This window comes from Ammospiza caudacuta, chromosome 2, assembly GCF_027887145.1.
Source record: "Ammospiza caudacuta isolate bAmmCau1 chromosome 2, bAmmCau1.pri, whole genome shotgun sequence".
Classification (NCBI taxonomy): domain Eukaryota; kingdom Metazoa; phylum Chordata; class Aves; order Passeriformes; family Passerellidae; genus Ammospiza; species Ammospiza caudacuta.
The window spans coordinates 10,753,483-10,825,571 of record NC_080594.1 but is presented as its reverse complement, the minus strand read 5'-3'; the positions used below and the strand labels follow the sequence as shown (position 1 = coordinate 10,825,571).

The window sequence follows — 72,089 nt, the reverse complement described above, 5'->3', positions numbered from 1 at the left end:
TTTGCATTCCAAGAAGTAGTGACATGAATAAAAAAAGAACATTACTGCTGAACACATGCTTACTGCTTTAATTGCCAGGATATAGAAGGGTGGAAAATGCCCATCCAGCATGACTGCAGCTGTATGACCATGGTTTAATCTTAAAAAGTGATGAACTAACTTATAGTTAAAGTGCTCTGTGTATGTTGGGCTTATACAAGACTACTGGTACAACTATTTGGGCAAAACCCCCTGCTCTCAGCAAAATAGTTGGACTGTTCTAGTAAATATGTACAAATTCACTTATGTATTGAACTCTGTCCATTTACAGATTGTGGGCTTATTCAACATGTGGTTTTTGGCTAAGCACTGATTCCAAAATTGATATCTCTGAGACTAATTAAGATCATTAGCATACTATTGAACATTTTCAAAACAATGTAATTGAGACAAAAATTTGATTTCTGTACCCCCTGCTGTCTTATCTGTGGTTTTGCTTTCCATTTGGAAGTGAAGCCAAGGTCACAGAATATTTCAATAACCTACAGTGCATGGGCTGCTAAATGTCATTGCCTTGAATACAATTACAACTTAAAAAAAAAAAGTGCATTGTCCATTTGCTCTAAATGCATCTTTGATGGATGCTTCTGTATCTTTGTGATAGATTTTCTCCCCTCCCCTCCTCTATAACTCAATTGGATGAAGTCTTACATAGCTGTAATAATCAATGGTGATATAAAATCAATTAGAAATTTGTTTGGCATTATGAAACTGAGATTTTGGGTCAGATCTAGGTAGGAAGTAGCCAAAGTGCTTAACCTTCTACGCTACAAGGGGTTCAGAGGCTAATTTTCACTCAAAAGCATCATTATACTTTATTTTTGACACAACTCAGATCGAATCTTAAAGATAAGCAATTGGAAAAAGGTGAATGACTTCTTAGTTCATCCTGATAACTCAATATTTTATTTTGTATTCATATCTGATACCACAATGATGGATTTCCTCTTATTTGTCACATCTCTTTTCTGTGTCAGAAATCCTTCAAATGGGGCAATACCTTTGGGCAAATAGAATGTAAATCTGACGTCGAAGTTGAGGCTGACTGGGGGAAAGAAAGGTGTTAATGGATGTGCTTCTAGAAAGAAAATGGGAATCACAGTAGTGATTTGCTTATATTTCATTAGTTTTAATTAGGGATGTTACATTTACAGTCTCTTCTCCATCCTCCTCTCATTTGGTTGACACATTCATACCTCATACATACTAAAATTGTTCAATAAAATCCCAATTCTGCTGAAATCACTTCCAAAATACTAACTAATTTCAATGGTGCTAATACTCATAGATACAGAGAAGAAAGTTGGTTTCTGTAATTGATCTTCCTATCTCAATTACAGGAGGTGATTTCCTGCTATTTTTTTGCTGCTTTTCAGTAATATTAATATCTTCAAAATCCCAAACACACATAAGAAAAAAACAAAACCAAAAAGAAACTAAACCAGCACAAATAATTACAATACCCAAACCAAGAAAAACCCCACAGGCTGTCCACAAAGATACACTTTACAACAGGTCTAGGATAACTCTTATATTAATGTTCTTGCATTGGGTCATAGGATGACTGAGTGGTGTGGGTTGGAAGGGAAGATAAAGATCACCTTGTTTCAACCTCCTGACAAGGGTGAGGACACTTTCCACCAGACCACACTTCCCAGAGCTCTATCCAAGCTGGCCCTGAACACTTCCAGGGATGGAGCACCCACAAATTTTCTGGGCAACCTGTGCCAATGCCTCACTGCCCTCACAGTAAATAATATAGACTATATGTGTTTAAAAAGACTGCATAGCACACAATTATAACATAAAGGTGAGCATTTCCTCTTAGCTCTGAACAGTGAGCTGTTGAGCTGTTGATACCTATCCCATCTAAACCCTCTTCCTTCAAGAAGACCTGAGCAATAAATGCCACTGCTCCCAAGTGGCAGAGCCATAATGATAGTAATTGCCTAGATTTTATTTCTCTTTCTCTCTATGTGTATTTCCAGTTCTATTTTGCTTCAAAACAAATGGATGTGAACCTCAAAAAAAAAAAAAAAAAAAAAAAAAAAAAGAATGAAAGCTATCTACTTATTGCTGTTTTGGTGATATGATTAGAAATGTAGATTTTCTGTATAGTCAACAGAAAGATTTTCCCAGGCATCAGTGGAAGGCATGAATACCCACTTGCCTGTTTACATTTAATTAGATACTTTGTACTCCCTTATTGAAACACCTGGAGAAGAAAATTCATTGTTCCCTATAGTAACTAATATTTTTGAGCCTGAATTACTCCTTGGAATACACTGTAAATTTGGTGTTGCTTGGAGCATATTTTTGGGAGGGAAGATGATAGTTTGTAATTATGAAAAAATATCTGCAGTAGTTCAGTATCTTTCTCCCTCAGGCTTTTCCTTTTCTTCATATTCAAATCTGTTGCATCTGCTTATATCATCCCAAAACCAGTTCCAAGCCAAGATTTTGAGGCTTTTCCTTGGCTCCCCCACCAATCTGTTTAACTGTTTATTAAGTGTCCATCACAGCAGTCTCTTTCTTACCCTGTGCACGTATTAGGAATCATTAGCTTTGTCACTAGAGGATAAGCATCCACATGGAAAAGCTTGTAATGCACACAAGGTATAGTCTATTGACATTACATCATATGCCTTGTTATATTACCAAAACAATTAAGTTATCTGAGTATCAACACTGCATGTACACATCACATCATTTCTAAATCAAAGCACTTAGCAGCAAAGAAATGAATAATTAAGAACACTTAAAACTTATGCTGCCCACACAGCAGTACAGTAAGTACATTATTCTTCTCAAGACTTCTACCTTAATAGACCATAAGCTCTTCAATGAAGGCAGATTTTTGCTGTTGCTGTCCCATACTTTGTCTGTGTCTGGCATAAGAGGACTTTGTCTGCTCTACAACAAAATGGAGGAGGCCAAAGATATCTTGTCTTAAGAATGTGTTCATGCATCTTGTAATTTTAATTACATTCTGAGCTGATCATTATTCAGTCCTTGATAATTTCTGATCATAACTGTTTGGCCTTTGTTTAATTTTGATTTTTCACTTGCCCCCTTCTCGGCTGTTTTGATGGCCTGGAAAGGCTCGGGATGGCCTTGGAACACCCCGCGCTCCAAAGGACGAGAAGAGTCTTCAGGTTTTTTCTCGGTCTTCAGTGTTTATTAGTTTTTATCTACAAGATTTTCTCTCAGCCCGACAGAGGTCCGCACAGCACGCCAGCCATGAGCACACTGCAAGCCCTCGGGGTGGTCACTTATCTTTATACCCAAAACTACGTATAAGATATTTACCTATTTTCCCCAATGCCTTTCACCCTTATTGACAAGTGCACCTTTAGTAAGAACCAATCCCAAAGTGCCACCACCACCACAGAAGATGGAGGCCAAGAAGAAGGACAGGACACGCCCCAATTCCTCCATCTTACTTCTCTGGACCCCCCTGTACCAAAATTCTAAAACCTGTGTTTCACACTATAACTAACCTACCCCTTCACCATTTATCCCAGTGAAATCCTCCCATCCTCACACAGGTGTTGTCTCCTGTGCAGGATCAAAGTCCAGCCACCAGACACTTCTGGCAACATTCCAGGACCTCCGAGCCCCCAAAGGTTATCTCGGTGTCTCTGCATATCAGGTCTGATGTGCTGAGATACCACATTCACTGTCTGAAAAAATTTTTGTCTGGTGGACACTGCGCTGAGACCATGGATGCCAAGAACTTGTGCCATGTCAGACACACTGCCAGGTGTCAATCATGAGGATGGTTTTGATTTCCCTGTAAAATGAGCACACCAGACTGGACACTACCCTGAATGAACTTCCTGACTGGGAATAAGTGTCTAGCCCAGGGCAGCAAAGCAAGTGTTCTCTGCCACAGCAGGATGTCTTGCATTGCTTTATTCAGTTGGTCCCAGTCAGTTCATGACTCCTGCCACCAGCATTTCAGCTCTCTTCTTCCATGCTCCATCTCTCAGGCCATCTGTACAGCAAGGTGACTGCTGGGTGTGAAGCCATAGCAGCCTGAGTTTTGGCACAACCATATCCATAGTCATGGATCAGTACTGGATATGCTCCAAGACACTTCCACTGAAGAGGCCTGTGTCTCTGCTGCACAATCTGTGAGGAGCCTAATTGGCACACCTGCTTTCAGGCTCTTGTTGGGGAAACTTCTACCAGGCAATTTTAAGTGTGTTGCTACTCTAAATCCCTTCTTCTAAACTTATGTTACTGTCTACATCTCAGATTCTGAGATTTCAAAGCCTGCCTTTCTTTCAGTTTTGCTCCATTTTGCAAAATGTTGTAAATGCCTGGAACTGGGTTTTGTCGTGTGTGTGTATGTACATACATATATATAGGTAAAATTTTTTCTTAGCTAACAAAAGGAAGCTCAGCAGAAAAAGAAGACATTTTAGAATGTACAGTAAACACCTTGGGAAGGCTGAATAATTTAAAATAAAATACATATATACCAAAGAATTATTTAATTACTTTAATTACTTCCATCTGCCCAGCCTTCCATACTCTCTTCCACTTTCACAGCTGTAGCTTGTATTCTCATGCCATACAGGTATTTAGAAAAGGCATGCACATGAGTAGATAATATAAATGTTGATGAACTGAAGCATCATGCATCTTGTTTCTAAGATAACCTTACCTACTCCTTGTCTTTCTTGATCATTGATGAACTTTCCACAAGTCTGTCTTCATTTTTTTTCAATCGCTAAACTATATCCAACAAACAGCAAGTGGTGAGTACTTTTTTTCCACTTTGTGTGATTTACTAGTAATGAAAATTTCCTTTCTCAATGTAAATTTCTTTTTTGTTTTTTTTTTTTTTTTTGTTTGTTTGTTTTTCAAAAATAACTTAGCAGTGCTTTTACAACGATATTGAACACAGCTTGTTTGTTGTCCTGGAATGTTTACTTAATATTTCGTGGACTGGAGATAATAAGCATTTAATTTCTGGAAATTTTTGTTTGCTGAGGTTTACAAAAGGCAAATACTCCCCTTTCTGCTTGAGAGTGCCTAAAATGTGAATTCTTACCTGACTTGCTTGATGGCCATCTCTGTGTAGATAAAACATCTGGTTCTGTTCTCATGCTCCTTATTGCTTGTTTGTCACAAAACTGCTTTATTTTGGGGTATTACATTCACAATACCAATTTTCTGGAGAACCTCAAGTCATATTTCTGTACTGGAGGAAGTTTTATAAACAAGTATTGATAACCAAGTTGTAGTGTTATTGGTTTGCTACACTTGAAGCTGCCCAGAGAAGCTGTGGATGCTCCATCCCTGTGAATGTCCAAGGCCAGGTTGGATTGAGATCTGAGCAACCTGGTCTAGTGGAAGGTGTCCCTGCCCATGGCACATGGGTTGGAATGAGACGATGTTTACGTTCCCTTTCAACCCAAAATGAAAGGGAACTGGGGTTCTCTTGATTCCATGATTCAACACAAGAAGCAAGGAGGAGGGAAAGAAATGATCTGGAGAGGAAAGCCATCCCACAGGTTAAGTACGTGCAGATCTGGATTCATACAGGGATCTGGCTCTGTGCATGAAACATCAGTCATTTCTTAACCTCACTGTCCCAATGTCCTCAGCTGCAGAATAAGGTTAATAATATTTACCAGCCAGTGGTAGTGGATCACTAGTCTGTCAGAATGCCTGCAATAAAATATAATTTCTGTGTATTGGGGGGGATATCAGTGATGCTTCAGGCTCTCATGACGTGATCCCTATTTTCAGAGAGTGCTGGCAGGAACCTCTTGGCATATTCCCAGGAGGGATAGCATGCCATCTTCAAAGGGTGATAGAAATTTACGGTTGGAGCAGCTTGCCGGGTTTTCCATCAGCGATTCGGCGGGCGGGGTTCCTCCCCATATACGGCTGCGGGTGCCCGGGGCCGGTGCCGCTGTCCGCGGTGCTGGAGCTCCGGAGCGCCGCAACTTTCGCGCCCCGCCCGGCCGTGCGCCCACTCGGGCACGTTTCCCTCATTAAACTAACTCCTCCCTTCGCCTGCGGAGCCCGTAGGAACGGGGGCCTTCCTCTCGCTCTCCATCCGCTCCCCTTCTTTTTTTTTCACCCCCTTTAGCAGAGCAAGGGAGCCTGCTCCGCCTGGGCTGTGCTCGCTGCGGACCCCGCACCCCGCACTGGGCTCCAGTTCCAGCGGGATCTGCCCCCGCCCTCCCCGGCAAACTTCGGGCATCTCCCGGGACCGCCTTTCCAGGTAAGAGGGGAGAGAGCAGGAGATGAGAGGTTAAAAAAGGGGATGGGGGGCGGAATCCTGGGGTTTATCCCCAGCACAGCCCGAGCTGGGCCGGGGCTCACCCTGGGGCCGGGGGTGGGCGCGGCGGAGCATCCTCCCCTTTGGGAGCATCCTCCCCTTTGGAGCATCCCCCGGGAGCGCCGGCCCCGGCCCCGCACCGCCCCCCGGGAGCCCTCTGCTCCCTCGGCTGGTGCCTCCCGCCGTCCAGGTAACTTCCCCAAGTTTGGCCGGGGCTGGAGGTGGGAAAGCGGGAGAGGTTGGTGGGCTGTGGGGGCGCGGAGCCCAAGGGCAGCGGGGAAAACCCCTCGTGCTTCCAGCTGGCCTTGTCCTGGGCATCCCTCGGAATCCTAACGGCAAAGCTAAGGGAGGAGTCAGTAACGTGCTGGCATGAAGAATGAGCAAAACTCCGATGTTCTTTCATCCTCTTTTACCTACAATTTAATGCATCAAAATGCCGGCTATTTCAAATTATGGATCACAATATAGCAAGCAGTTTAGCTTATAAAAGGTGTTAGAGTGCAGTATGTAAATTGGAAATTGCACACTTCCTTCATTAATTTGGAACTAGCATAATATATTGAATTTGGCTGAAGTTAATAATAAGAAAAAAGTTAGGCAAGAAAGATAGTTGTAATTAGCTTTGGGAGAAGTAATACAAATGCAAATGAGTGTGGTGACACCTCAGTACAGAAATGTTGCACCAAAGGAAACCCAGCCTGATGAATTTAAGCTCTGTGCAACCAACTCAGAAGGAAGCTTTTTTTTTTTTTCTTTCTCTTAAGTTTGGATAAGGGGAACTATGTCCACCACATACTTATGTGTATAGGTAAAACATTTATGGTCAAACAAGAAGGAATAGTAATACTCAAGATGGGTCCAAACATAGGCCTATAGGATTGCAAAAATAGGCTCTAAATTTTTTCTTAAAAATCTTGGGTCAGGATTTTATAGCTGGGTACCAGCTGTAAATCTGGGCAAGTAATTTTTCTTCTAGCTTAAGGTACAACCTCCAATTTAAAGCTATTGATACTGGGTTACTTATTTCAGATTTAACCTACATAAAATATACTTAATGAATTAAAATACTTGTGGAAAACCAACCATATTTTATTCCTAATGTCACAGAAATTAATGATGAAAATTAGTTTTGGAGTTACATGTTATTTGTTACATTTCAGGTATTTCACACCTGGTACACATTTCACTATTTCTCTGGCATTTTTTCATACAGCTGGATATAGCAAGAACATAGGTGGTTCTTTCTGTTCATTTCACTTCTGTAAGCCAGAGGCACAGAGGCAAAATTGAGAAAAGCATTAATTCCCTTGCCTCATGTCTCCTGCTGGGTGGTGAGAAATAGGTGCTCTCTACTGCAGCTCAAATTTGGTGCAAGTAGGAGGTGTTTACCTGCATCTTCCCATTCAAGGCTCCATCAGCAGTGTCAGTCAGAGAAATGGTTGAATGATTAATTGAATGAGAGTGATTAATATGGGCACAGGCTGTTGCTGTAACTCACAGTTACAGTGGGCATTCACTTGACAATCTTGGTAACATTAATAACCTTTGTACCATTGTGGAAAACTCAGATTGTAAAATTTCAGATTTACTAGATATAAAATTTCTTTTCAGTTAATATGTAGAAATTGGGTGTAAATGTCTTTCCTCTCTTAAATGACCTTAGCCTGTGTGCAGAGGACTGCCATGTGATCTGTATGTTGCTCAAGCTACTGGAGTTCTTACAGTGCAGTTATGGTGTACTGTTTCTCTGAGTAGTTATGAATTTCTGTTGCACATTTTACTCTGGCTTCAGAATGAATTAAAAAAATATCTCTTCTGATATCAAATAGCGTTCTCAAAATCAACAGAAAACAATATAAGTATATATGCTTATACTGAAAGTCCCTTTATTCCAAAATTCCTAAATTAGGTAGGTTGTAAACATGAGAATAAACAGGAAAAAGAATCCCACCAATCCTATTTCTTAAAGAAACAATAAGGAAAAGAAATACCATTATGGATGAAAGCCACTTCTTGATATGTTTTTACTGAAATTTAGCAGGATTGATGTTTCCAATGCAAATTTTTGTGCAGGTTCAAGTACTAGGTGGGTGTTATTACCTTCCTTTCTCCCTCCTTGACTTCTTGTTTGTGCTAAAATTAAGTTTCCCAACAGTGAGACGTCACCAGGCTTTTTCACAAGTAGCAATTGAAATCTCTTAACACGCCTACAAAGCTGAAAGCCAAGTCATCTATTTAAAGAGTGTTTTGAAGTGGTGCTTTTCTTTGTTGGTTATCTGGGCAGTGGAGAGACAGTTTATCTGACACCAATTCCCTTGGAATATTTGGGTTTTTCTGCGGAATAACTGATCTTAATGAATGTGGGGAATTGGCAACAGATTAAATCTTGATCCATGGTTCAGCTCAATGAAAAAAACTCTGGAGTGCCTTCAGCTCCAGGGCTTTGTCTTTAATCATTGAATGTAGAGAACCTGTTACAAGGTCAGCTAGAAGTTATAAGCAACAACAAATGGCCACCTATGAAGTCTCTACTGATGAGACATTTTGTGAGAAGGACAAAGCAGTCTGCATCTTTTGGAAGGAATAAAATCCCTGGAGCCCAAATACCTGTACCTGAGTATCACAATGTCTGGTCTCTGATCTCCTAGTGCATGTTTAGCTTGCTCTGAGGGAGAGAAAAGTCTTGGCAGAAAACAAAACAGAACCAGCCTTTATGAAAGACAGAAACAAGCTCTGTGCCTGCAATTGGAACTGAGGCAGGAGTCACAGAAAAGCATAAAATGTCATCAGGGGTTAAACTTAAGTGGAAAAATAATGGCAGTCTTTGTCCAAAAAATCCCCTCAGTCAAGGTGTCAAAATGAGATATTGCTTTTATTACACTGCACTGATGCTCAGGCATTGATTTTTCTTTTATCTGCTGGTCTGCTTCTCAATCAGCAGAATTTCTTCATCAGCTCCACCTTGCACCTCACAACTTCATGGGGTTTGCCTGGGAGTCCTGACTGGGCTTCTGGAAGGTAGCATGTCCTTGGCTGTGGGAAAAACAATGTTAAATACTATGTTGATTTTCACAGTATAATGTTTTCTTCTTTTCTAACCTGTTTTCAACCATGATTTGTCAAGTAGGTTTACTTTTCTTCTTTAAGGCAGCTTTCAAAGCCCAGGGCCTCCAACAATGTTAGTTTTTCTTTTAAACAGAAGACAAAACTCCCAAAGCAATAAATCCAAGCTAATGGCTGCAGAAGCATTTCCTTCCCTCTTCACCCTGTAAACAAGAAGTTCCTGTCACAGAAGTACACTTAGCTAGAGCCTAGAATCAGAGATATAAAATATTGAATGAACAATGGATTTAAGGCGACACATTCTCAGGAAGCTTCTTCAGAATAAGGACCTCTTCAGGTCACAGAGGGCAAGTGTCTGCCCTTAAAAGTAGAAGTTTCTAGCTCCTATAGAGCAAGTCTTTAAAATCAAAAGATGCAACATTGTTATGCATAGGAAAGTTATCCAAATGAATTTCTTGAGGATTTTAAAATTTATTAGCAACTGTGCTTTTTATCTTATAGAAGCCCAAACAGCTAAACTCTGGAGAGATCCTTTAAAAGAGATGTAACCATAATTCCAATAAATATTAGAAACTGCTAGACTACTCTCAAAAAAATTTTTTGGTAAATTATGCACTCTCTGAACATATGAATTTATGATTGCTTGTATGGGTGGAACACTGACTGTTTTATTCCCCTGGGATTTATGCCTACTTGGATTTTGCATACTCAACATAACAAGAAAAAAAGCCCTAACCAACTGTTTGCATCTCTGTTGGTACTCCCATTCAAAAAAATTAGGTGATTTTTTTACTTTTCCCATTCTTCACAGTTATTCTGTGCCCTGACTTGTTTTTTTTCAAGTCCATCAAAATTAGCTTAGGTCAGGCAGGGGGAGATTTACAAGAATAACTGTGCCAGTGTTCCTTGTTAGTGGTAATAATGTAAAAATATGTAGTACATAGACAACACTGTAATATGAAAACTTATTAAATAATGATCAGGTTTCTTAGCTATACTAGGTGATGAAATACATTCACTGGAATGTATTCAATAGATCACCCTCCAGCTAATTTAGTTTTTCTAAACAATCCTGTACAATATTAGAAGCATCTGTAACAGTACAAAAGAAAAAAAAGAAAAAAGACAAAAGGCAGCAGGGACCAAAGGAAATAATTTGGAAATTCTGTGCATATGAAATAGCACAACTGGGACTTACTCATTTGTAGGTGGTTAGGAGAGGTGTCAGGCTTTGAATCTACTCAGACTTTACCACCCTGCTTGTATGCACCTGAGCAGATGCCCAGGTCAGCCTGGCATCTCCCACTCCTGAGTTGCTCTCCATGAAGACCTGCAAGACTGCTGGCTGCTGTAAATTCTGAATTATTGAGTTCTGCTTCCATGTTGGGGGAGCTGGAACGTCGTGGTGCTTCTTCGCTCCCTTGAGAACACAGGACTGCACAGGTCCTGAGGAAATTCCAGCAAGTTCAGCATTCCTGTTTGTGTATGAGACATCCAGGTCTTCCAGAGTGGTTTCCAGTCATTAAATATACATTTGACGCTCATACAGTCCTTATACTCTCTCTTCTGATGGGGGCAGGGATTTTTTTTTCTCCTTGTGTTTTCTTGTCGAGTCAGAGAAAAAGGCCCACCTTGAAAATTCCCCTGCTAAATTCTAGCACTGAAAAAACAAAATTTGGGTTAGAGCTTGTTTGCTGAGCCATAGAAACTTCCTTACTCTTCTAAGCAGCAGGCTGAAATGCGTCAGCACAAGCACACTTGCACTGAAAAGTCTTCATGATGCTTTGGTCAGACTTATGGAACTTGCAAGCCTTGCTTCCAGCCTTACCAGACCAAAACGCACTGATGGAAGGTCTCTATTCTAATTTTCCCTCCCCATCCACCAAAAACAAAAGTGAAGAGGTGCTTTAGGCAAAATGTTTAAAATCCCAGAAGGAAAAAAACAAAAAGTTACATCAACCTCTGTGGACTTCTGATGTGTGTTAGAGACAAATCAGACCACAGCAGCATGTCCAGGAGATGAAAGGTGGGCAAGTGGTACACAAATTCTTTTATTTATTTTTTTTTACAGAAATGTAGTTATCTAGTGTAGTGCCCCTCTTTCTCTTTTAAAGTGTAACAGAAGAAAATACGTCTTAAATATATAATACATCTCACCATTTTGTCATGTAAGTGTAGAGTGGGGAAAAGAGATCAGAATAATGAATGGTTCAGAGAAGTGCAGATGTTTAAGCATGTTCTAATCTTTCAATATTATGCTCCACATGTGTTTGAGATCAAAATAGTTATCATCTGAATTTAATTTAGTACACCTTTCTCTTTGTGATGGGCTGCTATTTCAGAGAGTACAATGCTACTATTAATCATCATAAAGACAATGCATGAAAACACTCCAAAATATGTGTCAGGTACTTCAAGGTGATGGATGCACAATAGATAGCCCCATTATTATCACTCAGTAACATGAAAACTTTTGGTCCTCACATTTTCTCAGTTTAAAACATCATTAACTTGTTCATGGGATCCAATACTTTGTGAAAAATGTATTACTCTCCTTCTCACTTTTTCCTCATTCTTCATCTGTATTGACAGAGCCAGTTACCCGAAATTTCTTAATGCATTGGAAGTTTGCTTCTCAGTGTATGAGATAGCAAAGAAAACCAAAACAAATGGTTTTATGGAAAAAAAGTCAATTCTATTGATTTTGGTATGTTAATGCAAAAGCAGAAGGTATGAGTGATTGTAATTAGGGGACTTATGTTGATTAGTCACAGTTTTATTTACTTATTTGTTCTCTTTTGTGAATCAGAAACACTTAAAGGCTAAAATATCCATGTCAACTGAATGTAGCTGATATTCTTCTTCTTTTAGGATTGTTAGAAAAGTTATATAAACAAGTGAGATTGACCAGTGCAGCCCACAGATATTCCTCAGTCAGAGTATGGACATGATCTAATCTAACCATTTGGGAGTAAATTGGTTGCCTTTTCCACAACTATCTTCTGCTCTCTGTGGTGATAAAGCCAATTCCTGTATCAGAGGCTATAATCTGAACAACTGGATGAAAAATCTTAAAAGCTAAAGTCATGCAATATTTAAACTTTCTATTGCAAAGAAATAGATTTTTTGCAAAGGAATAGATTTTAGAAATTGGTTGGGTTTTTTTTGGTTTTTTTGGTTTTTTTTACATTTTGGGAAATAAAACCTTTTTAAATCTTAATGAAATTGCCTTGGAGGTTCATAGTGTTTCAGAAAAGTGAAATTGCTAAGTGTCTATACAAAAAAGAATTTGTAAAGGCCCAGCTTAAAACATATTTGCCTTCATTCAGGAACCATTAATTCAGAGTTACAGTATGTCTTTAGGTAATTTTTATTTCTCGTAACAGTACATATGTTACTTTCTTTATAACATTAATCTGATGTTTAAAAAGTTCAATCTTAAAAATATTTCAACCCTTACATTTTTCACTTATATTTTAATCAGAGAGCGTGGAAGAATCAATAGTTACTTAAACTTTGAAAGGTTCTGAAAGCAAACCTGATTATAAGTTAGTGACTTTATGATTTAGTATGTTACTGAATAATCAATAACTGCTATCAGATGTTCTGAATCACTGTTACTAAATATGTTTTGGGAAGTTTGTAATTACACCACAGAAGTTTCAGGCAGGTGTGCTGAAGTGAAGAAGACATCATCAATGACACAGAGAGTGGACTGAGTGAACCCTCAGCAGGTTTTGCAGATAGCACCAATCTGAGGGGTGTGGGTGACACACCTGAAGGATGGGATGCCATCCAGAGGGACCTGGACAAGCTCAAGAGGTGGCCCATGGGAATCTCATGAGGTTTAACAGACCAAGTCCAAGCTGCTGCACCTGGGTCAGGGCAGCCCCAGCACCAATCCAGGCTGGGGATGAGCAGACCCAGAGCAGCCCTGGGAGAAGGCCCTGGGGGTGCTGTGGGTGAGAGGCTGGCCCTGGCCTGGCCATTGGGAGCCCAGAGCCCCCCGTGTGCTGGGCTCACCCAGAGCCCGTGGGCAGCAGGGCAGGGAGGGGATTCTGCCCCTCTGCCCCTGTGCTGAGAGCCCACCTGCAGGGCTGCATCCAGCTCTGGGCTCCCAGCACAGCAAGGACAGGGACCTGCTGCAGCCAGCCCAGAGGAAAGGCTGAGAGCACTGGGATTGTTCAGCCTGGAACAGAGGAGGCTTCCGGGAGACCTCATTGGGGCCTTCCCGTACGTGAGGGGAGCCCACAGGAAGGATGGAGAGAGACTATTTGCAAGGGTCTGGAGCGACAGGACTAGGGAGAACGGTGTTAAAATGACAGAGAGTCGTTTTAGGTCAGATATTAGGAAGAAGTTCTTTGCTGTGAGGGTGGTGAGGCACTGGCACAGGAAAAGCTGTGGCTGCCCCACCCCTGGAAGCATTCGAGGCCAAGCTGGATGGGGCTCTGAGCAACCTGATCTGGTGTCGCATCCATTGCAGGCCCTTCAAACTCAAATCCTTCTAAGGTTCTGTGATTCCATGATCTGCAGAGGCCCCTTTTCTGATGTCACAAGAATCTGTGCTCCAGCAATGGATTTGCCATCTCAGTTGATCCATGGCTGCCTCCAGGCTGGCAGATGTCCCAGGTTATCTGTTCAGCCCATGGCTGCTCGCCTTCTGTGCACAAAGACGGTGTCTGGCAGCTTGGAATGAGGAGCAGGAGAGCTCTGGCCCAGCGAGGGCAGCACTGGAAGCCTCTGGTGTGGTATGAACTCTTGTTTTGCTGCTTTTGTATTGCATCTGGATTTAAAGAGGCAAAACAATCCTGATACTGCAGGGAGGTCCTTATCTGATGGTATCTGGTTCCACAGATGACCCTCTGAGAGACTTTGTATTCATAATGTCTTTGGTAATGCACTAACAGAAATGAGGTTAAAAATACAGTCTTTGTAACAGGCAAAGTTACACATCGGTGATAAATTCAGTTATTTTAAATGAATCAGATGAGGTTCTGGTTTCAGTTCCACAGATATAAACAGGCCTGCTGGTACCATAGGCTTTTGTTCATGCAAGGATGTAAGGGGACAGAATATAAGAAAGTAAAGATAGTGTAGAAAGTAATCTTACCCCTAAGGAGTTGCAGCTGGGCCAATTACCAAAGATTAGGAACAGGCCTGACTTTAACAGGCCACAGCTGTGAGCAATGAGAAGCAGAGTGCTATAAAAGAGCGGAGTGGCTGGGTGAGAAGGGAGCTGGAGTTGGTTGGCTGCTTTGTGAAGAAGAAAGAGTTGGTGCTGTAAGGAGTTCCCTACGAGAAACACCAAGAAGGTATGGAGCTTTTGTGATAGGAGACAACAGTGTGGAACTTTTGTGATCAGATGACAACACAAAGGAGGTCAGAGTCTTGTCTAAGGGTGTAAAAATGCATCTACTTTATAATTTGTATTAGAAAAAATTTAGTCTGTCCTTACACTTTCATTAGACATCAACATTCAAAATATTTATAGGATATTTTGTGGGTTTGGTGATCTTTTATCAGTATTCTGGGGGTTGATTTTCCCCTCTTCTCCCTTTTTCCTTTGCAAACTTTTAATGTACCTGCTAGAACTCCTGTATTATGTTGCCATTTCAGAGAGATCCAGCTAATATGTGAGGCTGGCTGTATTAGCAATGGCCAGAGAACCCATTTATCCCTTCCTACTATCTATACCTGGTATTTCATAGGTGCTGTGTGGAGAGGGAAACTGTTCTTTAAATATTGTTTTGTGGCCAAATTCTATTTCACCTGCAGTGGTAACTTCCACTTTTATGAGGCAAGTGACAATCCCATGATTTGCCAGGAAGCTGGTAATTTTTTTTTTTTTTTTGTTATTTGCTAAAGATTTATGAAGTGTATGCTTGCATAGAATAAATATTTTTAAAATATACAGTTTGTAGAGCAACTTATAAATTAACTGTACTAAAAAGGATACTTGAATCTACATAGTTGATGTACTCAGTGATTCAAATGAGACAAAAGCCTATAAAATAATCCAGGTAATAACAGAAAGAAAGCAAAATACGTGAAAGTTGTTGCCACCCACAAATCAAAGCCTATGGATTTTAATGGATTGTGCTATTTAGGTGGTAACAAATCTCTGGAAATGCAGCTGAAAGCCTCCCAGCTCTTCATGCCAACACTGCTTCAGCAGAAGTCTCATCTAAAACAAACTTTAGACTTTGTTAGAGTCCTTTATATGACAGATTTATCCATGTTCCATGATTTCTGCCAACTGACTGCACCTGGTTCACTCTAAATTAGTTGCTGTTAATTGTCAATAAATGTGAAGAAGGTCTTCTTTCCATTTTCTCTTGGCTGTGAAGATGGTGAGTCTCATGGCTATTTATTGGTTAGAGTTATCTACGCAGGTTTAGAGGAGAGAAAAAAAAGACTAAAATAGAATGCAGTGGTAGCTGTTTTATTATTTTTTTTCCCATGTGTGTTTTAGTGCAGGATATGTGTGAGCACAGCTGCATTAAAGTTGGGATGTTATTTGATTCAGCTGACTCTTGGTTGGATGGGCTATAAAGGATGTGGGGGAGGAGCTGGGCTTTTTTTCTGCTTGTGTAGGGAGAATTGTTGGATTAGAAGGAGTAGGGTGAAGAAAGATTTACAGGTAGTTTTTTATTTCCCTCTTAGTCAAGTATATATTTTTTTCTCTTATAGTGATTTTGGAGGGTAATATAAAAATTAGGTTATTCTCTGTGGAGTTAGAGTAATTAATAATTTTTTTTGTGCCTTTGAGAGGATGTGATTTGTGTATCTCTTGGCTTTCCTTCAGCAAGCCTTGCAAACTTGCTTTAAAAAATTATTTTTTGTGTAATTGTAGTTTCTGTTCACCTCTTTACAAGCTAACTAAAGGAAGGGTGCAGAAGGAGGACTTTTTCCTGCCTTCTGCCGCTCTAGACCTGTTGCACCTGCTGTTCCTGTTGATTTGGCATATTTATGGCTTGCTTCTGTCCTTGGTCATTTTATTCCTGTACTTGAGGGACTGAAGCAGCACTAGTGTAAACACAGATGCTGTAAAGGTTAATTACAGACTTGCTAGTTAAGCTTTCTTACTGTAATGTACTTCTCTGTTAGAAGAGGTGTTCTTTAATTTAAAAATGTGTTTGTCTGAGATAAACCTGTTTGCCTGCACCTGTGTGAAAAGTGAGACTCAGGAGTCACAGGGGATTAATGGATTTGAATCTGAGGTTTTCTTCTTCTATAATGAAAGCCTCCTGTTGAATTTTCCTTGGGAAATTGAAGCTCTAGTTTGAATTTTCAATTACACATTTGTTGGTTGCTGTTCTTTGCTTCTTTCCCTCCACAAATTATCTCATGGAAGACAAGAAATATGACAGGAATAATATCTTTAAGGCTTAGATTCATGACGCAGACATCTTTTAATGAATATCCTTTCATTAGGATTTTTCCTACTGAGAAGCTACAGCAACAAAATGTAAACAATGATTATCTGCTGCTGTGGAATGCAACAGGTGGATCTGTGATTGGCCCATCTTGGATGTTTACAATAAATGGCCAACCACAGCCCAGTTAGCTTAGACTCTCTGTCTGAGACACAAATCTTTATTATTCATTCCTTTCTATTCTTAGCTTAGCTAGACTTCTGAGATGAAACTTTTGCTTCTATTCTTTTCACTATAGTTATAATATATATTATAAAATAACAAATCAAGCCTTCTGAAATATGGAGTCAGATCCTCATCTCTTCCCTCATCCTGAAAACCCCTGTGACCACTGTCACAGATTGCCTCTCTTTGGAGTTTTGTGCTGTTGTGGGGCGTGCAGCTTTCACCCAGTCCCTGCAGCCTATTCTGCCTAACTTTTTCTTTTTGGGATGGTTCCTGTGTTATGAAGAAAGTGGTTCTTGGATCCAAAATAAAACCTTACAGTTTTTGCTCTTTTGTTCTTAATTGGAATACCATTGATACAATGCCTACAGCTATTAAGGTGGCTGTTTTATTCTGTCTACTAGTTATGGACTTTCAAGCCAAAAAAGATTTTCTAAAAGTTAAACATTTCCTGGTGAGCTTCTGATATAATCACAGAGTTGTTTGTGTTGGATGAGACCCTAAAGATCATTTGTTTCCAACATCTCTGTGCCATGGGCAGGGACACTTTCCACTATCCCAGGCTGCTCAGAGCCTCATCCAACATGGCCTTGGACACTCCCAGGGATGGGGCATCCACAACTTCTCTGGACATCCTGTGCCAGAGCTTCACAAGTCTTAAAGTGGAGAATTTATTCCTAATATCTAATCTCAACCTACTCTCTTACAGTCTGAAGCCATTCCCCCTTGTTCTATCCCTATGTGCCCTTGGAAAAAGCCTTTGGATATATTAATGTTTTCTGAGCTGTAATATTTATATTACAGCTAGCAGGGCTGTAGATAGAAATGCCAGCTTTTTGTGCAACTCTAGCTTTCTGTAGACACAGTCAAAACAAAAATTATCTTGGACATTTTAATTAATTGCAAAGTAGGTAAATAACTAATTGAATACCATCTGTTTGCTTGGGCTGAGCATCAAGAATGTGTCTGTTAGTTTGAGGAAAGAATATTCATGAGGCAGAACATCTCTTTTTCAAGATACTGATTTTTACAAAACTGTTTCTTTGACCTTGCAGTGCTAATGTGAATATATTTCAGGACATTTATTTGTATTTATTGTTGTAAAATTTTTGCTTTGTAATTCCCATTTTCAGTTGTTTACTTCTCCTTTCTTGTGGGGGTTAAATAGTCCAAAAAAGGCAAGGCCAAAACAAACAAGGCTTTTTAGCATCCCTTTCTCTCTTCCCTCCCTATGCCTGAGAGGGGACAAAGAGGAGCTGTGTGTGCTGGCTGGGGAGGGCACTGTTTTGCTGAAACAACAGCAGCTTAGGGGACCTCAAACAAGCTCTTCACAAGAAAATCAAGGTGTTTGTGGCAATGGGGAGGTTCCTCTGTTACCTTCCACCACCAGTTTTAAAGCAAGAGTCAATTTTTGTTCTGAACAGCTAAAGGAAGTGCACGGGCAGATGCTTGGTGGTTAGAGCACTGATTAAATGCAAAAGTGGAAGTCTGAGGGTCACAACAAACAGGAAAATTACCCCTTCCCTTTAACCAGTCAACCAAAATCCTCTCTTGCAGGAGCTTCCCCTGCCTGCCTTCCCTCCATAGGTGGGGCCAGGTGAGAGAGGGAGAAAATGAAGTGTAGTGTTCTACATGTCTGCTTTTGTCGCCTTCCTTAGGTTCTTATTCTGTAAATAGTCCTGGGGTTTTAAGATGCATAAAGCAGAGATTTTTCACTGGAGATTATAGATCAGAATTGAGAATTATGGGTTATAGTTTCAGTTGAACATTTTCTTATGTACGGATGCTGCATCCACGAGTTTGGAAAGTAACTTTTTATAAAAATTACTGCAGTTGCAATATTAAAAGTATTGGCTTAATCAATATATAAGTATACCCTTATGTTAGTTTAGTGTTTTCCCTGGGTTTTTTTCCAAGTTGGTTTTATTTTTTTAATTTTTCTCTTCACAAAAAATTTAGAGCTCTTTCTAGGAAAAAAAACACAACAAGTTTTTAGAATGCCACCTTTTTAGAAAGTACTTATTGCTGCAACATTTCCCACATGTTGGATAAATTTCCCAAACATTCATATACCAATTTCTGTAATAGCTGCCTGTGCTTTGGACTAGAAATGAAATTCTATTTTTTCCACCCGGTCCTGTGTAATTGGTACAGTTGTGACAAATCAGTATTTGATTAAACAGATCTTCTGAAGGAGCAGATCTGAGTCAGAGTGCTGTAAGAGGAGGTGTGCTGTGGAATAATAAATAGGTGAATGTTGCCAATGCCAGTGATGATGCCCAGAGAAGCTGTGGCTGCCCAATCCCTGGAAGTGTTCAAGGCCAGGCTGGATGGAGCTCTGAGCACCCTGGGATGGTGAGAAATGTCCCTGCCCATGGAAGAGGGTTGGAAAGAGATGAGCTTTAAAACTGCTTCCAACCCAAATAATGCTAAATTATGAAAATTTGTGGTGGCTGGAAGATATAGTTGGTCCCTAAAAGCCCACAATGAGAAGCAACTGCTGACACATCTCCATGTTTTAAAGCCCAAAATTAAAAAAATAAAATCAATTTTGAAGTTAACTGAGGGACTTTGCCTCAGGAAATTTTCTATGCTATACAATAAGACTTCTAAGACACTCAGTGAAGTACTGCTTGTCCTGGTCTTTTAAGCCTGGCTGGATCTGTTTTTGGGTTTGTTTTTTTTTTTTTTTTTTGTGAAGCTCAGGCTTTCTGTATGAAAGGGAAATTCAAGCATTTTCAAAGCAGCTTATTTTGATTTTCTAGTGGCCTATGAGGTGACAGTCTTGAGCAAACAGTCAGGGAGGTTCTGAATGAAAAAGCATTTTTGCCAGTGAGTATTTATTAAAGTAGAGTTATAGATGTGTGCTGAGGAAATTTATGGGAGCTTTTTGCTTTCCTTCACCCAAAGCTCGATTTCCCAAGAGTTATAACTAAAGCATTCAATAATATTTCTTTGTGTAGCTTCCAACAATGCAATGGCTGGAAGACAAGGAAGTGGCAGAGTAGCAGGGAAGATGCACTGGATATTGGCAGTAATTCCCGTGCTGTGGGGTCACCAGATCAGTGGACAAGGGCAAGGTAAGTGAAGATCTTTTACTGCAATTTGCTATTGGCATGGCATTGCATGGCACTGGTTAGAGAAAAAGGCTGTGTGATCAAGGGATGAACTTCTGTGAAGAGCTGACAAGAAATAGGGATAGAAAAATCAGAAGGACTTCAGCTGAGAAGTCTAATTCTGTTTGGAAAATGATGTCTTGATGCCTTCAGGGATTATCTAGAATCTGTTTTCATGTGCTCAGTGATTGAAGTGTGCCTTGAAATGCATCTTCCCTTTGTATGTGTTGTTGGCTCTCTAGGTGTGGAGAAGTAGCTGTTTAAGAGATTATAGACATGGATACTTTTTGTTTGGCTGTGATATCTGCAATATTCAGAAAGGCTTTTGTGGCCATGCTATAAATAATTTCTTTTTTTTTCCCTGTCTCACTCACTGATGGTGGTGCATAATAACAGCTGTGGGGAAGCAGACAGGCAAAAGAAAATGTCTTAGTAGGTTTTCAGTTCTGAAAAATGAAGCATTATTGTATGTTTCTGATCTGAGAGCTGCTAACAAGAGAGGTAAAACCAGGCTATTGTGCTTTTTAATGTATGTTTAGAATAAAACATGTTTGTGTGCTGTGTCAAACTGGGAAAGGGGAAAATGTCATTTTGAGGTGCTGAAATTAAAGAGAAGTGGATAGTCATCCCTTTTTGAGGAATTCCTTTATCAGGCCTTCAGGACATACATGTTACATGCAGACTGAGATTTCCACATCCTTAATTTACTCCTCAAGTGTGGAAAATGCTGAATGTTTTTTGCTAGAGCCTCTCTGTTCCCTATTACTCCAGTCTCTGGCTACAAGCATGGGGCTGGTCAGTGTGTGATCGATTTCCAGAGGCATTTTTGGGCTGCAGAAAGTGTTCTTGGCTGTTTGGAAGGATAATGGTGTTCAGTCTTGCTTGGTGCAGTTTTAGAGGTTGGAATTGGATGGCAACTGTGCACTGCAGTTCTGCTGGAAACTTCTATGGCATTTCTGTGTGTTGTCTCCGCAAATCCTAAAAGCCAACCTGGCAGCCTGTGTAGGTCTTGAGCAGCAAAGTGTCATGAGTGTTTTGCAGGTAGTAGCCAATTTTTCTGTGATATAAATTGTATTTGTACAAAAAGGGGTGTTGCTTTTCTCAAGTGTCCATTTTGACATTGTAGTCACTCAATTGGAAAACCAGATATATTTGAGGACTGGCTATTTTGTGGTATTGTGCTAAAATGTGATGGGAATGGTAAATTTTTCAGTTTTATGAAATCCTGGTTAATGGCATTGGAAAGAAACACAGCTACAACATCTTGAAAGAGTTTGTTTTCAAAGTGGGTGATGTGAGGGCACCTGTGCTGTGACATATTCTTTATGTGGTTCTAAACCCTCTGTGATAACAAGGTAGTCTTGATCTGTGAGCTGACCTTTAGTCATGTAGTTCTATGTGTTTCTGTTTTCTAATAATTATCAAATTGTAACTACCTAATAACTACCAGATTGTAGAAAAATGAACCTACTATGCCAAAATAGTCTAGAATGCAACATGTCTTCCTAAAATTAGGAAAAGGATTATGGACCATGATCATGTTATTTTGCTTTGATTTTAAATAACATTGTGAAGTTGTAACGCAGCTTTTGAATATTAAGTACCTCTAAGCAAGTCTAGTATAATAAAAGTGGCTGTGTTTCAGTCTTTGTAGACTTTGTACTCAAATAGAAGTGTAGTGCAGACTTTTGAGCATACATTTACAGCAACTGCTGTTCATTGCTTGAACCCTCACTTGAGAAATGTGAATTTTTAATGGCAATGAAATAGTAAATTATAAACAAGGATCAGATTTTTTTTTGCATAATTACATGCACAGGGTATTTAAAAATTGAAAAACCTGGGTTTCTGGACATATCTGTAATTTTGATTTCTGTTAACGCTTTATTTTTCTAAAGTAAAAAGTAAAGCCCTTTGGGCATGCCATGCAGGAGCCTGAGAAATATAATTTCTGATTAACTTGAGTAACATTCATATTAATTATAAGTTTTGGTTATTTGGAGACTATCAGGACAATAAAATGAAGAAATAATGATTCTGTATCTGGGCATAGAACCAAAAGTGTTTAAAAGCCATATGGCTGCATTTAAAGAAAACAGCTTCTGAGTCACAATCACTTCAGTGTGAGTGGGTTGCTATGGAAGTTAGAAAGAAATCAACATTTGTTCCACTTCCATTTCCAATCAGAATAGTAAACTTAAATTGAAAATACTTTGTTTTACAACAGCTCTTTCTATCTGTCTCTTTTTACACATTAACCCATCCCAAGAATTATCTGGTTTTTGAAGTCCATGGGGCTGCATCTTCCTCTATTCATGTGTAGCTTAGGACTAAACACTTCAGTCCATCCAGTGTAAGTGTCCAGTAGAGACTGGAGTAAGGATGAAACTGTTTTAATTTATTTTGCACTCTACCACAACACACATATGTGTAGTTTTTAGTGTTTTGCATCCATTCTGCTTTTCTCACATACCTGAATATTGCAGATTTACTCCTCAGTCTTCAGAGGAGTAAATGTATTTTGGCCTGTATTTTGTGTACATAAGTAAATTTAGAATACTTATCTCTAACATTGAGCCCTGAGTAATTTGAAGAGTATTTTGAAACAGACTTCTTTTTCTTGGTAAACTTAGAAATCCTATATCTGGAAGTCTGAAGTTACTTGAACAATAAGCAGGCAATTACTGTTCAGTGATACCCACAAATAGCGTTAGTATTGATATTTAAGACAGAAGATGAACAAGGAGTCCTGGAATCTAATAATGTTCAGACTTGTAAAAGAAGGGAATGTTGCTTAATACCTGGAATTTCACTGCTGTAGAGATGAAGCAGGTGCTCCCTTTGAAGCTCTAGAGATGCTGGATAAAACAGTGTCTGCTCTCTGAAGTACACAGCAGCAGTGCTGGTGTTCTTGGATGTATCCTTCCTGCCCAAGGTGTGCCTTTCAAATCCTTTTTTTTAGAGAGCTGTCAGGGTACAGCGTTGACAGGTCGTTTTATTTAATGATCAAGCACAAAGGCTGTGCAATGTGCCACAGCCAAGAGGCTTCAGAGCTCAAACAATGTGCTAGAAAGCAGTGGGTGTTGCTGGCTGGCCAGGCTCTGACCCCCCTGCCTACAGGAACTTTATTTTTTTTCCCCCAACACAGGCCTAAAGGGGCAAAAGCACCTTAACTTTTGAATTGAAATAGTATTGTGTGTAAGTATGTAATCCTTTTGGTTTCTTTTTTGCATTTTGTGACTTTAACTGGTGATAAAGCAGGCAGCAGCATTATGGCTAACTTGGAATATACAGGAGTAAATATCAATGTGCCTTCAGAAACAGAGAAAAGTGAGTTTTTGCTGGACTTCAGAGTCATAAGGTGAGTGCTTATAGCTGAGGACAAGTGTTCAAACTGCCTCAATTTCACCTCCTTTTGTGTGTGCTGCTGACAAAGCCCAAATGTTCCTCAAAACATACTCCAAAAACAACAAAGTCTTCACTCAGTCCTGAGATTACTGTGGTTTGTAAACAGTGGGAAGGAAGGCAGATTGAGCATACCTAAGATTTCTTCCCAAACCCATCCTTAGTGATGTGTTTTGACTATGAAGACTGAGCTGTGGTGTCTATTTCCATCCACTGCACTTTGCTGTGGGCTAGAGCAGCTGTGTGTCAGTGTCTTTGTCTAGCTCAGCTGTCTCTCTGACAAGGTAAGGAAAAGTGTTTTGCATATATGGAGTGTGTATGTGTGCACATGTACAGTTTTATGGTACTAAATGACTGGCAGTGATTTTGGCTTTAAAAAATGTAAAACCCTGAGAAATAACAACTGTGTGTAGAAATCAAGAGTCTTGATTCCCAATTTCAGCTAATCCTGAAATGGTACATGGGTGCTGTGGTGCCATGATTTGTATTCAACATTGCCAAATCTACCAAGTGCATGTGTGTAGCCTGGCTTGGGACTCCCTGTGGGAAGAGGAGCAGCCCCATGGTGACATGGAGTTGGGATCTTGGTGGCACTGCTGCCTCAGGGGTGCTGCCCACACCAGCCTTGTGCACATCCAGCTCCCAGGTCACCCAGCCCATGCAGAGCCTGTTGAGATCTGTTCTGGGTGTCTGATGTGAGTTGACTTGCAGGTTTTTGTTATAATAATAACTTCTGCTATCTGAAAATCAGTCCTCTTGCATCAGTCTTTCAAACTCACCTTTGTATAAATGAATGTGCAAAGTTGCAGGTAATGTATTAATTGCAAGACCTGTGCTTAGTTCCAAATCTAGATTAAACCCAGGTGACAAGATTAAGCAGTCTTTGCTTGTGTGCTACCACCTGTTATAAATTCAGATGATACAGTAATAATTTTATAGGGCAACCAAAGCTCTCAAGGCTTTGGTTGTTGTTGTGTTACCCCTTCTGTTATTCCTTCTGTCTTGGTGCTTCCTCGTTGTGGAATTCTAGTGGATATTTAAATGATGAAGAAGCTAAGTAATGATGGGGCTAGACCTGTGTTTGTATCCTCACTGTAGGTGTGTGAAGGCACTTAGAGACATTTGAGTGAGTTTTTGGAAACAACAAACCCAAAACATTTGTTTTTGAGGCCAAGGTGTACTGTGCTGGAAATGTGTGTGAATGGTACATCTAAAACTCATGTTCTCACTGCTGTCTTTGCAAATTGGATGCTGTAGGTGGAAAGGTGGCTTGTATATACCCCTATGCATGGAAAAGATAAAAATTGAACTGCAAAGTCTTGTTTTTGGTTTAGCAGCCTGTATTGAAGCTTCAGTGAAAGAAGCATCAGCCTTAATGCAAAGTGATTGCTGCTTCTCTCATGATCGTGTTTCCAAATACATTTGAAAGCACAGTATCAGCATGTACCTTTACCCTATCAAAGTACCAGTAATTTTTTTATAGCAATTGAACAAGATTTAGTACTTAACCTTTCTGTCTTGTGCATTATGCAGCTTTGCTAATGGATAGGAACACTGTATTTTGAAGGGAGGATTTGTTTTGTTTTTAATGGAATGGTTAATAGTAGCCACTTTAAAATTGGCAAGTAGCTTTAAAAAAAGGGGAAAAAAAGGCTGTTAACCAATAATATATTACATTTTTAAAAAAGAGATCTTAATTTGTCGAGGCAGCACTTTTTGCAGGCCCTCTTGATGGAAAAGAAATTAGGAGAGTCTTTCTTTAAGGTATTCTCACTTCAGGTGCTGGCTAATGAAAAGTTGAAATCTGAAAAAAGGCAGCTGCACATACCACCTTGTAATGCAGCTGAGCTTCTGCATGAGCTGTGGAATTTCAATTTGATCACAAAGCATTTTTTGCTTTCAATCAATTATATTTCCATTTGTCATAAATCCTTTTTCCAGGCAAAGACGCTGCACAGTTAATGCAACGTACAAATAGTGTGTTTTTCTTTAGAATTAATCTTCATGGACATTGACAAAAAGTGCAAGTTATTAAGCATGCAGACATTGCTCTTTGTGGCCAATAATAAGAACACACTTCATGTCTTGCCTATTTCAGATAGGTCCAAAGTAACTCAAACAGCAAACAATTAAATATAAGACATCATCATTACAGAGTCTACTACAATGTAATTTTCAAATCATGCAACAAAAGGTAAAACTGTTTTTAGCTTTTGAGGATGTAACTTGAGCAGAATAGCCATTACTAATGAGGAAGTAGAAAATTTGTGGTGAGAGTGCTAAGTAGTCGAGGAAAAAAGGGTTCTTATTACTGAAGTGACAAAAAACCCATGAAGTTTTTGTATCAAGTGATAAAGCAATAAAGAGGGCTTGAGAATTCTCATGCAAAATGTTAACTATCTAAGCATAAATTTAGGTTTTCCCCATTAGTAATCTGCAAGATTTTGACTGAGTTTATTTGCATGACTCTCTTATGACTTGAGAAGTATCCCTTTTCTGAGGACTGTGTTTTCTGTTTCTGTTTTCCCCCAGGTTTGTTAGTCTGCACCTGAGGTGAAAATCCAGGTTTTGCTGAAAAGGTTCTATGGGGAGTAGGAAAATAATTGCTCCATACTGGGGAGCAATGCATAGGAAATTAGAGCTGGTGCAGGAGGTGAATGCAATACCTAACAAAACAAAAGGCCTCCTGTTCCATGCAAAAAGAGCACAAGTAACACTGCTAGCCTTCAGTTCTCATAGGTTAATCAACCAAAAATCAGTGAAAAGGATGAGAGCTGGTACTGTGTAGTTTTGCCTTCCTAGTAGAACTTTTGTTGCAAAATTTGTTATGTTTTTATTACATGAAAAATTAAGAGACACTGAGACAATGTTAAATGCTTGAATTAATGGCCTAATGCAACTCAAGATGTAGGATTTTTTTTCTAACATCATGCTATTTATTGGGCCATAAATAGATATATAGGAAGAATGTTTTTGAGATGAGGTGCATGCTTTTTGTGATTCTGTTTTAAGTAGAAGATTCAGCATTTGCAATTTGCAACAGGTTAAATCCTCAAGAATGGCTTTCCAGGAAGCTTTAGCATTGAATAATGAGAACTTTGTAATGAATGTGTGCGTAATTGAGAACCTCAGATGTCATCACCTGGAAACCAGCTTGGATGATGCAGACAATTGGTGGTGCTGCTGTGGCAAGGTGTTGTTGTTTTGTTCCAGGTGGTTTAGGACTCCCTTCCCATTGTGTAGGAATTAATCATTTTCCTGGCACTAACCTGAAACCCAATTTTTATTTTCCTTGCCAAAAATCAAACTTGCTGATTAGATGACAGGATATGAATAAAACGACCACTTCATACAATTTAAAAAGTTTCATTTTATATAATTTAAAGTCTTTCATTTTGGAAAATATGGTGTTCTTGATGTTTTAACAGAATGTATGAGGCTTCAAAAATGTTCTTGGCAGTCATTGTGGTAGTAGGCTTCATGAAAAATAATAAAAATTGGCAGTAAGGAGAATGATACAATGCATGTAATATAAAACACTTTATCCTGGAACATGTACAAGTACTAAGTGTCCTAATGTATATTTATTGAGATAGAGCTTAAAGCTTTATTTATGTTGGATTTTAAATGAAAATACTTCCGTATTGAGTTGTCTTTGTTCATTTATTTTATCCACTTCTTTGTAAAAATTACCATAACCATGAACTATCAGAGCTTGGTGACTTGAACTTAACCATTAAAAGGATATTGCAGGAAACTCATAGTTGAAACAGGTTTTTTTTGATATCTTGGGCTGAAATATATTTCCTTTTAATCAAGGTTTCTTTTAATGTTCAGTCTTTGTTTGGGCTTCATCTCTTTGAAAAACAAAATTAAAAAGACAAAATAGACAAACCCAACAGCAAAGCCATTTTAGCCTTTCTAAAAACAGATCCCTCTATGAATAAGTGCTGTGAAAGCTTTATTGGATGAGGATGCCAAGCCTGGGTTCCAACATTAATAGTTATTTTCCTGTTAATTCAGCCTTTTCTCATCCTTCAGCTCCTGTGCTGGCTGTGTCATATTTGGGAACAGATACTTATTTTTCTCCTGCTGCCACTTGCTGTTCTGTGTTTAGATCCTCACTTCTTCAGGAGAAATAAATCACCAAAAAGGTTTTGGAATGGCAAATGTTAATTGGAAGAAAGGCAGTATAAGTCCTCTCAGGTTGGCTTTACTATTGGTAATTGGGACACCAATTCTCAACTTCCAAAAGAAAAAACCAAAAAATCTGTGGAAAACTGTCAAGATGTGCCAGAACAAGTGATGGTCAGTAGCTACTGAATCCTGTGAGGACAGAGAAGGGGCAGGGAGAGGTGGGAGGTGGCGTCCTTGGCATGCAGAATGAAGCAAAGATAAAAGGTCATCAATAACTCTTCGAGCTCTGCTCTGGAGGAACTTGAGAGCACCCCAAGAGCATTTACCTGCCAGTCTGTAGCAATATAAAGGCACAGTGTCCTATACAGTGCTTTGCATGTGAATCACTTAATTGCAATTTGTGCCTACAACTAAGGAGGCCATTTCAATGCTCACTCTGGAGGCGAATTATCTGGGGATCTTAAATCTTTCTGTACCTCAACACCAATTCTGGAATCCATCCAGTGAGGGCTGTCTAAGAAATATTTTTTTAAAAAAAGAAAATTGTTTGGTTATACTTATTGGGTGACATTTTATTAAAGTGAGGAACTTCTCATTAACACTCAGTTCACGGAAAGTGGTCTTCAAAGAATTATCTCATGTTTTAGATGAAAGTGTTCAGTGATTTGCAATTTGAGAACAGTTTTTCATTCACAGTTTAAAAATTGCTAGCAAATGCACAATTAATTACATAACAATTTAACTTTGACAGCTCATTTCTGGATCAGATAAAATAAGTCACAGGTTTTTCATCTTGCTAAGTGATGTTTCATTGCTTGGTGACTATGCTTCATAGTTGTAGGGTCATATGATTAAAAATACAAGGGGAAGAATGTTGTTTCCATTATTCTAATAGGTAGTAGAAAATTCAGATTATTTCTTAGCTGTTTAGACCTGTCTAAATGTGAAAATGAATATTTTCAATTTTCTCAGTCTGTGTGGAAAGTAGGGGATAATAATGTGATAGTAGGGGAATAACACGTGGTAAGTTTTGTTGTTGTTGCTAGTTTCAGGCAAAAAATACAGAGATGCTTCAACCATAAAAGCAAAACCTTATTGCAATGAACTGAAGTTTTATTTCACTGAAAAGAAATACTGTGTTGCATAGTTAAGAGTCGAAAGCATGCCATGCTCTTTATAATCTTTCTGAAATCTGTTTCTTTCAGAAACTCTGGCATTGATCATTACCAGTAATAAAACCTCTGATATTTCCCTGTTGTTGAAAAGTAGCCTAGGGCAATTTTTTTTCATGTATATTGTAAGATTGCAGATACAGATATATGTCTATGTGCCAAGCAGTTTCCTGCTGGCTTGATTTGCTGCATGATTTTATTATTTATTAATTTGAAATGAATGAATAACCCCATTTACATGAGAGATCTGTTCATGAAGTGCACTTTGAAAATTTGTCTTCAATGCTAAGACTCATAAATCACATGCTATAAAACTTTTAGATGTTTTGATTTAGACTAGGATAAAGTTCCCAAGAGAACTTTGAGAAACGTGCGGCTTCAGGTTTCAGAATGTTTATATTCAGCACTGTCCACTTGAGTCAAAATCTACAAGTGTCTTGGGTGAAGTCATTTCACTTTTTTTTTTCCTTAAAATCTCAGTTGAAGTAGAAAAGGTGAGGTTTTGAGCAGTGTGTAGAAAGAGGTAAGGTGTTCTTCCAATGGCTGAAATTGCAAAGGTCATCTGTGCTAAGCTCCCTGCTCAGGAACATGTGTAGACACCTCTGCAATACAAATATTTGGTAGAACTAGAATTATTATTGCTCTGTAGACCATTTTAAAAATATGAGGGGGAGGGCATTTGCAATTCTAAATGTAACTTTGCATATTAATTTATGCATGTGTGTGACAGGCAAACTGTGATTGTTTCACTGGGCTGTCCATCAACGGCAGAATGAGCTTAACAAATATGTTCATTCTTGTACAGATCAGGAGGCAGATGCTGTGTTTGAAGTGCCACTGTACACAGCATGGGCTCATACATGTCTGTTGAGAAAAATAAACACAAGCATGACAGGCTTCCTATGAAACTGCTAACTTCATCTGGCAGGTCACTGTCATTATCTTGGATTTGAAATGCAGTGGAAGCTTTAGAATCCCCCACTCCTCCAAATCTTTGTCTTTTGTAGACCCTGTGTTTGGAGTGAGGTATTTGTTGTGAGGAATCCTTTGTTTTAGCTTCCAGTGTGCCTAAACATTCTGAATTCACAGCACATGCAGCTAAACAGGCACGTTGGTGTTCTAGCTCTGTTCAAATCTCTGAAGCTGTGAATATTTTGCCAAGCTGGCCTCCTCTCTGATGGAATTTTATCTTGATCAAAAAGAGCTTTACAACCACAAGTCAGAAAAATTAAATTGTATGCCAAAGGTGTCTTCTCTATTATTGCATGTGGCTTTGTGTTGTTACTGCTTTTAACAGTATAAGTACTAAATTGGCCTTCAGTAGTCATGAATAGTTGTGTGCAGTTGATGCATCTATTTCTTCTATCAAAAACTGCTTTATCATTTTGTCTCCTTGATTTTTTTGGTGCTCTCTTTTTACATGAGAAATTCTTCTTTCCTTCACCCAAACCCTTCTAAAGAGCTAATTTTGACTATTTCCAGCTAAAAGTGAGTGACATGCAGGGTAAATGTGATCAAGGGTGTCATGCACACAGGCCGTGTGTAAGTGAGCACCTGCAAGATTTAACTTTGTAAGCCCTCAAATAAGATGGACAGCTACCCTTTTATTAACAGAGCCTAAATATGTAGAATTTGCTACAATTCTGATAAGAATAGAATTCAATAGCAACACATTTGACCACTTTTGGGCCCTCTGTTGTGTGTAGTTTTTCTTGACATCAGCTCTGAGGGAAAGCAGTGATTTATTTTGTCTACCCCAGCTGGGTCCTAAATCAGCATTTTTGCATCCTGTTAATAGTCCTTTGTTCTTTACAAGGCCACTGAAAAGGCCTGTGACTTTCTGATAACAGACTGTGTGTCTTTGAATGAATATTTTTTCCCCTCTTAAAAAGAAGAAACTCTGCCTACTCCTCAGTGTTTTCTAAATCTGATACATGGAGCACTTCTAGAATCAGCATAAAATTATTAGCTTCTAGCACACCTGTTCAAGAGAGTCTGTATTTCAAGGTGTATGGAGCTTTCAGTGAGGGATTCTTTGCTAAGGCTGGATACAGATCATCTAAATACATTAATTCTGTGAAAATGTTACTAAGCAGTTGTTGGAAGAGGTGGCTCTTGCTGAGGTGGTGCTGGGGAGTAATGCATTCTAATTAAATTCCACAGAGAAATCCGGAAAGCATTTCACTGAGGATGCTCTGCAAGCTTGCTGAAGGCAGCAGTCTCCTCTCACTGTAAAAGCATGAAAACAAATGGCTCTAATTCTTCTTGTTTTTGCAGTAATAACTGTCATAGGTTAAAACAGATATTTCCATTAGACCACTTGTATTAGGTTAGCTTAGCTTGTGGAGAGGTAATAATGACTTTCCTCCAAGGGTAAGGAGGTAAAAAAAGAAGATCAAATTAATATCAAAGGAAGCTGCAAGTACTTTGTAAGTAAATCAAGACACAAGTTAGTCAGATTTGTAGTAGAAATACATATAAAGGATGGTCATTGGTATTTTAAAACTTTTTTTCACTGTCTTAGAAGTTGCCTTGTGAAATTACACAAATTTTACATCCGTGTGGATGAAGGCAGCCATTATGTTGTGCTAACATCACATCATTTCTCCAAGGAACTCCTTGGGGGTTTTCCTTTCTTTAGAGGGCAAAAGGAATTCCGTGAGTATGGTAATATGGTTTGCTTTGTGTTTGGATTATAAACTGAAATAAGCAGTGGCATAAATTCCCATGAGAAATCATTGATGCCCCATCTCTGGGAGTGTTCAGGGCCAGGCTGGGTGGGCTCTGAGCAACTTAGTCTAGTGAAAGGTCCCTGTCCATAACAGGGGGTTTGGAACTGGATGATCTTTAAGGGCCCTTTAACCCAAACCATTCTATGGCTCTGTTTTGAGGTTGGCTGCAGGCCCCTTCCTCAGGGGGCCTTTTCCTTGTATCATGCTGAGAAATTGCACATATAATAAAACTATTCACTTAATTTTGTTGCACACATATAAATGGTATTGATAACTCCATGAACAGAAAGAATTTCATTATTTCAGTAATCTTAATGTAAATTTTCTATGTTTCTGTCTTCCTCTATTAATGGATAATGTGTAGGATGCAGTGGACAGGATGTGAATATTATTTCAATAGAGGGGTAAGAAGGTATTGCTTGTGTTTTAAGGAAGTTAGAGTCCTAGAAATGATCTTGTATTTCTGGGAAGATACCAAATGCTGTGTCCTGGCTCCTGAACATCCAGTATTAGTAGAGCCTGGAACAATGCCATTGCCTAAGCTGCTCTTTGATCAACTTGGCCAAGTTGTGAATAAGACACAGCACTGGTTTCTCCCCAGGCCCTTGAACCAAATCAGTCTGAAAGTGGTGACTCCTGGCCTTGGGTGTTTAGAGCGCTCTCCTGGAGAGAAGTATTTGGCTGGTTGCCTTCTGACACTGGGACATCTCCCTGTGCCTGGGCTTTCCCTTGGGGTGGCACAGGGCTGTGGCACTCTAGAACAGGGACACACCTGCACCACTGCTCCACCCTGGAGCTTCCCAAGCTCTCTTGATCACAGACAAACGTGTCTTGATGTTTAATTCATAACACAAAGCCTGTGATTAGGGCCAAGTGGCTGCCTCAGAGAGAAGAGGATCTGCTCCATCCATTTATATCCTGAAGTTGGGCAGGGAGTCACCATGGAGGGTTTTGGCAGGGGACCAGCCAAGCATTTACTGTCACGTTTGATTCTCTGTGAGGCACTGGAAGTGGGTATTGGAGCTCGGAGAAAATGAGATCTAGCATAAATACTGCCCTAATCTGTGTATGTTGACTGGGTTCACACCAGGCTTTGGTTTGTTTACTTTCAATTAGAGATGGTATGGGAAAAGATTTATGTGATAATCCATACCGAAGGGCCAGTTACTAATGAAGACATTGGTAATTTTATGAGTAATTAAATTTCATCTGAGCTAATTACTGAGGTATTCTGATTCAGAAGCCTCTAGCCACAAAGATTGAAAATCCATTTATTTAACTCAGCTTTTACTTAGCTTGTTGCACTAGCTGATAATACTCAGTAATTTCTAAAGCATTTCCCTTGGGTGTCCTCTCTCTCTTGCTGTGGTCCATAGATCCTTTCTGTTTGAAATACAGTAGAAAATGGTCTTCTATGCATCCAAGTGCCCAGTAAAGCAGTCCAGTGGAGTTTCTTATCTTTTAGTAGTACAAAAACATTATTGAGGAGAATTGAATCCATGTATCACATATCTTATATTATTTTCCCAGTTAGTCTCTCTCCAAACATTAAATCCTGGTGTATCATGCTATGTAAAGCTTGCTTTAGTAGCTGTAATGTGCTCTTGTGAGACTGGAGCTGATAGCAGAAGCTAATGGAAAAGAATTCAACTCATGATGAATTCAGAATATGGCTGCAGTGAACTTAATGGAAAATCTTAAATATCTGAGGATCTGGTTGTACTTGCATTTGAACATAGCTTAAAGAGAGTTTATTGTATTACTTGATGAAAAAATTACGCATTTTTTCATGTGTCCTTTTTGCAAAGAAAGGCTTTACAAGTCTTGGGAGCAAAATGCAGAACTTAGTTTGTGTGCCTACTTTTCCAGATAAAGAGCTTTACAAAACTTTTTCACAATAAATACTAAGTGCAGTGTTACAGTAAATTTGAAGCAAGGCCTATTTTTTCCTTAAATAAATAATGGTATTTTTAGGTAGGAAGTTGCTTGAAAATCTTGTCCTAGAGAGGTGTTACATAAGTAGTATTTCAGAAACTAGAAAGATCCAGTTTTTCAAAAATGCTGAAATAATTTCTAGCAATACTGATTGTTAATTTTCATCAGCAGAGCAAGTGGAGGCCCTGAAAGCTCTGCTAGAAACTATTGCACCTGATATAAACCCCCTAGGATTTTTAGGGAATTTGCTTTCTCCAGCAGCCTGTGATACCTCTTGGGGTTTTCTCTTTTGGTGACTGCAGTGATGCATCCATCCTCTGGCCTTGATTGTAATGTGGGGGACCTCTTTCCCCTTTTCCCCAACTTTAATGCCAAACAAAAGGACATTGTTTTGTGTGAGAGAGGGTGTTTTGTTTAGCATCACAGCTGTGGGAAATTGCCTTGATGGAAAGGTAGGCTTGGACTTGAGTTGTGAAAATTGCCAACGAGATTAATTTTGCAAGTTAGAAAGAAATGCTACTCAAGTTATTTGCTATGCTACTTTCCATAAATAATTCAAAAATTAGAATTTCAATTTTCAGACTTCTCTGTAACACATTTTACCCATTTATTCACCTTGCATCCCCTTTAAAAATCCAATCAGGTTAAGAGCATTTTAATGCACTTCTAATATGTGCATTTCCTCAAGTTTTAGATTAAAGTGGAAAATGGGTCTTTATGACTGTAGTGAGTGATGCTCCAGGGTTGCTTTAGGAATGACAAAACTTGTTCCATTTAGTGTGTGTTGTGATCAAAATACTTTGCAATTTAAAAGCACATCCTCTGAAGATCACCTTCAGTGATGGGACATTTGCACCGCACCTGCTTTGACCCCTGCTCTGGAGACAGTGAAGTGAAACCAAATTTTGTTGCTAATAGTAAACATGATGAGCAGGGCTTGGTGCCTCTGAATGGGTGGCTGGTCCACAGAAGTCACACAGTGAATGTGGCTCTGGGACCCCTGCACTGCTCAGGTGTTGTTGGTTTTGTAGTGCTCAGACTGAAATGATGGGTAGATGTTTAGAAGCCCTGAGAGAAACAGCTACATAAATCCAGCTGTGCTGGCTAATTGATTGTAAAATGGCATATGCTGGTTGGAATTAGTTCTTCTGTCTCAAGCAAATACTTTTCTCCTCACACTGGATTAAAAAAAGTGATCTGTAGCAGCTGAGTGCCCAATGTTATGATGCACTGGTTCCTCCTGATGCTGGAAGAAGGTGGAGTTTTTGCTTCCTTTGCAGAAAGAGGGAAAATGGAAAAGATCAGCATTCACTGGACAGCAAGTGGTCCAAACAATTTGGAAAATGAAAACTGATTTTCAGCAAGGAAAGGTGATGCATTATTTGGGGTCGTCATTTACTGAATTAGATATGGACTTCATGAAATGGATGTAGAGTTCAAATAATGCATGGAGGGAGGTTCTATTAACTGGCAAATGCTGTGTTATACTGTGGGTTACTGGATGAATACACCTGTCTGGAAGTTAGCTCTTTTCTTTGTGTTCTGGTGTGTTTCTGGTGGAAAAAGCTACATTGAACACATCTTTGCACCTTCATTTTTGTCATAGTTGTATGTGCAACAGTGCTTGGAAAGTAAAAAAATGTTATGAAAATGGTACATTACACAGGGGTAGGAACTGGAGGGAAAACAAAAAAAAATGTTTTCATACCAAAATGTTTTCTTATAAAATTATTATTTTTATTTCAAATTGATCGATTTTTATTTATAGTCATAAAACTGAAGTGACTGATTGGGTCATCTTTATTTTCAAGGCCTCCTTTTACAAAAGGGAGGAATAAGAGAACCACTTTATTGAGAAATCCTAATGATTCTCTGTCAGGTATGGAAACATCCCATGAAATTGAGTCCTTTTGTTGACTTCACTCAGTTAATAATCACTTAGAGTCCCTGTAAAATTATTTCAGTATGAAAATGGGGTTACTTTTGTGGCCTTGATTTAAAAGAATTTTGTTAGATTGCCACAGTGGCTTCTCTTGCATTTAATGTACATGATTTAGCATATTAAGGCTTAGGATTTATCAGCATAAAATGAATTCAAATTGCAGGCTTATAGATGAAATACAGCAACCAGATTTGTGGCTGACCCATGTCAGTGGCACTGAAGCAGAAGCCCCGTGGCAGGGGGGGTGTTCCTGAGGTGCTGGATTTTTTTTTTGCAGGGAATTTTTTTTTTTTTAAATTCAAGCCCCCTTATTGGATTAAATTTTTGTACAGGAAAATATTATGTGAAGTATACACATCTAAACTTTGTAGTCTTTATTGTGAGACACAATGAATACTAGGAATATTAAAGCGTGTCCATCTTTGTGAACCTCCAAATATCCTATATATGCAATAGATTCTGTGGTTTGAGGTCGATGAAGCTGTCAGGCATTAACTGAGGAAAAGACCATTCTTCAGTGCTTCCAAGCTTGTCTCCTACATGATGCTTGTAATATCTTCACAGCAGCTAGTGACTGTCAGACTTCTTTTTTCCTTTCCCCTCTTAATGTAGAGAGCTTTGAAGGATTTTATTTCAGCTTTTATTCAAGGCAGTCACAGTTGGGCTTGATCCAGTGTCAGGTTGCATTTGGGAAGTACTCTCATGGCACCACTTATTTTCCTAAAATGTTTGCAGCGTTCCACGAAAGCCAGGGAGTGAGGAAAAGCTTTTTTGTTACTTCATTACTGCATGTTTTGCTCAGATTTCACTGCAGGATTGGAAAGGTTGGCACTAGCAGCAGAAAAGGCTCAATCATAGAAAATATTTCTACCACAGTCATTGTTAAAACTGAAATATGAACATAGCAAAATTGTACTTCTGAATGATAAAATTGTTTGTATAGTCTAATGTGTTTAGTGTTATCCCTAAGAGAGGTCAATGCTTTTCCAGTGGGTAATGTAAATATATAAATAACTGCATTGGACAGAAATAAGGTAATGCACCTTTCAATAGCTACAATGGTTTTCATACACCTGGGTAACAACTGGTGAGCCACTAGAAAATTTGAACAGAACTGTCCTGATATCAGCATTGGCAATATTGCAGGGACTTCCACTTTAGCATCCAAATTTTATCTGAAAACTGAGCTACTTGTATTTTGGCTCTTTGAAATGTACAGAGAAGGGAAAATGTAATTGAAAGAAAAACCTTTTGCTTGAATTAGTATTGATAAAGATTAGCAGATAGCTAGTAAGTATGAGTTGTAGTAAGGTTTTCAGACAAAACTCAAGAATGCAGCAGCATGAACTAATAATACATGAGAACTGATCTTTTTCTTATCTCTTTTCATCCTGTTCTATCAAATACATACTTTGTAAGTTCTAGTTTTTACTAAAATAAGTTTGAATGTCTCAAAGTACATATTTTATGCATCTTGGGAAGAAAATTAATTTTAACTGACTGAAAAAATAATTAATACTTTTATTCCTCTCTTAGTTTAATTCCATATTGGTAATCAATTGGTAAAGTATATTTCTATAGTAATTTTTTTGGAGGTGTCTTAAGATCAAAACTTTCTCCTCTTCCATAAGCAAGTACTACCTGTACACTTCAAGTCTTGCAAGTTATTTACTTGGAAAATAAGCTTGCCTAGCTATTAATACAGAAATCAGAATGTCTCCTATTTCTGTGGCTGGAGGATATTACTACTCTTCAGGGGCAAAAATATTCACAAAAATAAGTACATTTTGAGATGACAGGAAATATACTCCTAAAATCAATATCTTAGTGAATCTTGGAACAAACCTGGGTGTCACTGTCCGTTTTGCAGGAATGACTGTGGGCAGCAAGGGATCATATTGTCTCAACCTCCTTTTTAAACATTTTCTCTTTTTTTCATTTTCTCAACCTTTTAAAATCTATGGTTTAAAACGTAGTATTTAGCTGAACTAAGCTGGCATGATTTACCTTGGATGCTTCAGGTATAAGCAGAAGTGAGAAAATGTTGTTTCATGAGCTGTTTGTCCATTTGCTCGGCAAGAAGTGAGGATGGCTGAAAGATTTCACGCCATCAGTCACCTGTGCCATGTTGGCAAGGGAGAGCCTTTGCTTTCCTTGTACATTTACACCATTCAGAGCTCAGAAAAGACAGAATGGTTAAAGATTCAGCTGCAATTAACCTTTGAGAGCTGTCTATGTAGTTCCCATACGTGTCTTTCAAAAAGTCTTTATACATCTCATTAATTTGATTCAGTTACTTTTTGAAATGACAAAAAATGCATTTGAATGCATGGCTCAAAAATCTGTTGGGCAATTTTATTTTGTATGTGTTTTGCAACCAGCCTGCAATATTTCTCTATAGAAGTCATACAAATTTAGAGCCCTATGAGCATAAAAGTCAATGTGCATTAGTTGTGTGGTGGGAGGGTAATGTCAGTTAAGGCATTCATAGAGTCTTTGCTTTTTTTTGTTCTGCTTTTCAAGATTTTGGTGTTTGGCTTTGATCAGCAATTCCCAAAGGTTAGCTGTTTAAAGATAAAGCTGTAAAAAGAAAACATGCCTTCTGATGTAAGCAAGACTTAAGTACTTATACTGCATGCAATGCTGCAATACCAAAATCCATCACAAACATTTAAGGCTTTGTCCCATAACATGGCAAAGTAGAGTGCAACCCATTTTGGAGAGGAGAGCTGAGAAATTGAAGTGCTATTGGTACAGACTTGAGGGGCCTGTCTTCCCTACTGTGGTACAGTGATGCTGTTGGCAGTGCTAAGCTCAAAACTCCTGAAAGTTCCCCTGGATAGTCTGGGGTTTTTATGAGCCCTGCAGCCCCCTCTTATTATGTTGAGTCATCTTACAAATTATGGTGCTATTTTTTAATTTATTGCAATAAATGTTCTCTTACTGTAGAACATGTTGCTTTATGCTGCGCATTTGTTCAGTCTCTAAATACAGAAGTTGTGGTCTTGAAAATTCTGTTTATGTATAATTGATGTACAGTTAATTTGCCTCTGTTTGAACCCCAATTTACACAGGACAAGGGGAAGCTTTTTTGTTGCACAAGTATTTAGGAATACATGGAGAATACTTTTGAAGAAGTTGCAGTAGTTTTTTCTCTATATTATGAACTCCTTAGGTTGCTTGCAAAATTTCCTTTTTACTCATAACTGTTTCACTTCCTGCCTTCAGATCTGCAAGATCTGTTGCTTACCAACATTTACTGAAGCTGAGTTCTAGAGGTTTCTTAGATATGTAGACAAAAGACAGAAAGCACGTGAGGATCTTTTTTTAAATAAGCACTTGTGTGAAATAGGAAGACTCCCAGTTGAAGTCAGTGAAGTCAGATGTTGATCTTTGGATTTGTTGAGCTGCCAATTATCTGAATCTGTTTCTTTTCTCCCTTCCAGTTGTGTGCCATCAACAGCACAAACATGTTTGAAGTATGAGATTTTGCTTGCATGAGAGGTATGATGTTGTCAGAAATATAATGATTTTCCTACCCAATTCATATAGAAAATATGCTATAGTTATTAATGTGATTTGTTCTAGCTACAAATTCCAACACATCAAGTACAGCTTTCTATACCAGCACTCTTGAAACAATAGGTTTTTGTGAAATATCTTGACACCTTTTAGAACAGACACAATTTGATTGAATTATAGTCCTTACCCTTGTTTGTATTAAATATGCAAGGTTTGCTTAAAAAAAAAACTGAAAAACTTGTTTTCCACTTAAAAATAGTTTGTGCTTTATACATCACATAATGAAATGAACTTCAAATGGGTGAAGTTATCTAAAGTTCTGTAACCTGCCTTTTGCCCTGCATTATTTCATATTATTTGTCCATGATTGCTAATTTTTTATACAAATTTCAGTGAGTTTGCAAATCATCTGCAATGAATCATTCCTGTTTGAGTTTCAGATGGCATCCAAGCTTGGTAACAGAAGGTACAAGGGATTAATATTTCACTGCAAAACAACAGTTTGAGCAGGTGGTACTTGATGCTATTACACATATAGGTCACTTGGGAGAGTGCATAATCACTGAACTGAATATTAATTAGGACAGCTTTCTCAGCCAGCTTTTTAAAAAAAGGAATATTTCTTGAGGAGGAGGGGAAAAAAGACCAAACCTATCCAAGTCTGGAGTTATGAAAATTGAGGTGCTTGCTGTAAAACCTTGCTATATAAATTGAGGTTGAGATTTTTTCAGGGGAACTAATATTGTGATAAAAGAAGTCCCTGTGGACTTTGAGTACAAGCTGTGTGAACCCAGTCTTTCTTTTTAATTTCTCCTGTTAAAACTTTTCTCTATCTGCCTGGATTTCACACTGTCAAATGCCTGACCAAAATTATTTGGTCACTTGAAGCTGTAGATTTCCACAGGTACAGAGCAGTACTTTAAAAAGTTTTGGCTTGAGATCCTGAAAAGAAATGTGGGATTAATCTATCTGAGTTGAAAAAATTAATTCTTTATATAATTTAAAGAGAGAAGCAGCTTAGTTGCATGAGTTGCAGAATGTAAAATCTACTTTCTTTGCCTTTGTTTTCTGTACCAAATCATGCTTTAAATAAGTTCAGAATGTTTCTTGGTTTAAAAGAACCATTCTGAAGATTTAGAAGAACAATGGTACTTGTTTTACAAGGTGTAAAGTTTGTCTGAAAGATGCTAGAATGCTCTGAAGCACAATATTAATCTGATTTAGTCATGCCTGATGCTACCATGGATTAAGTCCTCTGAAATTCAGGAATGCTCAGGAAGAGCTGAAGGAGTTTCCTGGAGATGGTGCTTGCTGTTGCCTCTGCAGGACAGCAGCTGGCATTGCCATGCCCTATCAACACTCCTCTGCTGCACTGTCTGAAACTCCTCTGGGAGCTCTGGTTTTTCCCAGTGCTCCCAGGGAGCTGCTGGCTGTCACAGCTGTGTGACAATGATGGGCAGCAGGAATTTTCCCCCATTCCCCAGGCAGGGGCATAGAGAAGGCATAGCTGTCTCCTGGAGTGGATTCCTGGAGGCTTTTCCACTCAAAGGGATGAGGTGTTTCACTTGGAAGATGGGCTTTAGGCATTGGGGAAGCGAAAGATGGTCAGGGGGAGGGCCAGCATGAGGCTGGGACCTCCCAGGACCTTCCTGTTGCCTGCTCAGTTCAAAACCTGCTGCCCCCACCACTTTTAGCACTGAGCTTTCTGTGTCTTAGCAAGAGGTCCTGGCACAGTGTCTTGTGCCTGTGCACATCCAGGCAGAGCAGGGTGCTCTCACCTGGGCTGGCTGCTCCCCTGAACCTCCTCGAGGCACCTTGCACACGGTCAGGTGTGCAGGGACAGCAGTGCACACCTGGGGACGTGCTGCAGCATCTTCCTTCTGAGGCCTGGCTTAGCATCACGCGAGGATGGAGTACTGTGAATTCCGCTGCTCTGACATTTCCAGCCACATTTGGGATAGCATCAATTTATGGTCTGTGTTCATTAAAACCTATCAGTGAAATTCAGATTTTATATGTATTGGTAACACAGTCCCATGAATTTGAACATGTTTCCATTGTGGAAGCTTAATTTCTTAGCTTTATATCTTTATATCTTTTTATATCTTATATCTTAATATCTTAGCTTTATATCTTCAGATGTTTGGAAGGGGAGAAATTTTTTTCTGTTTTGTTAGTTGAGAGATGAATTTAAATATTTTATTAAATATTGAAGATAGTGATGTAATTGTTGATTCAGCACTGAGGTGGAAGATGTTTATCTTTAAGCACCTTGCAGTGTGTGAGTTTTCCACATAAATACAGACTAGAGGAAACATCTAGAGAGGGGAGAAGAAAAGCTGGGTTGGAGATGAATTTGAACTGGACTCTGAATTAGATCCTACATAGAAATAAACAGTGGCAGCCAGATGGCACTGTCAGATAGCTGGGATAAGGAGGTAATGCAGTGGCATAGGATTTGGGGGGAAACAGAAAACATGTCTTGATTTCAAGGTGGATAGATGGAAGCACTGGTGACTGAGGCTAGGAGTGTTGATTCTCAGAGCAAGCAACAAAGTGAGCTGGTGATTAGGAAATGAACCAGATATTGCTGGAGGTTCAAGTGGTGGACATGTGGTGTCTAGCCTGAGGAATGCAAGAGAGGGAACTAAGAATCTTACAGGAGAACTAGGTGATGTAGGTCAAAAGATTGGGATAGAGTTATATTGAAAGGAGATCCTGAACTTTTATAAGGAAGCATGGGGTTGGGAAACTGAGATTTGAGAAGCAGGGGGTAAAAAACAGTGCAGGACTGATAGAGATTTGTGGTAGAAGGCAAAGTTTATTTGGGGGAGTTGAGTAGTTTGACAAGTCTGTTGCCACAAGAGCAGGTCGGTTTCCTACAGCAATGCTGCCCATTCTTGACTTTTTTTTGTCAGCAAATGTGTGAAATTGTTGTGGCCAATTCTGTCCCAAAAACCCACAGGGCAGCAACTGCTGCCATTTAGTCCCCCAGTCTGTTTGTTGCACATGAGTTTTGAACATTGATAAATGGACAAACTGGTTGTGAAAGAAGTGGGATTTGGTTTTAATTCTGAAAAAGTATATGAGGGTATTGCATGCAATAAAAATAATATTCACAGAAAAATGAGTTTATAGTCTAGGTATGGTTAATGATTCTTGCAACAGAAGTTTGCCTCCAGTTGTATGCTATACAGTAATTCTTAATTATGTTATCCCATGCTATTTTTGTTCCAAACTATTCTTGCCTTATTCAGGTTTTTGGATGGACAGAGTTTGTTTAATGAACAGATGTTCTCTGTTTTGTACAACATGAGGCCTCGGGCCTCATTTCCTGCATTTTATTCAGACCCTTACCATGAAGTCAGAATGATTCTTTTCCTTGGGGGCTTTTCATGATGCTCATCACTGTAATATCTGAATAGCTTCTCTCAAAATAATTAATTTACCTTCACAACACCCTTGAGCTGTGCAAGTTTTATCTATTTTTACAAGCAAGCAATAAAGGACAAATGAGATCAAGATGAAATATCTCATCTCTTTCCAGAGTGCCAAGTCTGAGATATCCAAGACACTGCCAGGTTTGTCACTTTTTTTTTTTTTTTCCAGTTTCTTTTCAGGTACGCAACATTACATTTTGGACTTTTGTTTCCAAATTTTAGTGCTTGCTTATATGGCATGGAAGGAATAAAGTCAGGTTAAAGTAATAGTCTTTGGTGCACTATTGTTTGGGTTTATTAACACTAGTAATGTTAGTTTTGCTTAAAGAATAAAATAATCTAGAATTTCACATTTTCAAAGGGAATAAAAATGAGGGCTTCCCAATTGAAGTAGCTTATGGATTTGTAGATATTTATATGTCAATGTAGTTATAATACAGAACTCTGCCAATTTCTAAACATTTGTAGGCTGCTTACTCAGGTTTTGATAAGAAGGTAAGACATCATCTGTGGAACTTGTAGTGCCTCCAAACTAGTTAAATCAAACAATTAAGGAGTCAACGCATAGCATCAGTATGAATAGAAATTAATTTTCAGTGTCATAACTAGAGCAACTGTCTAGAATAATCCTGACTATAGAGAGAGAATTTTTTACAAAAGTACTTCTCATGATGTTGACAGGAGGATTTTTATATTATTTAATCCAAGGAAAAAAATTATGGTTCTTGTTGCAGAAAGGTTAACTACTCAACCCACTGAAATCCAAGAGCATCTTGGAATACCTGGTCTGCCCTGGATAAGATGGTACCACTTCCTCTGTGATTCTCATTGCCTGATAAATCCAGCTTTTTGCCTTACAGTGCTGATTCATTATTGACTTATCAATAAAAATCATATTTGGAAGACTTTAGATAAATTTACCAAAATGTAGCTAGTTAAATTTAATATGAAACCATCAACATTTATATGCAGCATCATACCTGGTGAAGCTCCAAGCTTGCTGGTCTTGCCAGCTGGAGCCAAGAGTTTTTTTCTCCTGTTATTACTTGTGTGCACCTACACTTATTCCCTGTCACAGGAGGCTGCTTCAGGACAGCCCTTTGGCTTCCCCCTCTGTTAGGCCTGTGAAAGCTGTTATGCTTTATAAAAAACTTAATTTGGAAATACACACTGTGCTGTGAGACTGAGTAAAGATAGTCAGATTTATGGCTTGGGCCTTTTTCATATTAGGAAATACTCAGCTTCAATCCCTGTTTCAAGTTTAGGTCAATGTTTAGTTCATTTTTATTGAATTGCATCCAGTGATAGTGGTAGTATTTAACAAGTTGTGTGTATCCCCTTCCCTCTGCTCTGTTTAAAGGCTTCATGCTTTCTAAGCTTTTGAAGTGTTTGTGTGTCTTGTTTTACAGACAGGTCCATGGTTACAGGTAAGGGCTCACTTCTGTATGGCAGTGTTGCTGAAACAGATGTGCAAGCTGACATCTGGAATGCTCAAACACACTTCCAAGAGGTTCCTGGGAAAATCCTGCTTAGAGAAGTGGTTGCTGAAGTCTCTGTTGCTTTTTGACCATCTTGCTTCAGGGCTGTGCCTAGGTGATTAAACACTTAGACCTGTCAGCTCTGAGCATTTTAATGAGTGTGCCCTTTGTGGATTTTACTTTAGTGTCTCTGTGCCTAATGCTCTGCTTGGCAGGGATGTTTCTGTCACAGGTAGCTGTGAGAGCATAAAACACTCAGAATACTGGGCTGGGGATGCACAAAGATGAGAGATGCAAAGGCTGCTTGATGCCTGGATCCCAGAGCTGTGCGACCCCAGGGGTTTGGAATGAACTAAGAAATGGAGTTTTGGGCCCATGGGAAGCTACTCCTATAGGGGTGTGCTACTGGTAGGATCATTTAGGTCCTAAGGTGATGCTGCTGTTTGGAATTTCAAGAATCCACCTGCCCCACCTTGTTGATAGGGATTTTTTTTTTTTTTTTTTGCATGAGTATGGTTTTTTATTTATTTCAATCTTAATCAGACTACCCTGGAGAAGACAGCAGTTAGTAATTTTTTAATGGCATTTGTGGTGCAGTTTTTCCTTCAGCAATTCAGCCTCTCTGCCAATTCCCCTGCTGCTCAAGCCTGCACTAATGCACTCCTCCCAGTGGCTGAACTTGGCAAATCTAGGTTTTTCAAGCCAAAAAAGTTGCACTGAACTTCAAGCAGCCTTGAGTATTACCTTGTTTTGGTTTGCTGTACCCCAGTGTAAAATCTAGGGTGTAAAATCAGGGATGCAGTGAGCAGCCAGGGGCAAAGAGAAATGTTTGCAGCCCTGTAAGCCAAGCATCTGCTGTCACTGCTCCTGATATGAAAGCAACACTGCCAGGGTTAGGCTGTTTGGGGAACTTTGCTTGCTGATCTTTGAATAGGGAAATTACTTCTAAGTTAGTGGCAGGGCTTATGTGGAGTAAGGAGTGTGAAAAAAGCTTTGTTCATAATGCATCCTGTGCTTGGAGCTTATATGGAGAAAGAAATGTAAAGCAAGCTTTGTTCATAATGCATCCTGTGCTTGGATCTTGGGTATTTTGAAGCAGCACAAAAGGGGAGGAGAGGGAGGAAAGATGAGCAGCACCATATGGGCTGCTGGAAGAGAAGAAGCCCAGTTGTGGGTGGGAGTATAATACTTATTTAATAACAAAGACTCTGTGCCTGTCATAGTGCATAGGGAATGTGAAAATAGCAGCTCACACTCTGCTTTTCCCAAACTGAAGCTGTCTTTTGAGTGACTGGATCTGACAAGGTCAAGATCTCTGTCTTGTGAATTTGACTGATCTTAATGACCTGGAACAGGGCGAGCAGAAACCATCACTGTCAGAGGAAGGTTGCACAGAACACCAGAAAGAGTTAATAGAATCTAATATTTATGAATGCAGTGGTGAAAGTTGCTAACACAACACCAAAATGTGCAGTGTGCTACCTGAACCTCATTGCCAGCTCCTGCTCTGCCTTTCTCATTTGTAGGCAATTTGGTGAAATTCATTGATATTTTCTGTGACCATTGTGTGTGCAGTCACATGACAAACATTTTCCCTGTCATTGAAGATGCCAAGTGGACTCCACTGACATGTTTGTTCATTTTTTTTCCCTGAGTGCTGAAGGAACAGTGGGTCAGACAGACAATAAGAAAATGTTCTGCCTTTTTTTTTTCCCAGTTGTATCTGAGCTACAGAAGTTACTGTCAGTCATCTGTGACCAATACATCTGGAATTGACACTTCCAGCTGAAACATTTGAGGGACATAAACAATGCTGAGAGCTCCTAGGAGAGAGTCTCTTTGTCTGTGCTTTTGTATTTTCTAGCATAGTGAGTTGGATCCTCTGGATGGTGAATGTTAAGAAAATTAGAGAGGACAGGTTTTTGACATGGAGTTACTCAATAATTTCACACCATGGAAGAAGAAATTTTTATACTAATTAATAAATTAAGTGAAATTGATTTTGTATTATGATTTGGAATTACTTTTAACCAGGTAAATCTGCTTTCAGAGGTGTTGTGCAAATAGAATCTTTTATATACCTGTGATCTCATCATGCTGATACAATACTAATCACTCACTGTGTGAGTTCAGTAAGTCACTGCTACCCTTCCCATTGATGTTTAGGTCATTTTTGCAATTAGTTTGGTGCAAAGATGTCTTTACTTTCTGATCCCTGTCCTGCAATGCTGGGGAAGACCACTGGATGGAACTATTACATTTTACTTAACAGGATGATGCAAAACCATGCTGAGAGTGAAATAGGTGTTCCTAAAATAAAAAAGCTTTTATTAAATAAAAGCATTACCATTAATATTTGATTTTTTTAAAAAATGTATAAAAGCCATAAAGTGAGCAGATTTTAAATAGTACTTCTATGAATCTCAAATTATCAAGAGACTATATTTTCTCTTTTGCAATCTCTAGTTATTCTATTTGGAAGAATCAGAGTTGAAAAAACCAACAGAACTTTAATTACACTTTTTGAAGTCACAAGGGCTTTTAAGAAAGATATTGTGTACCCTGTGCAGTAGTATTAGCCAGCAGATAATCCAGCCAGAAGTTTTTCAAGACTTAATACTGTTTGGCAGATAGCAAAAATCTTCCACTGTGGGAGATGTAAGGAAAGACGCTTTTAAGAAGTCATGCTTCAATTATTCTGGTTAATTATAAAGAAAGTCTGTAATTAAGGGAGTAGTTCTTCCCTATTTTTTCCCTCTCCAAACGAAGTTGAAAGTTAATTTGGAGCTAAGATTATGGGGTTTATTTTCTCCTACCTTTCACTTTGATTGGATGGACATGATAGCTGCTGTCATAATACTGTGGGACCTCCAGAGATGAACATTTTAGCTGATCAGCAGCTTAAATTTAAAGAACTAGTTCCTATATTTGTAAACTTTAACAGATTCATGTAATTTCACTATTTGTGTGATGATAGCTGCAAAGGTTTACAGTAGAAAGCTGCTTTTGTAATTTTCTAACGAGGCAGTTGTGAAAATAAAAATCATAAATGTCTGTATATTATCTTAAACCAGACCCCTCTTGAAGATTAAACTATGCTAATAGGAACTCATTGTGGCATCATCCCCTAGGCAGTGACAGCAGGCAGGTCTCATTGCAGCCCAAGCTCTGTGCACTCACACTGGAGTCCTGAAATATTCATTTGTCTCATATGTTTGTCAGGAGGTGCTGCAGAGGGAGACCACATCCATGGGTGGTTAGCAGCTGGCATGGAGCAGGGATGACATGCAGAGATTTTTCCTCCTTTTGTGTCTTATTTGTAGTTTGGAAAAAGAAAGGAACAGAGCCCCAATGCCCGTAGCACCTTGTAAAGCATGGGATATTCAGGTCTTTAATTAAGGATACAATATGAACATTTTGTTGGTTTTTGGGTTTGTTTGTTTTTTTTTTTTTTTTTTTGAGTAGTTTATACTTGTTTAAGGCCAAACAATCCTGGAACAACAGACTATGGAAAAAGTAGGAGTGCTCATAGCCTTTCTATCAGCACAGCAAGAGAACTTGAGGAGCCCAAACAGAAGATCAGACAGGTGACTGCAGTCCTGCTCAAGCTGAGGATCCTTTGCAGATGGTGCCAGGGTTCACCAGTGGGGTGGCTCTGATGATCTGCAAGTGAAATACTGAAATTCTGCTTGTGCTGTGGAGTTTGCCAACCTGTAAAGTGATACCAAAGTTAGGATAAATATGTAAACCCGTTATTTCTTCTGAAAGGGGAGGAAAGAGTGCCTGAGAGGCAGCCTTCTAAATATGGAGCAAATCTAGTCATTATCAGGGAAGGACATGTCAAAATTGCTTTGTGAAGGAAAGAAACAATTAGAGTAAGCTATTTGCTTCATGGTTTTTGTCTGTCTTTTCATATTGCTAAAACCCAACAGAGAAAATCTGTTTCCTAGGCTGGACTGGCTAACCCTGCTGCTTTGTCTCCTTTATCATGACTTGGGTTGTGTAGCTGTTCTTCTTCAGTCACCTTAGTTAGTTGTCTTGTAATTGATTTTTGTTTTTTTTTAAGGATAGATTTCACAAACTAAAAAAGGCCTTGCTTTTTGGATATTGGTCAAATATGACTCTTGAAGTTACAAGTAAAGCCAAAACTACCTGATTTCTTCTGATAAATTAGCTTTTTTATAATGTTTGCCACTTGCATTCATTTAGCTCTACTCCAACTTCTTGCATAGCAAGAAGCATTGCACCTTAAACATTTCCCTATAGATGCTTGGTATTTTGAGGTATTTCAGGCTAAATAACTTCTTATTGTGAAGAATTGTCTTACATAGCTGCTGGTTTAGATGGCTTGTTCCTTTAGATGGATGCTGATTTAATCAATAGAACAAAACACAGAATGGAGTTGGAATGCTGACCCTGGATGGAGCTTTCCTTTAAGGAAAGGGAAAATTTGTTCTGTTTTATCATTATCAGCTGTGAGGCCAACATCTGTTTCTTGTTTCACAGCACCTCCCAGATGCTGGGCCTCCCAATCTGCCTGGCTTCACAGCTCCTCACCTGCCCTGCTCCCTGCAACTAAACTACCACAGTGTAATTGAGAATTTCAGGTTGCACAAGCATCAGATGATGAGATTTTTTTTTTTTTTTGGTTTAAGCCTAATTAACTGTTAACTTGTTAATTGGTGGAAATTCCTACATCAGAGATCAGAAGTTTGTGCTGCTAATTATCATGATCTGGTACATGAAGCTGTGCTGACACTGGCAACATTGGCAGACTGAGATAATTAGAAGTAGAGAGGAGCAAAACCAGAGTACTTATCTAATTGATTTGATGGAATATTCAGTTTTTCATTGCTCCTCCCTGTCTCAACAATAGGAATCAAGTATGAACTGCTAGACTTTGGAAGCTTGGTTGGCATCTGAGTATATGATCAAGCTCTACTCAAAAAAGCCATGTCTGAATTGGTACAAAAGACTCTTTAGGAGTGTAAGTCTGTAGTTTGCATAGCACTCAAAAGGAGAGCCAGAGCTGATTGGTTTTCACTTTTGGCTGCTGAGAATCACCTTGAGGTTGGGTCAGCACAGCTGCCATGGGGGGTGATAGCTGTTGGGGTGCTCAAGGCTGGTGGCAGGAGAGGCCAGAACCCCTTGGTTGGTCAGAGATATCCCATGGGCAGAGCTGGCAGAGTAAAAAAATGCATAACGTAGAAAGAGGTCCAAACACCTCTCGGGTTTTGTGTTGCTGAAATGGCTCCTGAGGTACTAAAGAGTCTTTTATCCCAGCCCTGCAACCGAAGAGCAAATCGGGATTCCTCAGCTCTGGTTCTCAAGGTTGTTTATTTTCCGTTTTCTATTACATTTTTTCTCTGACCTGGCAGGTTGGGTTGAGGCACATTGACTACCCTCAGGGTGGTGTTATCTTTTTATACTAAAACCTACATGTACTTTATTTAGAAAAATTTTCCAACATCTATCACCCATGTTAGACAGTCTGTCTCTACTCTAAACCAATCCAAAAGTGCCACCATCACCATCACAGCAGAAGATGGAGGACAAGAAGTAGGAGGACACATTCAGTAGTGTTACAACTTAATTTTAAAATATAAATATGCTTTTGAATTAATAATTTTTACCATGATTTTTTTTATGTTTTGCTTTTACATACATAGCTGCAGTGTGGGCTCTTTTTGGTTTTTCTGGTGTTGTTTTTGCTTTAATGTGGAAATGTGTCCTGCTTGTAGGATAATATTGCTAGGCATGTTATTTTGTATTTCTTGCCTTTCCATTTTGTTCTTTATAGTCACTGTTATGCATTTTTCCTTTTTTTGCTTTCTTGGGCTCTTTTATTTGCCAGTGCAGAATCTCCTTTTCATTGCAAGAGGTGGTGGGGAGAAGTTTTCTCCTGCAGTTGCCTGTTTAGACAATGAGCACAGTGAAATGTCAGACCAGTGCTTTGTAGGATAGGGAATGCACTGGAGTGGTAACCAGAACCTGTTTTGGTCATTTTTAGTAATATAAAGAACTAGACAGATGAAGTTAAAGAGTGGCATCTTGGGTGGATATTGGATATAAAGAAAGAACACAAAAGGGAAACAAAGCATTGAAAGATGAGTTAATGGTTGCCCACTGGTGATGTGTTATGGAGCTGTAACTACAGTGTGGGTAGGAAGGCAGGGGGGAAAAAGCCAAGGGGGATGAACAAGTCCATGAAAAATACAATTGCAGATAAGAGGGGAAAAAAAATTGTGTGATGAAAAGATTTAAGAAAAGCCTGGGAGGAATATAGAAATAAGTTAAGGGAATATAAAAATTGATGAGAAAAGCAAAGAGGTTTTATAAAAAGATCACACTTTTAAAGAAAGAGTTTGAGATGAAATTACTTTTTTTACAGGTAGAAAAAGTGCTTTTCTCTCCTTAGAAATCCTGAAATGCCCAACAGGGCAAGACTAGGCCTGGGGTGCCCCCTGAGAATGGCTCTCTCCAGGAGTCAGGGATGGGAACAGCCATGTCCTGCAGGGAAAGGAGGAGCAAAATCCCTCCGCAGGCTCAGCTTCACCTCTCTGGTCTTCCCACTAATGCTACTGGGAAAATTTCCCCCCTCACTTGAGTTACCTGCCTCCACCTTGCAATTATTGGTATCTTGGCACAGTTTGGGTTTTTGCTTGAGTAAGCTGCAGTTGCTGCTTTGCCAGGAGCATGGCCAGCAGGCAGCATTTAGCCTCTCAGGAAAATGCAGCCACTACTCCTCAAACATCAGCCTGTGCAAAAGAGATTTTTCTGCTTCCTTGGTTGAAAGCAGCATGGATTTTCTTTTTTTTTCTCCAGTAAAAATATCTCTCCTAAGTACTGGAGTTCCTTGGATTTGAAAACAGGTGATGGAATAGAGACCTGAGATGAGTTTTCTGGCTCTCCAAGTCTTGGCAGCTCCTGCAGGGTAAAAACCCAACAAAAGAAGACCCTCCCAGCTCTTCCAAATTCCATCTTTAATTTGCATTCAAATATTTTCCTGCAAATCTAAGTGCTGAGTTCAAATGCCCATAAATCAGCTGGGAATTTAAAACTCCATGGAAAATACAGTGGTTTAGCAAAGAAAAACCTTGTGGTGCAAATCAGTATGTATTAACAAGATTATTTCTTTATCTGAGTGAGATGGATTTTTCTCAGAAAAACCTGGGGAATGGTATGAGGGGGAAAGTACCTGACTACAGCCCATAGCTTGACCAGTGTGGCTTGTGTTGGGGCAGTGAGGTTGAAGTTTCTGCTTTGAACAGAAGTGTGCATTCATCTGGTATGTGTGTTCTGTTCATATGATGTTTAAAAAGAAAGATTTGGATGACCCCAGATCAGTTGTTGTATGGCTCCTGTTACACCATATGGAAGATTTACTTTGCCAGGATTCCTGTTTCTTTTAGCTGTTCCTTTTCAAAAATACTTAAGATTTTACCTGCAAATACTTGAAACCTGCATGCTGATCCAACAACAACAAAAAAAGTTGCATAAAATATATGGTGCATGATCTGGACTGTCAGTTATCTGTCACTTGTTCAGAGTTTTTCTCTTGGAGGTGGGAGGAGGTTATTTTCCAGTAGTTTGGCTGCACGTTTTCCACTGCATGGATCATGTGCTCATGTATAGTAATGTGACCTGTAACTCTCAGACTTTGGGTCCCCAGGTAGATGAATGCCATGGATTGATGAGCAGGGACATTTCAGTAACATCTTCTCGAGTTAAACTTGACAGGTTAGAGTAGTTCTGTGCTTGTCTTGTCACATAACACCCAGAGAGCATCAGGAGGGTCAAGTAATATCTGAAAATGAACTAATCCCAGTGAAAGTCTGTACAAGCTTTATGTCAATTTTTTTGAGAGCATTTTTTTAGCTTCTTACTTTCTATGTCTATTTTCATGGCTGTAGTCCTCTGCTGCTAGAATTAGTTTGTGGCACTGTTGATAGGAGCAAAGACAAAAAGATTAATTCTTCCTCCCGTTTGATTGTATCCTTCTTAATGTGTAGGTGCCTATACCAACAGTATCCTAGAAGAAATGTGGATTGTGATTTAAAGAGGTCCAGGAGAGGAAAGCACAGGAATCAGTGAGATGGTGGCTGCTCTCTTGCAACCTGCTCTCCCTCTTTTTCTGTATGGGTCCACCCCCTACTTAAAAGGGCTACTGGAGTGTGATGGCTGAGATTTGCCAGAAATCAAAGCAATAAATAGAAGCCCCCAAAATACAGCTGCCAGGGCACTGCTGACTCAGATTCAACTTGCCACTGGTGCTTTTCACCCTCTCGTCCTTCACTGTGTGTGTAAGTCCAGGGTTGTCCCATCCCAGGGGCAGAATCCAGCACTTGACTTTGTTTGAGGGAGTCAACAGCTCCTCCCAATGTAGTATCATTGGCATATTTAGTCTCCTTTTCTGTCCTGAGTCCAGGGCATTTATGAAGGTGTTGAAGAGCACAGGGCTGAATATGGAGCTCTGCAGAACCCCACCAGTGACAGGTCACCAGTCTGATGTCCCCCCTGTCACTGTAACCCTTTGTGCCCAACCCATGAGCCAGTTCTCACCCATCCCATGGTGTGTTTGTCCAGCTGTGGGTTTGACCTTTCATCCAGAAGGATCCTGGGAGAGACAGGATCAAAAATCAAACAATATTTACTGAAATTCAGAAATTTCATCCACCATCTTCCCTTGATCCCTGGGCAGGTTACCCAGTGCACCTCATCATAAGAGGAAATTCAGTTTTTTAAGCACTTTGCTCTCATGAATCTGGAATGGCTGTGACCAGTGACTGAGGTGTTCCTGGAGTGTCTTTGAGCATAAACACAAATGCTGCTTTCAGCTTCTCTTAAAGCTTAATGTGTTTAAGGTGAGCTGGGATGGTGAAGCTTTTTAATCCATCAGGTACACTGACTGACAGTGTGTAAAGCACAGCCACTTGATGGTTTAGTACAGAAATGGAGTCTTGAAAGCTTTGAGAAATATCACAGGCAGCATTTCTGTGGTAACACAATGAAATTTCCAGGTAAAATTTGTAGAATTACCTGTCACTTTAACCCAGTGCACATATGCAACAGAACAAGCAAAGTAAATTTTAAAGATTTTCAAAGTAGTTTTTAAGTACTTAATAACAAAAATGACAGAATTACACGTGCATTTTTTGAGTATTATTGTATATTTTATCTGAAAACAGTAAAAGTATTTCTAATAAATAGAAGTCATAAAATAGTTACAGTGTGCTATAAAAATGCAATTTATTTTATGCTTGGTAATGCAGGATGGAGTAGAGTAACACTAAATAAAATCTGATGCAGTGAATCTGGCAGACTACTAACTGTACATTTAGATGACTGTGCTATTAACCTCTTTCATATACCCTCTCTAGTTTGTGGGCTACCTTTTATTACAGCAATAAGTGATAAGGACTACTATTAGCAGTATGAGATGAATACTGGCCCCCAATTCAATTTTCTCATCCAAACTGTTATGACAATGACCTATGATGTCTTTAAGATGAAATTAATTTTTGTTCAGAGGGCCAGCCTATGGCTTATGATTCCCTCAAGTCCTACTTAAGCCTGAGCTTGATGTTTTATTTAGAATATCTTGTATAATAATGAAGCACTGACTAGATTATTGTATTAGTTTTGCCCAGATTGAAGGAATTTTTCCAAGAAAAGAACAATACTTCAGGAAACCACGTGCTTTATATTTGTATAGTTTTGTAGTCACGAGCCAGCTGCTGCAGCTGAAGCTGCCTATTGCATAATCTCCAACTGTGCTCCTTTGAGGTGTGCATCAATATTTATCCTTGGATTATATGGTTTTGTTATATAATACAACATTCTTGTAATTTATATACATTTTTGTGCAATGTGGCTTGGAAGGCATTTTTTTAAACTATCATTTCCATTAATATTTTTTTCCTTTTAAACTTTAATTGTCCTTCTGGATAGTGATGCTTTTGCTGTGAGTGTCTTACAAGTTATGTGAAAATATTTTGTAAAAGGGCATCAATTTTCTCCAAGATGAAGCTTCAGCTAAAGCTTACATCTTACTAAAACCCACACAATTAATCAAAAAATATTTTTGAATGTACCAAACCACAGAAAACCTTTAGAGTTTGTATCCTATATATGCACCAAGAATCATCCCTCTGTCAATGACTCTCCCTACTTTGGTTCTCCACTAGCTGACATAAAATGAGTTGAGCCTGAAGAATAAATGGGTGCTAATGATAATGGAGCCCTAAAATGTGAATATAATGTGAATAATTTTTTAAATCCATTGAAAACCAAGCGGTGGTCTCCTGTAAATTAATGCGTGTGTGTCCTTCATGTGAATATAAACTTTGAATTTTTTTCATTTCATACTTTATGTGATTTTTTTTCCCCTTTTATATACTAGTGCTTTAATTTTAATGCCTATCTATCTTGGTTAGGTCAAACTTAAATGTCTAATGAATTTCACTCACTTTTTTCTTTAAGGGTATTTAAAGTTTGTGTCTGATTCTTATTATTGTGTTATGATAGCTATAGGGACTCGGCCTTTTTGCATGTCTTCATGTTCAATCCTGTGTCCAGTGGATCTAATGGAATTTTTCTCTGCATTGTGTAAAAATTGGTGTTAGTGCAAAGATTAAAATCCAAAATGCAGCCATGATTCACATGAATTCTTTTAAAGGATGTCAGAAGAATGCGTTCTACTGTAAAATTCCTCATTGCCTTTTCCAGGTGTATTGAGCCTTGAAAGCTGAGATAAACTGAAAAATAAAGTCTGTACTTTTGAAGGCAAGGAAACTGAATAACAGCACAGATCAGAATCCAAATTCCAAAGGCATAACTTAGTCTTAGAAATGCGTTTTAGGAAGATGTGGCACAGACTAATCCTAAATTCTGTCATAGGTCACATGAGACTGTTCTGACATTTAGAATGGTCCTCAGCCTGGCAAGCTTTCAGGGTGACATTTAGATGGAACTTTTTAGAAATATATCCCCTACTTGGGGAAGTGCTGTGGAGTGGAGCAGATTTATAGAGCGAAGAGCCTATTATACAGAACTGTAGATCACTGTCGTCCACCACTAAAGCCAGATTTTTTGCTAATGTTCACCCAGTGTCCTTTGCCTTTCTCCTCTCCTTGCTAAAGTAACAATTCAATTTGATTGCATTCTTTTAAAATATTTTTGCTGGGAACACTAAACCTCTGTCATTTGTCCCATTGCCTGCTCAATCCACCAGATGCTTTTTCTTCCTTTTTCTTCCATTTTGCTTTCAGCTGCTTGTTTGCTCCAAATTTGGTGATAGCAACATGTTGTACTTTTAATAATGTAGCTGGGTTCTGGATAGGGCATCCATCATATAATTGTGTACTCTATATATACACTGGCAAAAAAAAATAAATTAATGAAACAAGTAATTTCCAGAATGCAATCTTATTGTGTGAAAGTGCAGTGCTACCCTGAGACAAATTCACTGTTATGAGAATGGAAGAAAAAACCATTTCAGAAAGAAAGGGGGAAGGGAAGGCATGAAATGACTGCAGTTATCTGTTGTCAAAAATTGTGAAATGACTATTAAGGAACACTTTTGGAATTCTGTGAATTATATGGTATTTTCTGGAATGTTGATAATATTTTGTATAAATTTGTAACTGTAGTGTTTCAGCAATGTCTAATATTTTTTGATAAATCTGTTATCCTTAATCTGCTGCCAGCACAATTGAATTCAGACCATCTGAGTCCAGAGGCTCAAATCCCAAAAGCCTTTACTCATGCACCCTCCTTTTCCCAGTGTGTCCAATTCATCCAGTTCTGTGGAGCAGAGCTTTGGCTGCCTGTTCATTTGGATTCAGCAATCAGCTTAATCAGCTGTACATGAAGGTACCCTTCATTAGTGTTTGGAATGAGGGTTTCTATTCTATACCAATGAGAAGGGCTGATAAATAGGTGGAAATAAAGAATGAATTATGTGAATGCAATGTGCTAAATAAATTCCAAGACACAGCTGGGTTTGAGTATCAGGAGGCTGTTTTCTGGTGACATTACAGAAATAAGCAATGGAAATTTTAAAGATTTGATATTGTAAGAATGATGGATTGTTTTGTGTGGTTTTCAGATTAATTAGTTTTTAAAGTCCCTTTTACTGTCACATGATCTCATTTTTCTATGCTCTCATTTATATTGCTACTATATTCTACTGCTGTAGAAGTATATTTTAATTAACTTTGTCACAGACTAGTGTAATTGAAGTTAGAGCTTGGTAAAGCTGAGGGTCAGTGCACCTTCCTGATGACTGGGGGATTAGGAAGATATTTAAAAAACTTACAGTTGATAAAAATGCATGAGAGGAGAGCCAGTTATTAACCTGATTTCAGCTAAAAAGAAACCTGCTATTACTTTTGTGATATTAATAGTCCTTCTGATTTGTAAAAAGCTCACTGCCACCTTCTTTCTATGCAAATTTCCTAAAATTATGTGAACTCTTGATGTTGCAGAATGTAGGATGCTCAATTGATCTACCTATGCAGATGGAATTAGGTGTTTTTTGTGCTAATGAAGAAAGGGAAGTATCTGACATTTGATCTTTTTTTTTTTTAATGATCCACATCCTCATACAGAGATTTACAAATTAAATATGGCAGGCTATCCTTCACATCACTCTGTAGAACTTGTGACAATGGGACCAGCAGGAAATATTCTCAGTGTCAAGCTGTAAGAGATTCACTCTTCAGTTAAGCAGGTAGATGGAAAACTTAAAAAATTAGCATGTCAAGCCAGGCTTGACACACCCCAGGCTTTTCACACACCCCAAAAATCCTAGGCCTGACATGGTGGCATGTTGCTTCAAATTTCAGAGAAAAACAAAATCCCAAAATGAGTCAGGTTGGAAGGAACCACAGAGTGGGGGTTTTAGGGCTGTTCCTGCTCCCATGTTTAGGAGGAGTGTGCTGGATGTCAAGGAGATAATTTTCTTAATGACTGCACCTGAAGAAGACTTCAAAATTACAAAAGCAGAACAGAATTATTGAAATAATCTTTCTGCATTAGACCTTTTAGGGGGATCAGGAGAGTAAAAGGATGTTACTGGTTTAGTTTATTTCTGGTGGGTACACTGCTGTTGGAGTGAAGTGTGGATGTCAGCATTTGTGGGATGATTTTCCCCTCCTTCCTGTTGCAATCAGGTATCTCAGCAGCTGGAAACAACTATCTCAAATGTTAAACTTGCAAAAGCATGTAAGTAATGACAGTAAATAACTTCATGTGAACTACTAAAAATACAAGTGTTAATTGAGTAAGCTTTTTTTTGCACCTAACAAAAAAAAATACTAACTACAGCTCTTAAATGCATGTTTGTCCCTGTCTAGGTTTTTGCAAAAAGCTGCAAAATAAAACTGATAGCTAGATTGATTAGAAGTTGAATTGTTTCTTTATTAAAACAGGACAGAATGTCAATTCTCTTTGCATACAGAAAGGGAAAGAAGCATGTCCATAAAGACTTCATGGCTGAACTTTTGTAGTGAGGAATTTTAGTTTGAAAGAGTAAAAGAAATCAAAGGGTTGAAATAGATTCAGTTTTCTTGGGAGATGGCAAGTTAAGTAAAAGGGAGTTTTATTAGTTCATCTGTACCTGTAAATAAATTCGATGGCAAAACTGACAAGTAAAACAACAAACTCTGTGTTGGAAGCAGTGTTTCTGTGAATAACTTGTGCTGGCTGTAGCTAAGATGAACAAACAGAAGACTCTGGCTTGACTGGAGTCATCATGTAACATTTTACAGAACTAAATAAGATTACTGCCCTTATGTTATTGGTTAGCTCACATAGCATTTTGATAAAGCTTTATCTTTAATCTTGTTCAGCAATGAAGAGTTCTTTGAAATCCCAGCATATTTTTCTGCTTTTCTCGTGGAGAACAACCTTGTCTTTGCCATGAATGACCACAGGGTGGCAACGTTAAAAATTGAAATCCTGGAGCATGAGCTAGAGATCCATGGGTAAGGTTGAGTGTTGGGTTGTGTAGATTTTAAGGAGAGGGCAAAGACGAGCAGAGGGTATGTCCCAACCTTCCAGTTTTTCATCAACTTCCACAGTTTAAGACCTCATGGCTGCAATTTCTGACTTCACTTAGGCATGTAGGAAGAGAAACTCTGTTTGGAATAAAACGATTGTCAGTCTTTGCTCTCATCCAAAAAATTTTGTGAGGGGTGGTGATGTTTTATTCTTGAGTGGAGGAGTTACTGCTCTGTTGAAAGCATTGAGGGCAGGGCTGGCTGGTAGTTAGTGTGATGCACAAAAATATGCTGCAATGTTACCTGGATAAAAGAATAGGACAAAGAGCCAACCTGTTTGCTAGTATTAGTACTCATCTGGAGATTTACAGTTAATATAATTAATAAATGTAGCAGATAAATTGATTTTTAGAATTCTTAATTGCATATTAAAATGAAAACAACTTTTTCTTTCTAGTATGACAAACATATAAAACATGATTTTAAATGCATGATTTGTTGTTTATTGCTAGTTCACAATTGGTTTGTGTTTTTCTGAAAACACTGTGCGTTTTTTTTCTCTTTAAGCATGTGACACTTCAAAAAGCTTGATTCTTGAGGTATCTACAATTAACAGCTGCTTGCAATGAAGAGTATTGCAATGTGCTTATAAATGTGCTACACTCAATTTTAGAAATTAGCTTCCAGAGGTGTGATAGTTTTCTATTCTAATATTCTAATAAAGTGAAGCAGGCTGAGGAGGTGAATTTAGCCTTGTTGTTTAACCAATGAATGGACTGTAAGCTGTTTCTCAAAAGGAGTTTTGTCCATGTAGAATTGGGTTTCTGACTGTTATGATTTTCTCTCAGCTCCTTTACTGGACATGATTTGTAATAAGTAGGAAGAGATTCTGAATGACTCACTGGAACTTTGAACTCCTCCAGGAGACAATTAGGAGAACATTTAATAGTAAAAGATTTAGTACTCATGCTGAATAATGGCAAGACCTATTAAATCATCTTCCTTCATTTATTAAAGCATTTCAGTAAAACTGACACACAATCTACCTTTGCTCATAAAAAACTGAGAAAGAGGAGGAAAAATACCTGCTGCATATCAAAATTGTTATCAGCTTATTGTTAGGCACATTTGAAACAAGTGTGTGCTTGCATGTGAACACATCTACACAAAAAAGTAGCCAGACCCCTTAAGCAGTTTCACCAACTCTCATCTAATGTAATACATAAAAATGTAAATTCCTTCCAGGCTTGTAAGTAAATAGCGGGGTTTTTTTTTACATACTTTCCAAGGGTTTTAGGGGTTTTTTGGGTGGGTTTTTCTTTTTTTTACTTTGACTTGTATAACAATAAGTGCTAAGTGATTAGCTTTTTCATTGGTTTTATCTGGCAGAAGAAAATTAAGGAACAATAATAATGAAAAACTATTTGCCAAATCATTAATTTGAAACCTGTTAAACTAAGAAGTCACCCAATAAATTTGTAAATAAATCTCTGGTGGGTAAATACACCCTACCCTATGCTATCAAATTTTCGTCTATTTGAATTTCATACTAAATGGCATCCAGACAGGATTGGTCCACATTGCTAGAAGGAATAGTAGTGTGTGACTAGGCATTTTTATTTAATATTTTGTTGTGTTTTTTCTGTCTTGTAAAGATTTAAACTTCTGCCTTGTGCTAGGAGAATGTGCAGACTTTCCCTTTTAAGGTGGTGACATCCCCTGCAGATGTTGCAATTTATCACTTGGCTCTAACACAAATGTGACATGAACTCATTAAACTTCTGCCACGAGGTTTTATTGCTTTAATAATTTGTTGCAATATTTATAGGATAATGTGATGAATTGAATTTATCATATTATCCAAAAAATAGTGTGGCAGAACAATAAATCAATCACGTTTTAGAAAGTGTTAAAATTGTATTGTCTTAACATTCTAGATCCAAGCATAATAAGATCTCCTCTGAAAAGGCAAGCTTATTATCATGAAATATTTCATAGAGACTGATTGGTTTGGGTCTTGATCAAAAATCTCTCAAGCTGTTATGTGGTAGCTGCTGATGTAACTTTTTAAAAGAGTATTCAAGCAATGACTTGTCTGCTTGTGGAACAGAGTGAACTCAGGAGCAGAGAATGAAGACTCACTTGAGGCTCTTAGCTGAGCTGGGTCCTGCCTGATGCTGATTTTCTTTTAATTTTCTTCATAGTAGTGAGACAGTTTCTAGAAGTAAAAGAGCAGCAAAGAGAGCAGAGTAACAGAGAGCAGAGCAATTTGTAACAACCACTGCTTTTTGTCTCAACTGCCTTTTGAAGGAACCAGTTGCTAATTCAAGATATGTGTGAAGCCCCAAGGAGAGCTGGGCTGTGTGAAATACAGGTATTCCTCTGTACCTGAAATTACACACCAATAGGTGTTAGGTAGCAAGAGAATAACAGTAAAAGAAGGGGAAATAAAAATCTTAAATTAATGATAAAGGCAGTCACTAGATATTTGATCCTCCCGGTTATGATTTTTTTTTATTTTAAATATGTTTTGTATTTGTCCAGCCTCCTCCACTCCATGCACTGATTCATTCCAGAGTGATGCTGTGGTTAATTCTAAAATTGCAGTTATTGCTTTTATGAACTTTTGTAAACCAAATAATCCAAATCAGGGAGCAGGACACCAGTGTGATGAGAATTATCTACATGCAGAAATACTCCAGACACCTCTGATGCAGATCCTTGACCTATATTGTCAGCTAAGTATGCAGTGAGAAGAGAAAAGGATGCAGACAGATGAAAGTACAAAGAAATAATTAAACAATAATATCTATTTGACTCAGGCCATCAGAAGCCTTATTAAATTAAGGTTTCTCAGACACAGAAGTAGAATTTTAAGGAACATAAGAATTATATTAAGATTGATCTTGTGAGTGCATACAGGATGTCATCTGAGCATAATACATAGTGTTCTCTTTTTATTACAAAAAAATACAGAGACTCCAATTTTGGCTTTTATTAAGAGGAGACACCTGAGTGACCAGAGTAATAATTGTGATTTCTGTGGTAGCCTGGGTTTAAAAATTAAAATCTCTTTTGGTTTCATAATTCATGTCTCTGTGTATGTCTTCAACATTTCAGATGACTTAAACTTCCTGGCATTGTCAAAATGAAACATTTGCTCTCTTGTGTATGGAATGAAGGAGAAGCGCGTTGTTGCAGTTCAGTTCCACTTGAAACTCTGTCTGCCTCTGGAATGTGTGCTGCTTTTTTCCTTCACACCATCCTGTATGTGTGGCAAGTGCTCTGTTGTCAGTGGGTGCAGGTGTTTGACTCCCATAAAGTGCAGCTTTTTTTTCTGTTTGAACAGACATCATGGGAAATGCATCTCAGCCTGGGAGCATGGTCTAGGCAGGGCAGAGATGAGGTCTAACTGTCCCTTTCTGAAAACTATTGAAATCCACTAAGTGGAATAAAAGTGATAGGGATTTTTCACCTAACACCATCTTAATGAGATAATTGTCTAGCTTTGTCCATCTTGAAAGTGTCTTATTTTCCCATCCCCCTCACCCCCTGCCTTTTTATTTTTCCTAGCATTATTCCACCTACCTATCTTGGTAGGTACTTAGCAGTTTCCATGAAAGTTTGGTGGAAAGGCTGATGGTATCTTCCAACCTTACCTTCTCTGTGATTTTTTTTTAATTGCTGCAAATACTTTGTGAATGAATGTGTGTGTGTTTCTGCTGACTGCTTTGAATTTTCCAGGATGTTTAATTTGCCTTAAAACCATCCCCACCTCCAACAAACTCATGGATGGACTGTCTCAGACAACCAAAAGCCCTCTTTCACTATATCACATGTCAGGCTTGGATTTTTGCCTGGAAAATCAAGTGATTTAAAGGGTATAGCAGATTTAAACCTGCTTTTGAATGCATACAAGGGCTTCAGGAGTGTGAGTTGTCATACTTGCTTTTAGCTGCTTTCTCTAGGCTGCTGTGTCCAGGTGCTGACCCAGAGCCCCAGCTTTTGAAGTGAGATTTTTTCCACCAATGCTCCCCATCTTTCCCTCATTGGTGCTTTGGAAGCAGGGAAAAAAATGTTGGCATGACTTTGGGATATGGAGAGGGGCTTCCAATGGATTTGACAGAGAATCAGCAGAGAAAACAAGCCTTCAAGCTCACATTTGAATGATGATGATCTTTCCTTACTAAGTTTAGTGTTGTTTTGAAATAGTTTTGGTGGGGTTTTTTTGTAAAGTTAGAGAAATAGGACAGATATTTGTGGTACTTTCACAGAAATATCTGACACAAGAACTGCTCACTTTTTTTAGCAATAGGAGCAGAGCTAAAAGTTTGCTTGGACTTTGGAAGTTTTCATGACTTTGTTGTTACTGTGAGACTATTGCTTTTCTCCATTTTTAAAATGTTACATATGTTTGTGGCCTTTAAAGGTAAGATTGCTCACTGTTCATGGGTTTTATTTACCTTAAATTGGCATAGTTTTGTTTCCTTTTGCACCCTCTTGAAGAGCAAATGGGTAATAACTTTGTGACTCCCCTCTAATACAGTGGCAATTTTAATTTCCACACATTTTTCCTAATGTAGGGATAAATGAGATGTGGTAGCACTAATTTATTGGAAATATAGGAACTCTGAGTTCTAAAGTTTACCATAAAGACTATACATTTTCTCATTCATCAAAGACTTCACTGAGACAGACATTCAATGCTGTAGGAGATAAGCATCTATTAGGTATGGCTTTATATTTTGAACATTTTAGTGGCACTGGAAATTATGACACATAAATGAATAATAATAATGATACAGGAAAATGATAATAAAATATCTTGGGTTGTTCTGAAGGATTTTTCTAGGTATGGCTAAATTTCAAGTTCAGATGAAGAAATATAAAAAATCATTAGTGAAATTTTACAATTTGATTGCTAAATTTACAAAGGATGAAGGCAGTGGTTCCCCAATGATTCTGTTCTCCCAAGGGAGCCAGAAAGGCAAATAACCAATGTCAGCTTCCATTGCAAGCACTAAACCTGGAATTTATAGGTGCACATTTTAGTAATTATCTGCTTATACCTTGAAAAAGAGGATGTTTTAGTGGTGTAATCAGAATTGTAAAAACTAAGTTTCTCTTGCATTAAATTAAGTTCTACTTGAAAGGCCATTGGAAATGCTTGAATACTTCAAGGAGAGTAAGTTGTACAGATATTTGTAATCTAAGCAGTACTGATTGTGAGGTTTTTTTATTTTCATAGTGGCCATTTTAGAGACAAATGATTCTGTAAGACCTTGAAAGAAAAAGGTCACTTAATGCAGAATGTACATCTGTACAATTTATATGCCAATTAATATCCTGATTCATGGCAGACAACCGAGTTAAAAATCACTGTGGTTTCATGCCAAAATCCATAATATATCATTCATTTTTCTGTGCATAATAGAGTTTTATTTGGAGAACATATTTGACTAGATGAAGACGTCAGTGTGTCTTGGATGAGAGTCTGGCAGCAATCCCATATATTTGCCATCGTTATATTGTACAGTAGTCACCATGTCTAGCATTGAGAAAAAATACCCTCCTTCCTTTGGAAGGCTTCCTTTGCCTTCCTGTGGCTCCCTTGAGGGCATTTTTATGGTTTTGGAATGATGTAAATGCAGTTAAGTTGAAAAATATATATACAACTTGGGAGCTGTTCAGGTAGTTTCCTTAAGGATTCAGTCATTTCCTAGGGCTTCCTATATTTGGATCTGGGATACCATGGACATGAAGTATGTAGGGAAGTGGTGCAGCTCTTGCAAACCTTAAACTGTTGTTTTACACACAGCAGTAATCAAGGATTTTAATTTGATTCTGATTCTTCCCTTATCAGATTGTACATACATTTTCATGTAGCCTTAAAGTACATACATAATATGAAACATAGGAAGAAAGAATTACCATTTAAAAAAGCAGTTTACATAGTATTAAAAAGTAGCCATTTGAATTCCCCCTAGATGTTGGTTTAAATTAGAGTTATCCCCCTAAATTATCAAAGGGTTTCTGAAAGTCTAATCCAAACTGCATAAGCTAACAGTATTTTATAAATCTTCCAATTTATTTTTTTTAATGTTCCTGGACTGATCAGTAGCCTAATGCATTTACCCCTGGGAATTGTAGAGTATCAGTTTAAATGATTAAGTAATGGGAAAAGAGCTTAATCTCTTACAGCTTGTCTACAACTACAGAAGATCAAAGACAGAGCAATCAGGTTCGCCTGCTTTGCTGCTCTTTGGAGACTTGGGAATTTAAAACAGTCCCTCGTAAACTTAGATTTGTAGTCCTGTCCTGAACAAATATGTTCATAAATATATGGGGAGTTCAAGAAGAGGACAATTTGTCATAACTCTAGAGAAAAAGATTGCCTTCTTTAAGAACTAATATATCAGCTTACACAAGGTGTGTCAGGTCAGTGAGATCAGCTCCAGGATGGGATCAGCTGGAATTTCTTTTCAGGAGTTGTTCTTCTGTATGTGCTGGAAGCACAGCATTCAGACACTGTGCCATGAGCTTCTGTGGCTCCAAAGCCCTGCAGCTTTATATCTGGAAATATCCCTCCTTGGGCAGTGGTACTCAAGGAAACAGACACTCTTGTAATTCATGGAACTGATGAAAATGGATCTTCTCCCAGGATTTCGTGTTTCCTCACCTTTTAGTGTAATTGAAACAACACCTGAAGCAGATTTCCCTGGGTATGTGGGAAATCGGGTGGCTCTGGCACTGGGTGGGATCCTCACCTGGGGAGCCACTTGGTCATTTTTATATATTTTACACTTTTCCTTCTGTTTCCTTTCCATCTGCATCCAAATTCACGCTTTCTACTGCACATTAGATAAATGTGCTTGGATTTCTTTGTTACCCTGGAAAACCAATTCTTCCATGCACAAGTAAAACAAACTGTAAGCAGCTCATCAGTAATTTATATTTGAAATTATTGGAAGCAAAGCTCCACACAAGTGAAGGCAAATTTTAGCAAAGCAAGCCTGGCAAGCTTGAGGAGTAAGTGCTGGGCACAGTTCTTGGAAATTTTGCAGATCTCCAGAGGGTATAATTTCCGCAGGGATATATGTGAAACCAAGGGCAGTTGTGCTTTAACTGTAACTTCATTCATATTGAGTATGTTTTCCTCCCCTCTGAAGCTGAGTTGTAATGCCTTGAAATGTTTCTGCTTGGAAAAGAGGGGTCACTGTCTTCAATGAAATAAGAACTATCTGAGGAGAAGAGAAATTGATCGAAATACTTGGTCAAAAAAATCGGAGCTTAAGCAAGAAATGTATGGGGATAGAAACTTTTTTATTAAATTAAAAACTTTGTGAAGAGAAGGTTTGTGTATGTTTAGAAATGCCTGAAATATGTTTTTCATTATGAGTCTTGCACCTGTGAAATTTCATTTGATGGACAGGTTATTCTGGGCAAAGGATCAAAACAAAGTAGCCAATGGACAATAATTTGATAAGGGAATGAGAGTGTATTTCAGCCAAAAGGATTTGGGTGCAGTTTTTCAAATCCTTTGAATGAATAGCAATCTCTTGAAACTTCTCTCATTAAATATGATAGTTATAAGCAATTTTTAAAACATTTGAGTTTTAACAACTTAATAAAATCATGTAGGACTAATATTTCTGAGTCAGCTGATAATTTGCAGTACTGTCTGCTGCAATAAACTTTTATTTCATTAGTTTCCAATGTAGTAATTTAGTTAAAATTTCAAAACCATTACTTGAAACTTGGGTATTCCACTTTGATTTGATTTAAATTATTGAGAGAAGGCAACCAAAGAAGAAAGAGCTCAAAAGAAGCGATTCTGTAAAAAAAAATATTTGAAACCTCTTTTCAAGACAATAGAATGCAATTTTGCATCCTATGTGTCAAAGGTAATCACAAATTTGACATTGTAAGGAAAATTCATTAGTTTTGCATTTTAAAAGTTTATTTTCTAGGTATAAAAAGGTATAAAAACTTGAAAATGCCTTCAGTTTAGACTAGAAGAAAGAAGACGTAGGTTTAATTGATTGAAAAAATCTAATAAACGCTTGTGCTTGTTCGGTCGTGGCTTTGGGATATTTGTGAGATGTATTTCCTAGAATCAAGTTTTCATTACAGACTGAGTAGGATTAGGAAACCAGATTTCCTGGTATCTTTGAGTTGGGGCTGTTTTCTTTGTATTTTTTTTTTTTTGTAATACCTAGAATACACATAGAAAGTACCATAAGGAATACTGTGAAGAGGCTTGTATTCATTTCTCTGCCGTAGAATATTATACATTGACTTAGTTAAGCTACCAATTTATTAAGTTTGATGGCATAAAAGGAAAGTATTTCCAAAGCTGCTTATAATGAAAGCATTCTGAAATGTTTATTTTTCTGTATAAGATAGTTTGGGTTTTTTTTTCTGTTGACAAAATGCAGTTCAATTAAATTGAAGAGAACACTAAATGTCAAATTTAACCTGATTCTGAAGTATGGAATCACATTAAAGTTAATATAGGAATATTGTTTTCATAAATCCATTGGTTGAATAATATGCATTGAGTTATGGGCATAAAACTAAAAATACCTGAGAAAAAAGTAATGGATAAATTAACCCATAAATCCATTCTTCACGTTCCAGGACCCATCATTGCACAGTTCAATATCATCTGACTTAGAGGTGAATTAATACCTGGTTATTGTTTTGGAGGTTAAGGAGCTGAATTGAAAAAAAATAAAATAAATATTAAGTTTAATCCTGACTGAAACAATGTTCTCTTGAAGAGCCTTTTTATTTTTCAGGAGGAAAAAAATCTTTTAGTCTATACAAATTCTTGTTTTAAGGACTTTAAAAAGGGGCTGTTTTTTCAGGTAACAGCCATCTGAGTCATCCAAGGCATAAATGACGCAGGGTTATATTTCTGGTTTTTTGATATAATGGAGAATTTTTTAGTGTTTGGTTTCACATATCAGAAGAACTTGATAACTTTTTTGGTGGGATAAAGTTCTTCTAATGCTGTCTTTCACATGAGAGCTGTTCATCTTTGTGCTAAGTGTACAAACCTTACTAGGAAAATACCAGGTTTTATAAGCAAGGATTGTTTTTTTTCTGAGCTCTAACTCCTGTTGCAGTGACATTTTGATAACTACATCAAATAATTGCTATTTATGTGGAACAAAACGGGATTTACAAATAACCACTCATGGTGTGATTCCGGGCCCTGAGCAGGGCCAGGAGTTGGATTTTGATCCTTGTGGTTTTCTTCCAGCTCAGGATATTCTTTGATTCTTTATAATGTTGTATTTGAGGGTCCTTGGACAGGCTGTGAGCCTTCCATCCTTAAAATACCCCAAAGCCAACTGGACACAGCCCTGAGGAATCAGGTCCAGTCTCAAAGCCAGTTTTCACACTTCATAGACTGGCAGGTTTGTGGGGTTTTTTTTCTGCCTCTTTCCCCTCAGCCTTGCTCAGGAGTTGATTTTAACAAGGCTGACAACATTCTGTATTACAGTAGAACATGTAGAAGGCATGCTGTAAAGAACTGTAGAGGCATTTCACAGTATATACATTCTTTTTATAGGTGAATACTCCATTTAAATGTTAAGTTGAACAAAATTTAGGTAGTAATTAAAAGTGTTTAACCCACATAAAAAATTTTTATGTAGGTTATGCAATAAATTTTATTGCCAAAATTGCATTTAACTTAAGAACTGATGACCTTATCTTAATGCAGTAATGTATTTTTCATTAAAATGAAACATCCTGTTAGCCAGGCAATAACCAGCCAGAAAGGAAGAGATGGAAAAGGTCCACAATATACCATGTACAACATCTGTCTGAAAGAAAAAAAATAGCCAGTAATGCAGCATTTTTCAATTTATTACTGTGTCATATTGGAAAGTTTAAACTGTAATTAAATGGATGGGAACTACTAATACACTGTCATTTTACAGCTTGGATGGCTTCTACTGCTGAGCTGTCCTACCTCCCTCAGTAAATTACAGCTGTTTCTTGGTCTTTATGCAGGCTTTCACACGTGGGATGTATTAATCATTGAGGAAGATTATTGAATGCATTTCCAGACACAGGAACAGCCAATATTTCTTCTGTCAAAAGCACCTTCCACCTGTTTGCTGCAATGCTCTGTGCATTTTTAGGGGCTTCTTGTCTTTGTTGTATGCTGATGACAACATAGATCTTGCAGATGAAGTTTTCTAGGTGACTTAAGATGATAACTCTGAGAGAGTGAATATATTATTATCACTGCTCTTGCTGTCATTAGATTGTTTCCTCAGTACAGCATATTATTAAAAGTGTTTGGTATTAGCAGCAAACAATATTTTAGCAATGTTATACTACAAGGAAGAGGGGATTTTTATATCTAACAGGTCATGGCTTGCCTATAGAATTTTACTTGCAGGTGGTGAACAAATTTACCACCTAGGGGGTGCTGGTGGGGTTTGGACTACTTTGCTTCTCTTCAGATTATTAAACTGCTTTTGATGGCAGGTAAAAGTATTTAATTTTATCCTTTTTTAACCATGCTTTTAGATGCCAGTACTTTGGAAACAGGTCACTTGGGTAGAGCATGTTGTTTAAAAGCCCCCAAACTTCCTAAGGTTTGTTTGTATTGTTATTATTGAGAGATATTGTTTTGGATCAGCTAGAGATTCTTCCTAATATCAACACATTGATGGATCTGATTCTGCAGCCTTTGTCAGCAAATAGAAATCAAGAATGAAGAAAAAACCCACCAAGCAAACAGGAAAATATTAAGAGTAGACGTTGAAATAATGAAACAACTCTTTCTCTGGTTTTGAGTAAAAAAACAATTTATTGCTTTGGGATGAAGAAATTCTCAGTTGGCTAATTTTAGGTGTTAGGTCTGTTTTATGGTTGGCTTGAGTAGGGGAAGTTCCCAAGGCAAGTGATGTGTACAGCAAGAATAGTCTTCTTTCTTTATTAGATGGCTTGGTAGGTTTTATGGCTCATGTTTAGCTGCTAATAGTGTTCATTCTTCCTTGAAGCGGTGAGAGACATCTTCTGTAAATCTTTTTGTTCTTGAGCTGGATCAAATGCTGTAATTGTAGAAAACTGAAAGGAAAAAAATACTGATTTTGTTCAGTAGGGAAAGAACCTTTTGCTTGCTTATATTGGCTTTTCAAAGGTGTAAATGGTCAGTGGACTAATTGTAGTAGTTACAGTGCTTGAATAGAAAATTTATTTGACTTAATTTAAGATTTCTTCAATTTCAATGGATTTTACCTTCATTTTAGTTGGTGTTTTTTGGTTTGATTTTTTTTGGTTGAGTTTGGGTTTTGGTTGGTTGTTTTATTTGTTTAGGGCATTATGTTTGTTCTGGTTTTATTGCTCTGGGGTTTTTCTGATTTGTTGGGAGGGTTTTTTTTTGTTTGTTTGGGCTTTTTTTATTGTTTCTTTGTGGTTGTTTCTTGTTTGCTTGTTTTTTTCCTCTGTGGCGGTGGTGTGTGCATGTCTGTTTCTTTTCCTTCAGTTGGTGACTATTGTCAGGACAATAAAAACAGTAAACTGAGATAGATAACCATTTAATGAGTGACTTTTTGAGGAAGGAAGGCACCTCTGGAGACTGTGTAATCTAACCCCCTACTCAGGGCTATTTCTCATGAGTTTGGAGTATCTCCAGGGGTGGAGGTTCCACAACTTCTCTACCAGTGGAACTTCTACCAGTGTTTGACCACTTTTGCATGAGGAAGATATTTTCTTGTGCTTAAATGAAATTGCTTCTATTTTAGTTAATTTCTCTATCCTGTTTTCCTGTCACTGGGCACCCCTGACAAGAGCCTGGCTGCCTCTTCTTTGCTTCCCCCATCTGCTATTAGCACATCTGGATCAGATCCTTTGCATTTCCCATCGGTGCAATTCCTGTCAGCAGATTTCTCCAGCCTGTTGAAGTGCCCCTGGATGGCGGCACGAGCCTCTGGTGAATCAGCCACTTCCCCAGTTTTGTGTTATCTGCAGAAATGTCATGCTTTGTGTGTAAACATGAAACTTGTTTCACTATGCAGAAATCATGCTTAGAAACAACCCTGAGGCTGAGACAGCTGACTGCTGCTGAGCTCTTGGTTTTTAGAGTAGCTGGATGCCCGCATAAATTTTTTTTTTGCTTTTATTTTCAATAGGCATTTTGCAATAAAAATGAATATAGCATTATGGTCGTCCCCCAAGTTTTTTTGGTGATTATTTGATGATGTCTTAGGAACAATGGTCATAAAATTAAACTGATTGTGTTAGCTGTTGTGCTTGTTGTAGCTGATGATCCATTGCCCACATCAGCATTCCTAAATCCAGATTTTTTTCACTTTGGTATTTGTTATTGTTAGAGGTACTGTATATAGGTTTTATTTCAATATTAATTTTAAAGGGAATTACAGCATATATGAATAGCAAGTAGGTTATACTTCCAGTTTCTGCAGGGAGTTAAGATTCTGCAGAAGTTGAAATCCTGCAATTGCTAAGAAATTAATGGATTACCTTCAAGGAGCTTGACTTTTCTTGGGTGGGAAAATGGACTGGAACAGACAAATTTACAACTCCTGTTAATGTTTGCACTACCCAATAAATGTAAGCAGGTTTCAGTCAAATGGGCACACAGTACATACAGGATAGCTCTTAGCCCATAATTGAGGCCTTCCTGTGCCTGAAGGGAGGAAAAGATTCTTTGCTGGGAGGGTGGTAAGGATGCTGGAATAGATTTCCCAGAGAATCTGTGCTTTCTCCATCCCTGGAAGCGTTCCAGGCCAGGTTGGAGTGAGCTCTGAACAACTTGGTCCAGTGGAAGATGTCCCTGTCCATGGAAACAGGCTTGTAATTGCATGATATTTAGGGTCCCTTCTGTAATCCTAAAATTGGTGTTTTAAATGTTATTATTTCTGCCTCATTGTGAGGCAGCAAATAAAAGGGCAATTGCAAAAAAAAATTATTTATTATGTACAGTCTTCTCTTTATTGCTGAGGTTCCAAAACCTTTTACTGCTTGCTCTTCTGCCTGCACATGGCATGTTTGTGTCAGTGCTGTTCCTGAAAGCACAGAAAGATAATTTGAGAGGGTTAATCAGGGTATGCAAAGTTTCTTCTTGATAAACATTTCAGACAGGACTGCAAACTTAAGCAGAGCATTAAATTATCTTCTTTTCTCTTATGGATATGTTGCTGAAGGTGCTTTGGCTATAAAAACCTGTCAAGCAAGAAGTCTGTTCAGATATCTGTGCTGAGACTCTGGAAGCACTTTACTGGCTCACCTGGCAGCTGAAAAAGGAGAGCAAGTGGGTAAAAGCCTTGGTGGTACAGGAGGTTTTTTGGAGGCAGCAAGGAGGGTTTGCGTGGCTCTGGGGTGTGGCATTTACATTTTCTGAAAAAATCTCTTTGCTCAAGATTTTTCTCCTGGGAAGCTGAGAAGCCTCAGAGAAAAAAGGAAACCATTCTCATCTCATTTGTTTTTCTTGTGTTGTGCTCCCAGGTGGAATGTGGAGATTGTTTCACTGGATTTTGGTGTGAGTTGTTTTGACTCTCTGGCCAACTGGGGCCAAGCTGTGTCCAGATGCTAGAAAGAGTCAAGAGTTTTCATTATTAGCTTTTGAGCAATCTGTTAGTATCCTTTCTGTATTCTTTAGTATAGTATAGTATTCTTTACTATAATATAGTATTATAAAATAATAAATGAGCCTTCTGAGCACATGGAGTCAGATGCATCATTCCTCCCTGCCACGAGGGTCCCTACAAATACAACACTGGGATGTTGCAGAGGGATGTGTTATTTTAGGTGGCCCCAGAGGTTCTTTACCAGCTTCCTGGGATGTGACTTGGTGTGGGACTTCCTCAGCACCCAAATTGTGAGAGGTGCCTTAGCAAGAGGTGCTTGGTAATTGAGGTGGATTTATATTGGCAGAGAATCTGCAAAGGTGTCCAACAGGCTGCTCCTGCTGCCAGCTGGGAGGGAGAGAGAGAGAGAGAGAAGCTGAGGGAATCCAAATTTCTCCTCTTGGGTGCAGGAGAGCTTTTTGTGTCTCTTGGAAATCATGTAAATTGGTATGTGAATACTTAAGGGACCCTGCAGGACAAAGCCAAGGAAGTTATTTAAAGGTCTGGTCTTGTTAGTCTGGGAGAAGTTCAAAACATTCACACCAGGGTTCTCAGGGCACATGAGAACAAGAATTGGGAGTTGTCTG

At 38.5% G+C, this 72,089-nt stretch overlaps 1 long non-coding RNA gene across 2 annotated transcripts; it reads left to right on the top strand.

Moving 5' to 3' along the window:
* The first annotated feature begins 14,644 nt into the window (after positions 1-14,644).
* LOC131570401 (uncharacterized) lies at positions 14,645-44,002 on the top strand. 2 transcript variants are annotated; one of them, XR_009275869.1, is made up of 6 exons: positions 14,645-14,715; positions 19,968-20,084; positions 38,890-38,947; positions 42,513-42,546; positions 43,140-43,209; positions 43,815-44,002. It is a non-coding gene; the product is annotated as an uncharacterized LOC131570401 (long non-coding RNA). The 2 variants fall into 2 exon arrangements; XR_009275868.1 differs by lacking the exon at positions 43,815-44,002 and having other exon boundaries at positions 43,140-43,452.
* The last annotated feature ends 28,087 nt before the right edge of the window (positions 44,003-72,089 follow it).